Source organism: Chelonia mydas, chromosome 8 (genome assembly GCF_015237465.2).
Source record: "Chelonia mydas isolate rCheMyd1 chromosome 8, rCheMyd1.pri.v2, whole genome shotgun sequence".
Classification (NCBI taxonomy): Eukaryota; Metazoa; Chordata; order Testudines; family Cheloniidae; genus Chelonia; species Chelonia mydas.
This window is the reverse complement of record NC_057854.1, coordinates 81,109,211-81,181,299: the sequence shown is the minus strand read 5'-3', so window position 1 is coordinate 81,181,299 and position 72,089 is coordinate 81,109,211. Positions and strand designations below refer to the sequence as shown.

Genomic DNA, 72,089 nt, shown 5'->3' with positions numbered 1-72,089 from the left:
GTTCTACATTACAGTGTGATGACAGCCATGTTGGTTGTGATGAGGGACTTCCAATGCTAAAAGCATCAGCCTCTGTAGCATGAACTAAAGAATTAAATTTATATCTGGAAGCTGTAACAAACTCACATCCTTTGTAGCTCAGAGGGGGATGTGTAACACACACCAAACTGTGGGTTATATAATTGCTAATGTAGACAGTGCAATGAAGACTTCTGCTCAAGGTGCAGCTGCCGTCAAAAATCAAACACAATTTTAAGATTTGTAAGGAAGAGACAATGAATAATACGGGGAATATTATAATGCCATTATATGAAGCAGTGCTGTGGTCTCATCTGGAATCCTGTCACCTCATCTCAGAACAGACATTGCTGAATTAGAGAAGATTCAGACATGAGAAGAAATGATCCAGGCCCTAGAAAAACTGTCTTAGGAAGAGTGATTGAAAAGAATGGGATTGTTTACCTTCGAAGGGAGACAAATAAGAGGGTATATAAAATCAAATATAAAACCGATAAAAGGAGATACTTCTGCACACAACACATAACTGGATAGTGGAGCTCATTTGTCACAGGAAATTGTTGAGGCCAGGAGGACAAAGAAAACATGAAAACAATAGCAGCTACAATTGTAGAGTTAGTTCCTCACCATGAAAGGGAAGAGGGTGCAACCACAATGAAAAACTGCATATTATTATTTCATGTTATGGCCATAATAAAGAGTGAGGTGTACATATTTGCAAATATGAGGAGATGCATAGGGGAAAAAATACAAAAGTGGGGGAGAGGGACTGCTCAGTATCTCCAAGTATTTCCCATCAGCAATGTGTTTTGAAATATGTTTGATTCAGAAGAAGATTCCAAAGGTCATAAATGTGCCTTCTAAGTGGAAGAGATGGAGGCCCAGAAACTCAAAGGTATGTAGGGGTGGCTCCACTCAGTACTGCAATGCCTAACTCCTAGGTAGACTGCTGCCTAGTGGACTCCTCAACCTCCAGCTAGGCACACAGGGAGGGGCAGGTGCCCCAGAAATGCATTCTCAGAAACCAGCAAACTGACTGGGAAGCCACCTAAGTTAGCGAGGAGTGAAATGCCAAAGTAAGGGGTAGAAGGAGGAGGGCTTAGGCACCTAACATGGGCCGCCTGGCTGACAGGTCAGATACAGATCCTCCCTCCATTTGGGATCCTGAGTCGTGAACTCTCTTCTGTAGTTAAGCAGCTGACCTAGCTTAGTTCCTAGGTAGCCCATGCCCTAGCAGCTGAAACAGTCTCTCTCTTTCAGTGTCTCCTGCTAATGCTCGATACTGCTCTCATACTCACCCTACATTTCCCTGTGTCCCTGCTATCTTGTGTGGGTGCTGTGCTGCCCATCTGCCTGTTGGGGGCCTGCATCTGGCCCTTCTGCTGTGGGGGTCTCTCACGTATTGGGTCTTAGGCATGTCAAAGCACACCTAAAGGATTGTACCCTATTGACATGTCCTGCCTGGTTTCAGAATCCCACTTTGGGGCCTCCAAGGCTTTCAGCTTCAGCTAAGTCTCTGAGCAGCTTGTTAGCCATGGGGCAGTCAGGGCTATGGGAGGTTTGTGAATACCAACTGGTAGAAACTTAGGTGCCTAGGGGACTTAGGTACCTATGGGGTTAGGTGGAATGTGAGTGCTGGTTTAGAAAATAGCGGTGGAGCCTAAGGATGGGATTGACAAAGCTATGTAGGTTCCTAACTCTGGTAGGCACCTAAGCTCCTTTGTGACTCCCTCCTTAAATGGTGGACTTCGGAACCTAAAGGGGGCAGATAGGTGCCTAAATATCATTGAGGATGTGGGTCTGAGAAGCCTGTGATCCAATTCTTCGGTGTATGAGGAGTGGTGCAAATAAAGGAAGAAACTGGGGCAAGGATACTTAGTTTTTTTGTTTGTTTTGCTTTGGGGCCTCAGTGTGAAGACTTGCTGGAGCTGGGCAGAGTGACTCTGCTGGATGGCCAGCGTCATCCACAAATTGGGTGATGGGCACTAGGCTTGCTTATTAGCTATTTGAAGCTATTTAGATGATTTCTATTGTGGTTAAGCAGCCTGGCAGGGCATATCCGGAGTCCCTGAGAGAGTAAACAATGACAGCCCAATAGCAACTCATGGGGAGGAGTCGTAATTTATAAATAGGAGGAGTGGGAGGATGCAGTGCTGGAGCAGTGCAAGGACCAAAAAGTTCTGCTGTAAGGATTGTATTCCAGGGTCTTAGGCTGTCTGTTGGCTCCCTCACCCAACTGCACTGCTAGAAATGCTCCAGGCTGTGCAAATTGCACACTGTCATTGCAAATACCTGAGGGGAGTCTGAAGGAGACTGTGGGACTATCACTCTTTGAGGAGCTGATGTGACCTACAGCGGGTTTGGACACTATGCCACTGAGAAGGGTAAATCCTCTCAGAGGAAGAGTCCGAGGGGAGTGTATGCACATAACTATTTTACATTTTAAGTTGATAGCCACAAGTACTAAAACTTGGGGGAAACCCTACTGAAAGTGTTGTCTTTAAAAGATTTCTTGTTGCCAATATTCACACTTGTTTCAAGGACTGTAAGTAACTATGATGTAGTCATATATAGATTTATTTAGTAAATGTTTTCCTTCTGAGATTTTGTGTCACTGACCTTCTATCAGAGATTTAACTCTGTATGATATTTGTGGGAATACACATATATGAAAGTGCTGAAAAGACTACGCTCTGGTCTCTACTGCAGCAGAGAGAGAAGCTACAATACAGGCAGAGGGAAGAAATACTATATCTTATTTAGCATACTGCCTTCCCCAGACCTGTTACAGAAACACCCACAGGCTCCAATCAGGACCCCATTGTTCAAACACAGACTTGTTTTTGCCCCAAAGAGCTTACAATTTAATTAAAGGCAAGACACAACATGGAGGAAGAACAAGAAATAATAAAATCATAAGGCCAATTGGGGAAGGAGCTAGTTTCCCATTGCAACTGGCCTATAGACAGACTTTTTGTCTCTGGGTTGTTTTTCCTTGATTACATTAGAGAGAGTCAGTGTATCCCAGAACAGTCTGTAGAGGTCCTGTGCTGTCAGAGTGTCTCTGCGTGTCTTAACCCCAACTTGGCTCCATAACAACGCCGCCCCAGTGGAGCCATTCTGCCATGGACTTGAAGCAGCATAAGCTTTGGTGTGGAATCTCAGGGGAGACAATGCATGGAGATGGTATGCTCCCTCCTTCCGCCCACTCATCACCACGTGAGCATCCCTCCTCCAATCCACTCCATGCTTGGGCAAGGATCCAAGGAGTTTTGGCCCCATTGTGGCAGGGTGGACAATGAATTCTGCAAAAACAATGTGGACATTAAACCATAATGAAAACAATTTTAATATAATTCTAGGTAGAGAGGAAAGGGAAAGAGAAAGAGGGTGTGTATTTTTAAAAAATATGGGATCAGCTACTCAGCTGATGTGAATTGATGTAATTCCACTGCAGCAAAGGATCTGGTCCCCAGCGTAGGCAAGGAACTGTTTACAATCATAAACCAAAGGAAAAATGATTACAAGTGGATAGCACAGTCAGGAGAGACAGATAAGGCTATAAAATTCCAAAGGCTTTGCAGACAAACATTTTAACACGAGATCGAATTTAACTATTAAAGTTTAATGAATGGCTTCTATTAGGAACTGCTGTAAGGTCTGAATGGCTTTTTGCATACTCTGTATAGAAGGGGCCGTCAGTGCATAGTTGCTGTCTGGTTGAAACAGCATTAAAAATTGACATTCATTGTGTCTCGGTGAGTCAAGCAGGAGAATGCATTGGTAAACTAATGAAATTGAAATAGGTAAAAAATAGGTTTAAGGTAATAATGGTATCTGTTGTAATCCTGTCTATCTGTGAATACAATTTTTGCTTCTTACACTCCATCTAAAAGTAATGAAGGATACTGGGACAAATAAATATCCACTGTAAATTACAGTTAAGTAAACTGTTGGAAGAAGCAGACAAAAGTTATTTTCGGTGAATTCAGATGTTTGTAGGTACCCAAAAATAACTTTCCTATGTTGAGTCCAGGAAAGCCATATTTGCTGTTTTTGAACAGCTTTGGATTTTCTCAGTAAACTGTTCTCCCAGCCCTGCTAGTAATGAAATCAGCACTTATGCAGCAATAACAGGAGTGAGAGTGGCTTAGGCAATATCTTTAACCTCCAGAGACAATGGAAAATGGAGTTTACAAAGGCTCAGTACTATAATGCACTTATACAAAGAAAGAGTATTTTTGGGGTTGAAACAAAGAGGGCAGTAATTCACTTAAAACTTTCTGGAATGTTTACAAACGTATAAATAAACCAGGAGGAAGAGGCTTTAAACCATTGTTAATAATCAAAAGAGTCAGTAGATGGCATGAGAGACTTGAAAATTCAATGTGAAAAGGTGTTCCCTTCTTCAACATTGTGCCCTGTTTCCTGTTTTAGCACCAAGCCCTCCACTTTCTGGATTCCCCTGGTCTCTCATTCATCAGTTGTACTTTAGTTACACGAAGCACATTTGTTTTTCAGTTTACTCACTAACCACTTGTTCAAACATGGAGCGAAATCCTGGCCCCATTAAGATAAATGGGAGTTTTGTCATTGACTACAATGGGGTTGCGATTTCACTCATTATTTTTTGAAGTTCTTATAATGAAGTGTAGGCATTTAATTTCCAGCAGCAACCTGATCTTAACTTTTTCTTCCTCTCCTGCCATCCTGGATTCCTTGTCGCTGGCTGCAGTATAATATCATACTTTCCCCAAATGACACCTGGTGTCCTTTCAAACTAATGAATCAACAGGACCCTAATAGAAGCATCTGATTGGTCCAAACTGTTTATCACCTTTGTTCAGGAATGAAAAGAATCTGTTTAGATCAACCTTTTCTCTCTTTGACTTTATTTTAAGATGATCTAAATCATTTCGACTCATTACAAAGAGGTCAGTTTTAATCAAAACTCAACACAAGCAAATCAGACCTGCTGTTTTGATTTCTCCAAATGCCTCGTTTTAAAATGTGCTGAATCCTGAAACTACAAGCCCTTTTCTTATTACTAAAATATACCGCATTTGGTAATGAGACCTATTGGAAAAATACCTTAATTTCTATCATCATGGACTAAATTGTGTAACGTATACAAGAATAAATATTAATATCTATGTATTATTAACTCTGTGCAGTAGGTAGATATTGTTATCTGCAGCTGGAGAAAATGAGGCTGAAAGACCACTAGACTTGCCCAAGGACACATTGCAAGTCAGTGTTAGTGCCAGGATTAGATTTTAGGACTTCACAGACTCTCAGGCCTACGGCATTCTTCCAGCCCTCATTTCATTACACAAGTGCAAATGAAAATAAAGAATAGAGGGGTGAGAACCACTCAGTGGTCTGGCAGGGCCCCAAAATGTCAATGGTATACTCGTTACAGCTGCTGCACCCAAAAAAATCAGCAAACCGAGATTCAGGCTCCAAACACTTGCAAAACACACTATAACAGATTCAAAAGTGAGGGAGCAAAGTACAAGGTTACAGCTTTTATATTTTCTGTTTGTTTATTGTAGATAAAGGGAATAGAACAAAAGTCAGTATATGATGAATAAAGCAGCAGAAAAGTCAGATGAACAAAGAAACTCACCAAGAAACAGAAGAACTGTGTGAACAGCGAGGGCTGTCAGCCAATCAGAAGAAATCAGAGCTGGTGGCCTTGCTGCACTTACATGCCATGAAGAGCAATGGGGTTTCTGCCCCAAACTGGGGTCCAGAGAAGTCCCTTTTTCTCCTACAGGGCATAAAAGAGACCAAGCAGATGGTTCCCCAGATGATCCAGCAGAGGTAGCAGTGATGGTGAGAGGTCCAGACCTGTGGAGGCAGGAGTAGAAAGACTGCTTTTGAAGGAGAGGTGGACGACACTGGAGGCCAGGGATCAGGAAAGTGGAGCAGAGCTGGAGCAATAGAAGCTTGCTGCCCAGAACAAACAGGCAGCTCGAACAGTCAAGTAATGCCCCTGGGACCCAGGAGGAAGGACATAAGGGTGTGCCTGATCAGGGGCTAGCAAACAAGCAGTGGGGGTATGATGGATGCCATCACTCTTGCCTGCAGTCTTCAGCATTATGGCCACTAAAGGTTTTTCTGGGCATTGGCATGTGGGACCTTTTTTCTTGTCGTGTTATTTTCTGTAATGAAGTAACGGGGTTAAACTCTGAGGGCTCAGGTAGAAGCCTACGGGGCCAAGACTCAGTGGCTGAGGGGGCAAAATTGCTGTCTACCCTTGCCCGGGAAACTGAGTCAGGGGTGAGTGTGGCTGTAGCACAGCAAAAAGGTGCTGTGGCCCAGAATCTGCTAGGAGCAGCCTCTTCCTAGCATATGCACAACGGGCCGTAGGAACCATCACCTAATTTGATCCACTTGTTGGATCATTAGCTTCCTCGGCCCGGGCCGGATATTGTTGGGGAATGGGACATGAATGCTGAGCCATGGCCCCCTCTAGGAGCAGTGAGACACTGCTACAGCTGGGAAATGCTGTGGGACAGGATTCCGCTGGCAACCTGGAAACTTGGCACAGCAATAAAGCGATGTGGGTGATAAAAGCACTGAGAAATTCATGCTATCTCGTGTAACCTCCCCTTTCCTCCCTGGATTATTCAGCAGCAGGCAACACTCGCCTGGGTGTCTGATGTTGACAGTAAAAGAGATCCTGAGTATCCCAGTGGTGATGTTGGATAGGTGGGAATCCTCTATCCACCCCTCTGCTGCTGTCCCTTTACTGTACTAGTAAAGGAAATTAATCTTGGTGGTGCCTGCACGTGGTTGGACCCTGTACACATGCAATGGCATGCCTACAGGGCATATAAGAATAAACCTGAGCTAATCTATGCAATGCGTCTCAATTAAAAGTACCAATTATAAACAATATGCACCTAATATACACTTAGTTTACAGTTAACGCACCTTTACTTAACAATTTAAAAACCAAGCTATTACAGACTGAGGTGAATTAAAATGAGATTAATTAAAACCAATTTAAATCTGCAAGAGGCAATTCAATAAATCAGTTAATAAATGCAGTTTGCAGTAGTAAATGAAACTTATCTAACTTGCATTTACACTGGCACCATTTCCTCCACCTCGGTGTGTGAGCGTCTCTGAATTTCAGAGTTCTAAACACTTGTGTAGGTGCACTTGAAGACATGGGCATAGTCTGGGGAGGTGCAGGGAAGGCCTTGCCCCCCCCAAACAGAGGTGAGGCCTGAGGGAGGCATGTGAGGTCATGTGCCACACCCCTCCCCCAGCTTTCTGTGTGCGCTGAACTGCCCTGCAGGGCTTATTATGCTCAATCTGTTGGGGGCGGGCGGCAGACATGCCAAACCCGAGGGAAAAACACAGAAATTGGGCTTTTTGGCTAATTGGCTTGCGAGTTGCTTGTTGACTAGTTTTTGGCTTGTAGCCTGTTGCTTCTTTGGCTTGTACCTTGTTGATTGTTGTAGCTTGCTGCTTCTTTTTTTTGATTGACTCCTGGCAAGCAGGAGTAAGGGGGGGGGGTAAGCAGGGGCAAGGGGCAAGCATGGGCAAACGGGGGGGAGAGAGTCAGGGGTGCCCAGTGGGCCCACCACAGTCCCAGAGTGCACTCTGGGGGTGGGGGGAGGTTCACATAGAGTGTTGGAGTTCTTAGTGATTGGCTTGTTTTGGCCTTGTTTTGAAATGGAATTAGCTTGATTTTTGTCTTATTGCGAAAGTCAGGTGCTTATTTACCATAGGTCAAGCCCTGCAGCCAGGCAGCCCGGTGAGGCGGGGACCAGGATGGAGCAGCTGCTCCAGGTTGCTACCTCAGCAGTTGGACGCTACCTCCTGGGTCCTAGTTCCTACCTGTTTCCTCTACAACAGTGAGTTCCCACAGGGGACAGGGAAAGGGGTAGGAGGTTGGGGAAGAGACCGTGGAGAAGGGGGGATAGGATAGGGGAAAAGAAGGGGTTGGGAGAGTGGATTAAGTTGCCCCTCCCTACCTCTTCCACTTGCAGTACCCCCGTTCTGTCCCTAATGCTCTGTCCCTTCTGCCTGTTGCCCACCCATGGCACCACCCTTTCTGCCCCTTCCCCAGGCCTGCCCCTTTTCCATCTACGGCCCCCCCATTTCCCCCCCCACTGCGGCCCCCATCCCATTTTCACCTTTCTCCCCCTCCCACCACTGTGGCCCCCAGACTGGAGAAGCTCTGTTCCAGTTCCATGGCCCCATGGCTGCAGCAGGACATGAGACTCCTCCAGTCCCAGGACTGCAGCAGGGCATCCAGAGGCGACCCCTTGCGCTTCTGCGGGGAACCAGGGTTGGAGTGTCGGGGCTTCGCCTGCCCCACTCACCTGTCTGTCCCCGGCACTTCTGTGGGAGAGGGGGTCAGGCATGGGGTCTTCCCCTGCCACCCTACCGAGTTTTCTGGGGAGAGGGTCGGGGCTGGGGGCTGGGTTTTCCCCCATCCCGCAGCTTCTGCAGGGGAGGGGGTGGGGGTGCTGGCATTTCCCCTGCCGCCTGGGCTTCCCCTGCCGCCCCCGCACTGGGGTTTCCCCACCTGCCCGGCACTTCTGGTGACTGGGGGCAGGTGCTGCTGCAGGGGCTTCCCCTCCTGCCCTATGCTGAGGTCAGGCGGGAGGGGCCGGGGGCTGCCCTGGCAGCCTGGCACTTCTAGAGGCCAAGGGTGGGAGCTGCCAATGGGGATTCCCCTTCCACCCTGCGGTGGCTTTCTATGGGGGGATGTGCCCATTTTGCCAGATCCCACCAATTGTCCGGGGCCCCTGGACATGGACATTGTGGTCCCAGTGGATAATCCATCACTGGGGTTGGGCTTTGGGGGAAAGAGGCAGCAGGAGGGCAGGGCCTCGAGGAGAGGTAGAATGGGGGCAGAGCATTGGGAGTAGTGGTGGGGCAAGGCCTCAGGGAGGGGAGGTGCAGTGGAGGCGGGGATTCAATGGAAGCGACAGAGTTGTGGGGCCGGGCCATAGTTTTGGGTGTTGGTGGACCACCACTTCTAGAGAGCTGCTGGAGCTCCTGGGCAGAAGTGACTCTCATGTCATGGCCAATGGCCAAAACACCAGTATCAAACTCATGGGGGAGATTGTGATAATCAGGGTGCAGATGTAATGCTGACAGGCCCCGGTCATCGGTGGGCGGGATTGAACCTGGGACCTCAGTGTATGAGCCTCTCATAAATATAAAGGGAAGGGTAAACACCTTTAAATCTCTCCTGGCCAGAGGAAAAACCCGGCAGTCCTGTAAAGGGTTAAGAAGCTAAGATAACCTCGCTGGCACCTGACCAAAATGACCCATGAGGAGACAAGATACTTTCAAAGCTGGGGTGTGTGGGGGAACAAAGGGTTCTCTCAGTCTGTGTGTTGCTTTCGCCGGGACCAGAGCAGGAATGCAGGTCAGAACTCCTGTAAAAAGTCAGTAAGCAATCTAGTTAGATATGCGTTAGATTCTGTTTTGTTTAAATGACTGATAAAATAAGCTGTGCTGGATGGAATGTATATTCCTGTTTTTGTGTCTTTTTGTAACTTAAGGTTTTGCCTAGAGGGATTCTCTATGTTTTGAATCTGATTATCCTGTAAGGTATTTGCCATCCTGATTTTACAGAGATGATTCTTTTACTTTTTCTTTAATTAAAATTCTTCTTTTAAGAACCTGGTTGCTTTTTCATTGTTCTTAAGATCCAAGGGTTTGGGTCTGTGTTCACCTATGCAAATTGGTAAGGATTTTTATCAAGCCTTCCCCAGGAAAGGGGGTGCAGGGCTTGGGGGGATTTTGGGGGGAAAGACTTTTCCAAGTGGGCTCTTTCCCTGTTATTTTTGTTAGACGCTTGGTGGTGGCAGCAATAAGGTCCAGGGAAAACAGGTAAAATAGTTTGTACCTTGGGAAAGTTTTAACTTAAGCTGGTAAAAATAAGCTTAGGGGTCTTTTTCATGCAGGTCCCCACATCTGTACCCTAGAGTTCAGAGTGAGGAAGGCACCTTGGCAGAGCCTCTACTGCCTGAGTTAAAAACCATATGGCTGTTAGCTAAGGCTGTAGAGCAGACTCATTAATCTCTCTCTCTAAGTGGTCTAGGTGCCACTACATGGGACAGAACACCACACCCAGTAGGTGTGTGGGTTACACAGACACCCCAAGGAGAGAAGATAAGGGTTAACTCCTGCCACAATAAGAAGTTCAACCAATTGATTGCATATACTGTTATTTTACTGTAAGAGAATACCAAGTAAGATCTTTTATGAAAGCTTGTAATGCACTGAACTAAACAGTCATTTTGAGATATGTTTATGGCTTAAGGTTATGACTGTATGTGTGTATGGCAAATTGCAACTGACCTCAGCAGCACCTCACAACAGCATGGTGACACAATCAGGTGGGGGTGGGGGCTACCTCTGAACCAGACAAGACAGCCTTCAAGCACCAAGCCATTTTCCAGCCCGGGAAAAAACAATGAGGAATCACCGAAGCTATGGGACCTGCTTGAAACTGAAATGTCTTCAAAAACGAAGCCAGGCGAGCGCTTTCTCCTCTTTGAATACCTATAGTGACTGAAGAACATCTCCTGCCCCGACCGCAAACCTTTTTAAAATGGAAGGGGTTTACGTGAAACTGAGGGACAGGCTGTATGTAGGCCAGAAGCTGTCCATGAAACACTGACACACAGGTGGTATGCTGGGAAACAGTTCAAAGGCAACTTGTATTAGAAAAGGGATTTTATTTAATGTGGAAGTTAAAGCCTGAGGTTATGTCTGTGTTTATTTACTGGATAACTCATATATGTTTGCTCTTTCTTACCATTTCATCTTTGAATCTGTGGTTTTGTTATTAAATAAACCTTTTGTTTATTTTTACCCTAAGCATGTCGCTGTGGTGCAAACCGTGTGGCATGTGTGCACCAAAGAGAACTGATAACGTAGGGGAAGGGGAGCTGGATTCACACCTTTGGGAGTGCTGAATCAGAGGGGAAAAGTTAGAGTTTCTGGTACTTAGGAACTCAAGAAAGATGGATTTGGGGAGACTTTGAGGCTGTTGAGTCACCCTGCAAGGAGTAACTAGGCTGCTGGATGCCAGAGTGACTTTGCACTTGTGAACAGGTTATTGGTCTTAGGGATCTGAGCCACAGTTGCACAGGCACCCCCAGGCTGCAAAGCAAGTAGTGACGGACCCCCTTTAGTAGGGTTGCCAATTTTGGTTGGACATATTCCTGGAGGATTCCCCACATGACATTATCTTTAATTAAAGATTAATCCTTAATTCCTGGAGACTGCAGGACAATCCTGGAGCATTGGCAACCTTATCCCTTACTGGTCTGGGTGCGCTCCAAAACATCCTAAGGGGCTTAACTGAAAGGCCATTTGCCTAGCTTGCTACAATACAGAACTAAACTTAAGCAATTCATAGCAGTTGAGATGCAACAGTGAAGAAAGATACAGTACATAAAAGCCTTGACTGTTAAATATACATTTTAATACTCAGTAGATAATTGCAATGTGAGAGTTGCTTTATAGCATAGGGCAGTACTGAATTCCAAATGAGCTTTAAATCCAAACTTCAGCCAGCCTCTGAAATAGGTCTGAAATATCACTGCGGTATATTAGGGCTTGGTGCATTGGCCTTTTGACACTTACCAATCTAACATTGCTCTTAATTCCTTTGGTAAAATGAGTTTGTTCTACAAGATTCCACCCTCTCCGGCCCCACCCCAATTCCAACCTGTGGCTTTACGAGCTTTCATTGTATTTGGATTTCACAGCTGCAGCATCAGTGGCTTCTTTCTGTCTTCTAAAGATATTCAGCTGCCTCAGTGTGGGGGCAGTAATGAACGAGCACCAACACCTCCAGAACAACAGACAAAAATAAAAGCTGTGCCTTAAAAATGGAAATAATGTGAGCTGTGGCTAACCTCTGTCCTGAATGGAACAGAGAGAAGCAGGCATGCGCTCGTTTCACTAGCTATGGCTAGCATCTGGTCGAAGCTGCAGTCTGAGCAAAGCCTTACTGGAGAAAGTGCGAATGGCTGTCACTCTGTGCACTTCCGTAGCAGAAATGAACATCTGCTCCATCATCATCTTGTGCTCCCAGCACATACACCTCCCGGATGTCACCTTTCCTTTCGTCAGCGCTTGAGTGCTGCGGAGCGTTCTAGCTTACAGCCGTTTAGACTGCGCCAGTACTGCTTCCGAGTGGACCTACACGTATAATACTGTCTGCTGATTTCAGTGGCCTGGACATAAAACAGCTACCGCATGGCAGCTGCAGCAGTGAGCCACAAGAACGTGAAACAATTATACATGTTGCCTGTAGGGTTTCAAAAGCCTGTCACAAGTTGCTGAGCTAACTTCTGCCTTCTGATGCTTAGGGCCAACTCCCACTGAAGGTGGTAGGACTCATTTTAGCACACCTGAGTGCTGAAGAAGGTTAAAAAAAAGTTTAAATTAGCAGCATGGTCTTCCTCCCTGTTTCTGCGCTTCAAGCTCCCTGCTACTCATCACTAGCAGCCTGACCTTAAGTCAGGTGACTGGCCTGCAGTTGTTACTAGGGATGAGCATTGAATACCCAAGGCTCCGCCCTTCCCAGTTTTCTGTATGAGGCTATCACTGGGGATGAGCATTTATCGTTTCAGGCAGTACAGCGTAGTGTGCCTAATTTGGTTAATTTTATTTAAGAGGGTGCTATACACAGGGAAATGCATTTTTACTGTCTTTTCCTTGTTGCTCTTGTAGATCTGAGGCTGCCACCCCTGAGACAGGAACATAACACTCTCTGCATTTGCCGTAATTTATGGCATTACTGTGTTCCCATTATATAATACACTGGCTTGTATAGGTGATTGTGTTTCCGCTCTTGAGGTTGATTCCACTGACTATAAACAGCCTGTGTCTTACTTCCAAGGGAAGGAATTCTCTTTTAGCTGACATAACAGGGGCTTATATTTTTGGATACTGCAGGTACCAGCTTGATCAGTGCTGATTACTGAGGTATCTATAGGTAGAGGGCATGGTCTATTAAAAATAGAATTAATTCATAGTGGTAAAGAGTATTTGGCTTGATCAATTTTCCATAGTAGTACCTTTTGAGCAGTAAAGCTCCTGTTAACATTTCTCTTCAATATTGTTGTTTTACTTGAATTGGTTTACTGGAGGAAGATTTCCCTTTCATAAACAGGTGGCTTAAGAGGCAAGAAGATTTGTCAGGGCAAAGCTGCCACAAATGGCAGTGGGAAGTGGCCCAGGCTCAGTGGTGAGCTGGAGCCAGTTCACACAGGTTCGCGCGAACCGGTTGTTAAATTTTGAAGTAGTTTTAGAACCAGTTGTTAACTCGCTTCCCTGCAGGGGGCGATGAGGCTTTGATGGGCTCCAGCTGGGAAGTGATGTAATTCCTCCTCTGGCCACTGGGGGCGCTGCGCTGCGGGAGCCATGTGGGCTGCTGCCTGGCCCTGGGCACGAGCCCTGGTGCTGCTGCTGCTCCCCCCCGACCCCTGGCCTTGGGGCTCCCAATGCTGCCTGGTGGGTCCCCGGCTGCTCTGCTGGGCCTGGGCTGCGTCCTGCTGCTCTCCCCATGAGTACCCACACCCTGCCCGCAGCCAGCCCCCGTCTCCAGCCACCCCCGCACCCCCTGCCCGCAGCCAGCCCCCGTCTCCAGCCACCCCCTGCCCTGCCTCCAGCCACCCCCGCACCCCCTGCCCTGCCTCCAGCCACCCCTGCACCCTCTGCCTGCAGCCAGCCCCTGCCTCCAGCCACCCCTGCCCTGCCTCCAGCCACCACCTCCCCTCCTGCCTGCAGCCAGCCCCCATCTCCAGCCACCCCCTGCCCTGCCTCCAGCCACCCCTGCACCCTCTGCCTGCAGCCAGCCCCGCCGCACCCCCTTACCCCCCTCCAGCCACCCCCGCACCCCCTGCCCGCAGCCAGCCCCCAACTCCAGCCACCCCTTGCCCTGCCTCCAGCCACCCCCGCACCCCCTGCCCTGCCTCCAGCCACCCCCGCACCCTCTGCCCGCAGCCAGCCCCTGCCTCACCCCCTGCCCTGCCTGCAGCCAGCCCGTCTCCAGCCATCCCCATACCCCCTGCCTGCAGCCAGCCCCTGCCGCATCCCCTGCCCTGCCTCAGACACCCCTGCACCCACTGCCTGCAGCCAGCCCCTGCCCTGCCTCAGCCACCCCTGTACCCCCTGCCTGCAGCCAGCCCCTGTCACCAGTCAACCCCTGCCCTGCCCGCAGCCAGCCCCTGCCTCCAGCCACCCCCTGCCCTGCCTCCAGCCACCCCCTCACCTCCTGCCTGCAGCCAGCCCCCATCTCCAGCCACCCCGCACCCTCTGCCCGCAGCCAGCCCCTGCCACATCCCCTGCCCTGCCCGCAGCCAGCCCTGCACCCCCTGCCTCCAGCTAGCCCTGCCTCATGCCCCTGTTTGCAGCTGGTCCCACGTCCACTGGTGCCCTGCAGTTCCCAGGGCAGTAACCCTGCACACCTGCTTCAATGAGGGGGGCAGGGAGCAGCTGGGAACCACACATGTGCACACCCTAGGGTGACCAGACAGCAAGTGTGAAAATCAGGACAGGTAATAGGAACCTATATAAGAAAAAGACCCCAAAATCTGGACTGTCCCTATAAAATCGGGACATCTGGCCACCCTAGCTCACCCCCAGGGGGTGGCAGGGACCCACACATGTGAAATGGAGCTCATTTCTATTTCAGGCCCATCTTTTTAAAAAAGAACTTTAGGCAGGATTAACATACACCTGTATTTTCCTGGACAGGTCAGGCTTTTTGGTTCTTAAATTGCCATCCGGGAGAAATTTTTAAATTTTAAAAATTCCTTCCAGGAAAATATGGACATATGGTAACCCCGTTGGTACAAAAAATACATACTGGGGCACATCCCTTAAATCAGAACTTTTTATAGGGAACCAGTTGTAAAGATTTTGGCAGCTCATCACTGCCCAGGCCCAATAGAGGAGCTGACAGTAGCTCAGCTTGCACTTTGTCATTTTAATGGGAGGAGGCGTGTAAGATGCTTCATCTACCCTTTTGCAGTGCAACTCTACTGAGGAACTAGCAAATAACATGGATTTGGCCTGAAGAAGAGGTTCTTCAAGGAAGAATAAGGAGCATCTTGTGAACACTGTATTACAAATAAAAATGTAGCAGGAGAACTGATGTTATTGTTCCTAGACTCAATGGAGTTGATGGGAAAACTGAGGATCAATATTAAATAGTTGTCTGAACAAATTTTTTGATTACTACTACCACACACCAGACAGAATCTGGCCCTTACTGTTGGACTTTATTTTAGATATGTAATGTATGGGTATTGTTGTTATTTGTATCATATTTTTCTGTCATTCTTTTGGTAATTTTACTCAGTGTTTTACTAATTGTTTTCTAAAGTTTTTCTAGGCATGAATTTCATGGATGGACAATAGAAAACGATCAACCAAAAAAGTTCCTTTTTATTCTGGTAGCCTATGAACTAACATCACATCCTTTTAAATTCAAATCAAAATGGGGACTGTGTCACACACACTGGCTCTCTGGAAAGCTACTGTGGGAGCCTAGCAGTTCAAATCATTCTTTTGTACTGTATACTAAGGCTAATGCTTTTGTTGGGAGTGAAATTTTTTTTTCCAGAACAGTTCCGAAGCACTGGATTTTCCTTTATACTAGAAAACATAAATGAAAACAATTGTGTACTGTATCTTTAGTATGCTAAATTATGAAATCCTTTATACAATAGAATGTTAGAGATAGCCATAATCATGTTTGCCTCTCATCACCCAGTGAAAATACTTTTAAGAGAGGACCAGTGTAATTACATTCCAGATAAAAGGAACCAAAATATTATACTTGGCTTGATTGCTTTGTTGATAAGAAGCAGGGTGGGGGGGGAAGAGATCTGGATACTTATTTAATGAGCAACATATTTATTAAGCAGCATGTATTGTACATAATGCATTTGACTTTGTACGTAATGCATTAAGCTTACCTATTTTTAAAGCATATTTTTTTTAATATTTTACTGCAGCTATTGCATTCCCTTTGCAGCTGTCCAACTATTCAATCATTTGGGAGAGTACATCTATAGCATATTGCTAAAGCATTAAGATGAACTACAATCGTCAGTGCAGGAACAGTCAGTGTCAGCATCCACAGACGCCACAATGTCCTCGGCTGCATATTTCCTGTCACTGCTCCTATGCCAGTCAGACAGGCTCACAGCAGAATCTGTCAGAAGAGCAAAGCCACATTAACTAACATCAAGTAAATTAACACTTGAAAACATTTCAAGGCAATATTATTTTGATGGCTGCCAACTCTTTCACCAGACAAAGGGTCCAATCCTGCCTTCACCATTAACATCTGACTGACCTATTGACTCGGAGCAGGATTTTCATCCATGGTGTAATTACTATAATACTTCCCTAAAACAAAATGAATTGCATTTCATGATGCACAAATATAGAAAGCAGGAGCTTGTAAAAGTGCTGGATGTGACCACCCTTTAAATAAGAGCACTCTGTAGAAAAGCACATTAGCCATCTCTTTTCATATTATCACTGCCTGTGAGGCTGGAGTGGGTGGGTGGATATTTCATCTCTCTGTTTAAGTTCATTCTGAAAGATAAGCCCTTTGGAGAATTTTCAGAGGTTCATAAACTTCTAATTAAAGTTTTCCATATATTCTCAAAACTGGCAGAGCAATGTCAGTTTCAGTATTAACCTTACCAGGTTGCTTTATCAACAGCAGCTTTAATATATCATAAACCCCTACTGCTGAAATAATCGAAATGGAATAATATTCATCCTCCCAATAAATATTCTGAGCTGGTTGGAGGTTTAACATTGCATATGGAAGAATATTAGAACCCACATTTAGATTGTTTGCCTAAGTAGAATGTGCCAACCTTTCATAATTTTATCTCTAGTTGTTTTGTCAGACATATGGGCAATATATTTACAACATGCTATATTATACCAAGAGAAAACCCAGAACTGTTTGTATGGGTTTTGGCTGTATCAGTCATTCATACTCAATGAATGAAATGTTAATGCACTATTTGGTGGAATTACACTTCTCTGACCAACTTGACACACAGGTTTTGTATAATAAACTATAAAACATATTATCCCAGCATGATGCTTGAGCTGTTTGTTATTAAAGATTTAATATTTTAAAGCTAGAAAATGAGAAACCCTAAAGCGTCTGGTTTTGATTTGCTTTTGCTTAGCTTTTTCTCATGCCTTGGTCTTCTAAATTTTTGCATACTAAGGGCCCAATCGTGCGTCCCTTAGCCCCATAAGTAGTCCTTACTTCTGCAAACAGTCTCAGTGGCATCAATGGAACTGCGTACCTGAGTAACTACGATGCAAGTGAGTCAGAGGTTGTAGGATCTGGCCCATCAGGCAAACTTGCCTGAAGTATAAACTGCAGTATTTGGCCATAGATATCTAGGGCAATAGGGGGAAATTTTCCCCTCAGTTCTGCACAACAGTAACTTCCCTGATATTATGCTCACCCTACATGTGTGGGCCTCCCATTGCTGTCAGTGATGTGGGCTCCCACTTCGTGAGGAGCATAATATCAGGGCTGAGTTCTCCCTGTGTGGATCTGAGAGAAGAATTTTGCCCTCATATGTAGGAGTTCATTTTATGAACCTGCTTCTCCTGCTACTCATCTGGTTCATCAAACAAAAACAACAAGAAAAGGACATCTCTTAAAGAGTTCCACTGTAATGCTGTTGATTCCCAGCCTGAGGAAAAGCAATCATGTTACTGAAGAACACCAATGGCATCCTCTACCTTCTTCCTCCTCCTCAGGAAAATAATAATAATTAATAATATTAAAAAAACCCTTGATAAAAGAGCAAGAAGCAGAGGTGGTAGTGGGCTCTTTTGTCTGAGGTTCAATAAATGAACCAGAGAAACCTGCAGCTGCTGTGCAAGCATCAGTGACTACGATGACTGATTTGGCTGATTTTCTTCTTTTCATTTTGTGTGAGAATGAGACAAGTTTATTACAGTCTAGTATTCGGAAGCAGTGAGTGGCCTAGGGTGATGACACTTCACAGATATGGAACATGGACACAAAAGAAAATCTGTGAAACACGGATATGACAAGATTTTAGAGATAGCTTGGCACTGAGGGAGTCTTTTCTTTTCTTAAAAGGATTCATCTAGTCACATCATATGGTGCTGTCTGTATGCTATTAGCTCACTGTGTTACTTTTCTTATTGGTTGTGTGAGCTGGGATGCCGACTGAAGAGATATACGCAATGTTTTCGTGAACTGCTTTGGCACATTGGGTATTCTAATAATATGAGCAAAGCATGATGATCTTCAGGAACATTGTTTAAAATCAGTCAGAGAACACTAGGTTCTTCTTCTGCTGTAAACTGAGCTCTATGTAGCTATGTCAGTTTACACCAGCTGAGGGGCTGGCCCCGAAGTTTATCATGCGGAACAGAGCTGTACTGTTGTAAATTGTGTTTACTTCTATGGTACATGTGAGTTGTGTGATCAATTCCTGTATATTTAAGGATTTGGAAGTAATGCACCAGAATAGAAGAAACTCTGTAGACATGAGGCCTGATTCTCCTCTCAAACTTGTGTGAATGCAGAGTATCTACTTTGTAGACAACGGAGTTGCGTTAGTGTCAAGTTGATATAAGTGAAACAGAATCAGGTCCATACTTTTTAAAAATTTGATGTGTCTGAGAGTTAAATACCTTCAAAAACAAGCTGTTTTCTGAAATAATCTGGAGAACACTTTAGCAATATGTTTTTTGCTGATGCATTGCACATGGGCAGAGCATGTCAGCCTAATCACACTGTAGTCATGTCACATTACGTGACTGACTTTCAGTTTTTCACTCATCTTGGTCTACATGAAATAGCAGATTGCAATGTGACTAAAAGGACTTTTTGTTGCTTATCACAACTCAGTGAAACATCTGGGAGGCATGACACATTTTTATTGGTCACTGCTGACCCTTTTACCATGGCTAAGATTTTTTTCAGACAATACCATCCGCCAAATAATCCACATTGGCTTCTAGCTACCCATGATTGTAATTGCTTATGTAAAATATTAATGGGGTTAGGAAATAACAGCTCTGAAAGCCAGGTGGGCTAGTTGGGGGTCTGCGTGATGCTGTGCTATATCTTGACTAACTGATCTGACAGAGCTCCTCTGGAATGTGACAAAGAAAGTAAAACAAAACAAAACAAAACAAAACAAAAATCCTACCTTTTGGGAAACAGGAGAAGCCAACTTTAACTGAGGTTTTCTCAGTTGGAGTACAGCCTCTCATACACTGCAGTATCCTGTCAACAGAGTAACATGTAGATTCCTTTCCATCAATAACAGGATGTCCCTTCAGTTTCACATAGCGGCGTTGCAGTTTACACCCTAAGAGGAAAAAGAAAAAGTAGTTAAACCCTAAGGAATACAGAGGCTCTAATCTTTCCTTACAATAAGAAAAGTCCATATTTTCTCCTCAGGTTTTAAATACAACTCCCCAGTGGCCCATTTTCACAGCAGTAAAGGTGGCAAGAGCAGGACCATAGTTAGTGGGGAAAACTGATTTTTGAAAAGGGAGTTGTGTTTAAAAACTGATGGCACAGTATGGCCCAAATGAAATCCTGTAGTCCACTCTTTTAGAATAGCACCTCTTGAGCCTGAAAGCTATTAAGAATAGGTACAGTGTAAGAATAGGGACTGCTGAATTGCATTAGGAAAAATGGCCGTTGTTTGTGAGTAGATATGTTATGGCAGCGTTTAATGATGTCAAGACCAATTGTTGTATTGGATGATTTTTATAATGCTGCAATTATCAGCACTAAAAGGATAATTAACATTCACAGGATGCCATCTTGTTTCCTGACATGCTTATGGGTATGATCCAGCTGCCACTGAAATAAATGGAAAAAGCCCATTTGACTCTATTGAGACTCTTTACAGGACCAAAGTAAATGAAAAATACTGCACTGTTGGAGGGAGAGTAGTATTATTATAAATACATGCAAGGAGACACACTTATACAGAAAGAGTATTTCCCATTGTGCATCCCCCCTCACCCACCCTTTCTATCAAGATCCTCCGATGGGGTAAAATGGAATTGAAGTCAATGGTGCTATGACAGTTTACCCAGCTGAAGATCTGGCCCAATGTGCTAAAATTCTCTGTGTGCTGTTTATAACATATGTAGTTTGTTTGATTAAATTAAGTTTACAGAGAGCAAGCTGATTTAGTGCACACTCCTGCTCTGAAGCAAATCAGTGGTGAAACTTCCACTGACTTCAGTGGGAGCAAGACAGGGTTTGATTTTGCCAGTCATAGAGTAAGGAACTACTTAATATGAGTAAATGTGGCAGAATCAAGCCTCTAATAGTAAACTGAATGTGAGAAACAGATGTCTTTCTCTTGAATACAAAGTATTCAACGCTTCAGATTCATTGGGAGAGTTCTAAATAACGATTAGTTATATAAACAGAAAAAGAATGATAATAATGGTTCTTTTTATTAACAGGTAAATGTTTCTTTTTTATTTTTTGCATTTTTAGGGGGAAAATAAAATAAAAATGACATTTTCTCTAAGTAGAAATTGTGTTCAAATCTACTGACCTTCGGCGCAGGTTTCTTCTACCAATACCCATGAATGGACAAAAGCTGAGCAGCTGTGTGCCAGCCTATGATTGGGCATGAGTAGTTCATTTTGCTTTTGTCCATCATTATTTCCACAAATACCACAGGTCCTTCCTCTCATCCATGAAACGACAGTAACCTATAAACATAACACATTTTTGCTGTCGATGCCAATGTGTTGGCCCATTACAGTGCCAAGGTGTAAAAGAGAAGAAAGCTAGTAATATAACAGATTCAAAAGTACCTTAAGTGTCGAGCCATCAAAAGTCACATTCGCCAGCCCTTGGTCTGGAGCTTCTACTACAACTGTTGTTTCATTTCTATAAATTTTAATGTTTTCTGTAAAAAGATACAACCGTTTATGACATTCCTCTAATTTTGAAATGAAATGATCTAATCTCAGGGATAATGTAAATAATTATTAATTTACTATTTCCATCTGAATACATTTTTTGTGGAGAAGTAAGGTCAGAAATCAGAGTTTTTTGTTTTTATTTGCAAAATGCTTCTTCTCTAAATCTATATAGCTACCATTGACTTTTCTGTCTAGTCAACAGAGCTAGCCTGATTTACACCAGCTGAAGATCTGGTCCTAAATATCTAGCTTCCTCTATGATGTTCATCATCATGGCATTGCACCTACATATAAACAAGTACCAACATATTCAAGCAGCTTTGAATGCAAAATGCTTCACATTTCAGTGAGAAGATTAATCCTTATGCTTTACGGTGGCAAGCACACAATACAAATCAATATAATAATGGGCCGGATTCACTTATTAGTAAAATTAACGGTATGTCAGTTGAAGTCATGTATGTAAAACCAAAATAAGTCACAGGAGTATCAGGCCCACAGCTTTTCTTAGTATTGAATTATTTTTTACATCTAGAAGTCCTCAGTAAGCTTGTAAAATATTTTGGTCTAGATAATACTTAGTCCTGCCATGAGTGCAGGGGGCTAGACTAGATGACCTCTCGAGGACCCTTCCAATCCTACAATTCTATGATTCTATGTTCCTGTAAATATGTAATTTCTAAATAATTCCTGGAAAGGTGGGTAACACACTGTACCTCTTTTATTTTGATACACCTTGCTGCGTGTTAACACTGGTCCATCATTGTATGACACGAGGATAGAGGAAGACGCAGAAGGATAGAGTCTGACGCGTCTTGAAAGAAGAAAACAAACATGTTTAACTGTGGGAACATTGATGTAAATGACCAACACAGACACAGCCCCAACTTCAGCATCCAGATTTTGAATATGCCCCCAAAGTTCAACATCGGTTGGGCTTAGGGCTCTGGTTCAACACTTTCCTCGAAATGAGAAGCGCAAGGAGGTAGCTGTGTGGGGGCTGTTGATAAGCATTACCTGAGAAATTGAAGAGAGAGGCTGGAAGGCAGAAGAGGATTGCTGGTATTATGATTTAAAAAGTACCCAGCATTTTCCCCAATGCAATAAAATTTAAATGAACTGCCTAAAATTCTATACAGCGACTCAAGAATTATTACACTTACGATGAACTAATATTGATGTACACCTCCCTGGAGGAAGAGCGGGGATCGACTTTTCTCGTCACGATGATGAATTTGGGGTGAGCAGTGCAGTCTTGAGCTATCACAAGGTTGCAGTCTTTACTGAATGAACATCTGTACTTCACTTTGTCAAATGTTTTGAAGTTTTCTTCCTTCACTTCACATGTGGCTGAAAAATAACAATAAAAATAAATGGCAGATGCAACTGTGCTGTGGAGATTGTCAGGGAGATTTTGAAAGCTGCCCAAGAGGTCTGAATGGCCAGTTCCCATTAAAATCAATGGGAATTGGACAGCCAAAACTCCTTGGCAGCGTTCAAAATCTCAGCCTAAGTATACATACTTAAGAAAGGCATGGCAGCAACATAAAATAGTCAATCTATGTGGAATTATACTACTGTGTATCCATCACTTATTTTGATAAGCAGCTGAAAACAAACCATCTAGTGATAGTCTAATTTTAAAGACACTGTTACTATCACATTCCCGAGAAGCTAAAAGCTGAATCCATGACAAAAACTAGTAGCATCTCTCCAAATTTTGCCACGGTTTGTAATAAGTATCATTAGAATTAGACAGACCCAGTCCTACTAAAAATCATGAAATCCCCCTTCTAAGGAAAATAAATAGGATTGGAAAACTCATGTCCCTGCCCTATATCCACCATGTCATCCCTCTTGTGGTGGGTATGAAAGACTCTTGGAAGGGACAAAGAACAGGGCTTACAGTGCTTGTAGCCACTCGGGATCTCTGTGTGAAACCCATGCATTCCTAAGCATGTATACAGACCTGAACTCCCTACGTCCCTCTTCCAACAACTGCTGAGAAGGCATTGCCTATGGTTGGGGTAAGGTAAAGGTAAGGGTTGCCAAGTTTCCCCAGAAGAACATTGCTGGGAAAGACAAAGCCCAAAGCTGACGGGAGACAGAGTCACTGGAGGGGCCAAGTGTTAACTACTACAAATAATCATTGCTCATTTATCAGACACTAGACCAGAACTGAAGTAACATTTACATTGATCTTCTTTAGCTATCAGTGAAGATATTTCTGGAAGGAAATTCCAAGCAGTCACTTCTTGAGCCTGAGAAGCTGGAGCTGGGCTCACAGGCAAAGCAAATGGAAGTGGGAAAGCCTCATAGTAAAGGGTTAGCTGAAAAACAAGTAATGAAAATGCTTTAGGATATGTTTAGTCATACAATTTGGTCAATCATACAGAAAAAAGACCCCCCCCTTGTTAAAAATTCCCTAAATATGTATTTGTATAACTGGAGTTATTACAGTCTTCCCAGGACACTGTAGGCACCCAAACCTAACATATACATTTTTATAAGCTCATTATCTATTATTTTATTATCATTTGTACATTTTCTTGAGAGATTATCTTTGAACGATCGTTTAAAGACATAGGGAATTAAGATGCACAGGTGATGTTTATGGTATTGTTAAGTGTCTTCCTTAAAACGAAAAACCAAACCAAAGAAACCATGACACCACAGGGTGACTGAGTAATAAGTTCCCTGTGCCTTATGCTGTCCCACTGCAACTGGGTACAGCGGACTAAAGAGCATGCGCTAGCTGCCAGTCTTAGAGAATGAAAGCTGGTTTGATGTGATTTTGGTTGAGCTCACATACCGTAGTGAAAGACACATTAAATATACATAGATAAACAGGTTATACACCACTCCCTCCTTATCACATATGAAAAACCCCTGGAAAATTGAAGTACAAGGGTAGGTTAAGGACACACTTACTTCCTTTATGGAAAGCCAAGCTGTTATTAATTTAAGCCAGACTCACTAGGGGACATTTTTCATAAAGATGCACAGGGATTTAGTGGACAAAGACCAATTAATCAGTTGGAGTCTGCAGACTACATCTGTGCAGGCTGCTGTGAAAACATAGCCCTTCTTGTTTGTTCAGAGGAGTGCTTCATTTGGGAATTCCAAGGTTTGATCCTGCAAATCCGTGAGTAATGGACTGCAAGAAGCCCTGGGCTGTGGGACTCCAGCACCAGGCAGCATATAGGTGCAAGTAAGGTTAAGCATTAGCCATAGTCTTCCTCAATGTATCCTTTGTAAGTCACATACCCCATACTCCTGAGAGCCCAGGATAAAAACAAGCAAAGTGTGTGGGCAGGATGGGCATATCTGAGGAGATATCAACTTAAGTGCCACCCTCTGCATAGAAATGAAGGATTTGGCTAAAGTCTTCCCCTTTGGGCATTACTCTGCAGGCCGGAGTGAGTTGGTTCTGTGCAGTTGGTGTCTCTTTCATTATGAAAGCATCAGGTTCCCAAGGACTTCCGATCATGCTGATCACGTTTTTTATCTTGTGCTTTATGGCACACTACAGGATCAAGCCCTGTGTAATCAGGATCTACGGTAGCTTGTGTAGGAGGGAAGGGTCTGCATTTTTCCTTTCTCAGAATTAGCTTAGATGTATTACAAGTAGAAAGTATATTTGGAAAAACGAACAAACAAACAAAAGTCCCACATACCCCAGGAGCCTTTATGACTGTATTAATTGTCCGTGGTGAAGTTGCAACTGCTCTTAATACAACCTCCCGAGAAGGATTTTTCTGATACACTTCTGAGAAGCCCATCACAAGTGCTATTCCAGGAATAAATTCCATAGCTCTAGAGATAAACAAGATGTGACATACTCAGAACCTTCATAACACCAACCAACGTAACAAGAACAACACAACAAATAACTGCATACGTTATAGTTGTCCTCCTTATCCAGGATGGAAGTTTTGTCCAAGCCATCTTCACCTGTATGGCTGGATTCCTTGAAATTTGGCCTGTGGAAGCTCTTGCTTCAATTTTGTAGTCCCGGCATTCCTTGCCCCACCTGAACCTGGCCTTTATGAGGAACAGAAAAAGTCATTAGAATTTTGGAAATGAAATCATATCACAAAAAAATCTGTCATCATATCAAAATACATGATCTTTTTATGCAACTTCAGTGAAGTCTTCAATGCTCCTAACTCATTCACTAAAATATACTTGTGGAGGAGTTTTGGCTACATCTGGAGGAATATGGGGGTGAATGGTAAGTGTGGTAGGCAAGGCTGAATGTTCCCATTTTGAACGTTCGGAATCTTGCACTGAAACATGACCTAGAATTCTGCAGTGTGACATTTTGCTGAGATTCATTACATTTTGCAAATTCATAATCAATCTGTATATTTAAAAAAGACATGGTGTACTCTTCTAGAAATTTCACTTTTACAAAAAAGTCTGGTTCTGCAAAGATAAACAATTTTCACTACTGACAATTCTGATGAAACTTTGAAACTGCAGCCACAAAATGCAGAAGTCTGGAGATCACTATACATGTACATAGCTCTGCAAATGAAGGCTTCCATGACTGGGGCATGTGGGCATTGCTGTACAGAGAGGCTTGAAAATAGAAACTGCAAACACAGTGCCCTAATTCCAATGCTTTCAGGCATCAACTCACCACCCAACATCACTTCAGCACCTATCTTATATGGAAAGAAGGAAACAAAATGTCCTTGAAGTGGCAAGGTGGCTGAGGTAAAATTTTGTATTGGACCAATTTCTGGTGTAAAAGACAAGCTTCTGAGCCACACAGAGCTTTTCTTCAACTCTGAGAAAGGTACTCTGAGCAGCATAGCCAAAGGCAAGATGGAACACCTTGTCTCTCTAATATCCTTGGACCAACATGACAGCTATGCATCATACAATACTTGAAGTGGCAGTCATCTGAAATGCACGTATAAAGAAAGGAATGAGCCAGATCCTCAGTTGGTGTAAATTGGTACTTGAGCTGGTCAAACATTTTCAGATTTTCAAAATTTAGCTACAAATATTTTGCAAACAAATTTTGAAAATTTTCACAAATTTATTTTCCTGTTTTTCAGAAGGCTTATAAAAAGAGGTTGACTTTTTTTCAAAAATTCAAAATTTTAATGAAAAATATTTGTGAAAAATGCCAGGAAAATTTGTTTTCCTTGTTTGACCATCTCTAATCAGCATACCCATCTGGTTATTTGATACCCTCAGGCCTTTTAAAGCTCTAACTTGGTTGAGCCCGTTCTATCTTTACCTGTGCTTTGAGAGGCAATACTACAGAATCAGCACATGCTTTCCAGTTAGTTTCAGCAAGCTGAACCACAACCAGTTGCATATCGACTTTGGCAGCAGCAGAGTTAATATATGCTGTGGCTTGGTAACCTTGATTTTTGTTGTCACTCCTAACTGCCCGAGCCACAATGGTGAGTCCAGGTGGAAGTACGTCTCCCAGGAAATTGGGCTGAAAAACAAAACAAAAGTGGCAATGCTTAACTGCACATGTATAGTCAATGGTGAACATTGGATTCATTTTGTACTGCTCCGATAGCAGTACAGCAGTACAGAGCCTGGGCTGGTTGAGAATGAACATAGTACCCGATTCCTATTGTTAATTCAGTGTAATTTTGGTGAGTTATTCTCCTTTTTTATCTCAGTAGAATAAAGAATTTTAAAAGATGCAGTTGTCTTGACACAAGATCCATGGCTCACTTAAGACATATCAATGGACTTATTAAGATTTTGTGTCTTATTTTTAATATTTAATAGATTTCTAGAACACTTATTGGATATTATTACCACAGCAATATATTCATTCAGAAGCAACTCCTCTGAGACATAATGAGAGTTGTGAGTTCCTTATTAATTGCAGTATTCACACAATATTATGAATCCTTTGGATATTTCACTATGTAGTTGGGCCAGGCTGGTATGCTATTATTAAGATACATTTACTTGGAATAGATTCAGAATACCACACTACGGATAGTGAACGTTAGTGAGCTAACCAGTGCTTAAGGAAATATTTGTATCTCCCTAAAAGTAATGGATCCGTTTTACGAGCACATGGCCAGATTTTGTCTCTGTTACACTGGACGTACACTGATGACTTCCGTGGCTCTACTCCAGACAGCAAGCATTGCAAGACTAGGATTTAACATTTAAATGTACAGGTGGGTTTTTTCATAGTTCTCACTGAATATATAAATTATATAGGACACATGCCAAAGTTGTGTTTTTCAGTAGAGCTGGTTGAAAATTTTCTGTCAAAACACTTTTTGACGGAAAATACCCTATCAATGACATGGCAATTTTCCCCACAAATTTCAATTTTGGAGTTTCCATTAAAAAATTGAAAATCTTTCCATTTCTAGCCACCCAAAAATGAAACTTTTCTTTGAACGTTTTTGACTCCTGAAGACTCCAAAAAAAAAAATATTGAAACATTTAATCAAGAAAGGAACTTTTAACATCGTTGGTCACAATTTTTCATAGGAAAGAAATCATTTCTGGTTTCAAAAAAGATCTCCCTGTCGGGCATTTTCTGGGGAGTTAATGACTCATTGGGGTTAATGGCTGGAGGCAGAGGCAAGGTCAACAACTCCTCTTACGCGGTCTAGATCTTAGGCAAAGAGAAAATTTCACCTCGTGTGCAAAGCTATAATCGCTGCTGCTGCTGCTGCTGCTGCTGCTGCTGCTGTTTCTGCTGCTGCTGTCTCTGGAGCTGCTGCTGCTGCTGCTGCCTGACGGAGGGGAAGATGAAGATGATGATGATGATGATGATGATGATGATGATGAGCTGCTTGACGACACCTGACCTGGAGTCTGGAAAAGAGAAATAGGTAAAAGACGGTGGCACAGGTATCTGGTCAAATCCAGCTCTTATCCTGAAAACTCCATCTCCTAACTGGAAGCTCTTGCGGCAGTAATCAGCTACTACGTCACACGGAGGCACCGAAGCCGTGTAATGGATCATTATAAAACTAGAGCCGGTTAAAACCATTTTATTTGTACAAATAAGAGCAGGATTTTTTCATTACAAATTTCACAGAACAATTTTCCTATTTTGTGACTAACCCTAATAACAAGAAGTTTACAGAAAGAGTCCATAAAGCCGTCACATTATCCTCCTCATTTCAGGGCCTCCTTAGAACTCACCTCGGCTGTGATGCACACAGAATCTGCCTTCTGGTAACGTCTAGGCAGGTGGCAAGCTCTTATTACGGCTGCTGATTGTCTAAGAATTCTGCACATAGCTAGTCCGTGCTAAAATATCGTATTATTTTGTTATCCCTAGTTGTAGGGATAATTCTTCAGTGGTCACATTAGTAAAATGACATACCATATATTGTTTTTCCTTTGCTTATTTTGAGTGCATGTCTCTCCTACACATCTCTCTATTTATAAAGATCCTCTTCTAGACTATCTTTCTCCTCACTGTGTAGAAACAACATGCACCAAAGTGCCTCCTTCTTTTGTATGTTCCTTGTAAGGGTATCCAGGATGAGGATAAATAAGAAAGGGCTCAATGCTGATTCCTGATGCACTCCCACCTTTACCGATAGTTCTTCTCTTTCACCACTATGAAGTTCTGGCTGTTGACATTGCACCTACATATATGGCTTGAACAAGCTGCTCACAAAGTTCTGCATCATTTTCTCCCTCATACACCTCCAGGTGACTTTCCTGGGAACTTGGGCAAAGATCAATGAACACTATGTGAATATTTTCCCTCTTCTCTCTGAATTTTTCTCACTCGCTGCCTCAGTGCAAAATCAGCATCTATTGTCAATCTTCCTCTCAAGACAATAGTATTCAACAAAAATGATTAGGGGGCTGGAGCACATGACTTATGAGGAGAGGCTGAGGGAACTGGGATTGTTTAGTCTGCGGAAGAGAAGAATGAGGGGGGATTTGATAGCTGCTTTCAACTACCTGAGAGGGGGTTCCAAAGAGGATGGATCTGGACTATTCTCAGTGGTAGCAGATGACAGAACGAGGAGTGATGGTCTCAAGTTGCAGTGGGGGAGGTTTAGGTTGGATATTAGGAAAAACTTTTTCACTAGGAGGGTGGTGAAGCACCGGAATGCGTTACCTAGAGAGGCGGTGGCATCTTCTTCTTTAGAGGTTTTCAAGGTCAGGCTTGACAAAGCCCTGGCTGGGATGATTTAGTTGGGGATCGGTCCTGCTTTGAGCAGGAGGTTGCACTAGATGACCTCCTGAGGTCCCTTCCAACCCTGATATTCTATGATTCTATGATTCCTGGCACGGAGCCATATGGGTTTGCTCTAATATCTGCTTCACTTCTCAGTGTAATGATCATTAAAGAGAACCCTTAAATATTGGACCTACCGAATGGGACTTGAAGACGAGTCGGTACATTTCTGGAACGTGCTTTTCCTGCAAAATTCCAAAACAAATTATTGCCGGCAATGATACAACAACCGCCACGCCACAGTCACCTGTGATACATTAAAAATGGTTACCCAGTCTGCAGATGAGTCATAGCTGCTGCGACTGGCGTATTTAGACTTCGCATGTTTCTTCTCCTCTTTTGGATACGACTCCTTGGAACGCTTCTTGGCATCATAGCGAGTTTTATCAGCACTTTCGCTGCTGCTGCTGCTGCTGCTGCTGCTGCTGCTGGGTCTGCCGGAGGTGGCTTCGCTGCTGCTGCTGCTGCTGCTGCTAGGGCTGCTCTGCTGTGTGCGTGCAGCCTTGGAATGTTTCTTCTCAGGAAAGCCTCTCTCTTTGTCAGCCCTGGTAGCGCCTTCAGTGGGTGGTTTCTTAGCGTGTGTCTTCGCTGTGTGTCTTCCTTCAACAGCTTTGCTGCTGCTGCTGCTGCTGCTGCTGCTGCTGCTGCTGCTGCTGCTTTTCCCAAATGGAGATAACTTCTTCCCTTTGGTTTTAGAACGCCCTTTGCTGCGGGGCCCTTCCTGCTCATATCCTTGATGCCACTTCTGCTGTTTCTTGCTTGATGGGCCCAGTGAAGAGTCAAAGGAAGCTGCATCCTTCTTCTTCAGATTTATCTTTGTGGCCTTAGGCTGAGCATCACTGCTGGACTGGCTGCTGGATGAGCTGGAGCTACTGTTGCTGCTGGAGCTGCTGGAGCTGGAGCTGGAGCTGCTGGAGCTGGAGCTGCTGGAGCTGCTAGAGCTGGATGACGATTTTCTGTCTTTTCGGATTCGGAGTGATTTTCCCTAGTCGAAGGCATGAGCAGAGAAAGACAATTATTATTCTGTTGGCTGGAGGAAGTTTTTAAGTAAAATGCTCTGCTGAGAGAAAGAAGTCTTTCTGCTGTCCTCCACAAAGCAAGGTCGAGTCCCCAGATAGAGACTTCATCTCTGTTTATAATATATTTTAGTGATGTCCACACAGGATGGTGCTCTAAACCAAGACATTTAGATGAGAATGTGTAGAAGGTATGGTGGATAGAATTACGCATGACTGAAGTTAATACGGTATGATGTTATTTCCTACACTATCTAAAGTACTAAGTTTGCCTTGCTATTGTCACTTTATTTGCTATTAAGAGTTTACCAAGTATGTGTATATTGTCCCCTGCAAGTCTAGAAGTGTATGTATTATATAAGTACCTGGGTCTGGACTGTGGGATCGTCAAGGATTTTCTTCATTTTTTGAATTGCCTCTTTGCCGGAAGCTAGTTCAGTTTCTGGGTCTTCAAATGTTACCAAACGCACCATTTTTGCAGCAGCCTGAGCACCTGCTTGAATTGTTACTTGTATTTTCTCAATTGATGACTCTGTATGGACTGACATGACATGGCAATTATTATCACTGTTACTGGTTATTGTTATTAATAGAAGGAGAGGATTACAATAGCCCAGAATGTGCCAATTTCGGCTTTTATATTGTATGTGGGAGATAAAGCAACATTTTTTTGCAGTTATATTTGCATTTGGTGAAAATGGCTATTTTTGGTATTTAGTGACTTTGATAGTGTGTCATGCAAATTGAACTTACATACATTTTTCAGTGTTGAGCATGACACTAGATTCATTTCAAGTAAATAAAAAATTGCAGATAATCCAGTCAGCACATCCAGATCACTGGAATAAATTGCTTTTTTGACCAGAGTTTATTGGCGGTGCCTTACTTGGCAACAGCTGTGATAAGAGAATTACACATTTGTTGCCATATGGGTCTTGACAAATTAACATGAATTTCTGTGTTTATATATTAATTAATTAGATATTGAGCTTGCCGCTGGACATTTAAAGGATTGTCCAGAGTTCATGCCACTAGCCTGGGACTTGGGAAATCTTTGTTCAATATCTTCCTCTGCTTCAGATTTCATGTATGACCATGGGCTAGTCATTTAGTCTCTCTGGGGTGTTGTGATGATAAATATATTAAATATTGTAAGGTGCTGAGATACTAAGGTAATAGGGGTCACGAAAGTGCCTCAGATAGAAAGACAAATATTTATTAGTTTCTCTCAAGACAATAGTATTTACCTGGTTTGCAGGTAAGTTTAAAAGCATTCTCCCCAACCAGATAATAGAGAGGAGCCTTTCTGATAAATGCAGCATTCACACTTTTTATTTCTGCACAAAATTCAACTCCAAATGTACTTGCATTGAAGCACATGGAACGAACAGATGATGCTTTCTTTTGGGATGATTGTCCAGCTGAATAGATGCTTCCTGTTGAAATGATTTCTGAAGACAGTCTACCCTATTGTGTAATAAACACATGTCAATGTTAGATTCTCTGATGCTGATAATAAAAAATATAATGAAATTGTTAAATCTCCTGTTTTAAGAATAGATTCCTGTATGTTTTATAAGGTGATTAATTGATTTGCTTGAGATTCTGGTGGTCTCATATGGAATGACCCTGTTGTCAGGTGGTCAAATTGGCCATGTCATATCATGGTCAAGTAGGCCATGTCATCTCATGTTTAGGGTATCTAGTTAGAATAGAAGGGTTTAAGACTGGAAAATGGAGTTCCACCTAATTGTGCTAATTATTTTATTTTGCTTTGTTTGCTCAGTGAGTCAAGCTGTGTTCACTGAATCCCAGTATCTCGGTAACCCTATAATGACTGTAGAAATGCTAGACAAAAAGAAATGTATAGTATGGAATTCTGTCCCACCATAAACATTGAGCCAAATTGTGGAGCCCTTACTCAAGTCAATGGGGCTTTTGCCTTCATAAGGGCCTAGTAAGGACTACAAGTTTCATCAGCTAAGAAAGCCACAAAGATCTCCTAAATGGCCAAAGTGGATGCTTCCCCTAAGCATTCCATACATGGCAATCAATGGTTCCAAAGGACCCACTGAATTACAGATAAGAGGTTGCAACTAAATCTGTGCAATGAGATTTATGGTTTCCCTGAGCAATGAAACTAACACCTAAAGAGAGAGAACCATGAGTTTCCACCAGCCAGGTACATAGTGCCTCTTTAAATGTAGTAAAAGAGTTACAACCAATTTTACTTTTTCAGAAATGAGTAAATACTTCACATTTTTGTGGACTGCCTGACAAGATTTCTCAGTTGTCAGAGGCATACTCTAAAAATAGAGCTTTTAATGGTAACTCTTTCTTTTGTAGGTAAATTCCGACTATGCTGCAAATTGTTCAAGTTAGGGTCATCATTTAGTTACTGTTCATTTAGCGGCAGTTCAACAGTCAGGGCCAGATTCTGTGCTGCAGCTCTCCACAGACTCAGCAGAGAGGCACAGACTAGGAGGATTCAACTTGTTTTAGTGCCACAGGGGCTGCTCTATCTTATATACTCCTGGAGGAATTCTGCGCCACTGCGTGCATGCATAACTAAGAGTCATGCATATTTTTAATTTTTTTGCGCATAAAAAAGCTTCTGCAGTTCTGCCGTTTGTCCACCAGAGAGCGCTGTGGCGATAGAACACAACAGTAACTCCCAGAAGAAAATAACTTCTGCAGTTCTGCCTTTTTCCCACCAGAGTGCGCTGTGGCGATAGAACACAGCAGCAGCTCCCAGCCAGCTAGGGAAGAGAAAGAGCCTGCAGAGCCTTCTTCACAGAGGGCCAAGTCAGGAGACAGGGGCTATGAGGAGACAGACAGCGTGGGCACTGGTGGGGTTAGACAGGGGATCATAAGGGCTAGTGGGGAAGGATAGACTGGAGCGGGGGCTGAATGGGAATGGAGGCACATGGCCACAGAGGAAAGGGAGGTGCAGAGCCACATGGTGATGGGGGAGGGGGTGCAGAGCTACATAGGGACATAGGGTGTCTGAGTGGGGGCACAGAGACACATGGGGACGGGATGGGGGTGAAGAGCCACGTGGAGATGGGGAGAGTGGGTGTCTGAGCGGAGGTGGGGGGACACATGTGCCTGAATGAATGGGAGAGGTTAGAGGTCAACCAGGATGTGTATGGGGGAAGATCCCTAACAGTCCCTCTCCCCTCCCCCCCCAAAAAACCCCTGTTCCATACGTTTCCCACCCATACCCAACAACCCTCTAAGTTCACACCCAGGCTCCTTCTCAGCAATTATTTCCCTCTCACTCAGATCCTCCGTTACCCCTGACTCCTTCCAGCCTTTGCACTGCTTCTGAGGGGTGCAGGAAATATGGTTCTGTATTGTAGTTTAAATGAATTAATACTCAGAGTAATAATACAGACGCTCCCCAGGTTATGAAAGAGCCGACTTACGCAAATTTGCACTTACAGAAAAAGCTCCATAAGCCAGAAATAGGATTTTCGAGTCGCGGAAATTTTTGCGTAAATTACGGGTGTACGTTTCTGACTTATGCAAAATTCGAGTTACACAAGGCTTTCCAGAACGAAATGATTGCGTAAGCTGGGGAGTGTCTGTATGTGTAGTAAGTAATCTCTTTGTCAAAAAACATTTTCTGAATCTTTTTTTGTTGTCTGTTATAGACATACTTGCTAAAGGTATTTTGACATAAATGACCAAAAATAATTGAAACTGGTGTGATTATATTGTGTTATTTTGACAAATAAAATATGCAGAATTTTAAAATATCCGGTGCAGAATTTTTTATTTTTTGGTGCAGAATCCCCCCCGAAGTACTTATAGCAGCCTCCCTATGATTGCCTATAGGCTTTTTCACAGCAAAGCACTATGGCCACTCTCCTTTGGAACCCCATCCCACCCAGGAACCAATTGCCAACATACCCCTCTGGCAGAGGCTGTGAGGGGTTCAGTACAGTGCTGTGTACACCATCCCGTGTTGCTCTTACACTGGAGAAATTCTCCATAGGGCCATTGTGTCTCCTATACGTTACTAGAGCATCATGAAGACGCTGGAATAGGAAGCTCTTACTGAAAACTGTGTCCCCAAAATGGAATTATATTCAGTCATTTGACTTGTCACAAAAACAGACATTCATCCTGAATCAGAAATGCCCCATTCCTCAACATCATATTTCATTTCTACCTGTTGAATAATCCAGCCATCGCCTCGTGGAACATTTTGTAACCCCCCTGTTAATTTACAGGAAGGCTACATGAGAGTTATAATGCATTTAAAGGGTTGTGGGCCTTTCCCATAGGAAATGCTAAAATTAATTATTCAACACAATGTTATAGTTTCTAAAAACAATTATTTTAGCCTGACACTGTGATTAAATTCCAGATTTCTTTACTACTGGGTTATTTTTGCCTCAAGGTTGTACTTGACTCATTTTGAAAAAAATAACACCAGTCAGAAACCATTAATACAAAATTCACTTCTGGATAAAGGAGATAATCTTACACTGATCAAAAAAACAAAAGGAGTGTTCAAAATCCAATATGTGTTACCCTTATTTTATCACTCTCGCCTGATGTGGAACCTGAATCGAAGGACAGCTTCATTATGTCAGGCACTGCCTCAGGTAGAAGAACCGGCGTCATCTTAGTGGCAGCTAAGTCTTCAAGATTTCGTGTAACAGCATATGTCTTAGACCTGAAGAATAAACATGAAGGGGAATGTTGTATCAATAAGCACTTCTGAGGAAAAAATCTGAATTATATCTTGTGGCATGTACTTAGCAACAAACATCCTACCTTGCAAATTACTTCACAGATATTTACAGCAGTCATCCTGCTAGTGAGATTGTCAAGCTCTATAAAGGCTGCAGAGAAATGTAGACCAACATTTTCAAAGTTGGGTGCAAAAGTTTAGGCCCCTCTGTTCATACTTAGGCTCTTAAATATGTGGCTTGATTTTCAGAGGTGCTGCACACCTGCCTGCACCAATCATTGAAAGCAGTGGGATCTGTGCATGTAAGCACATTGGAAAATGGGGCCACTTAGTCTGGTGCCTAGCTATGGATTTAATTGCTTAGCTTTTGGCTCCCATGTTTGGAAATTATGGTCTTCTTTTTAATTTTCAAAATTTTACATAGCCTAGAAAAGACACACTTGGGATGCTTGTTTCTAAATGGTTACTTCATTCTCTCTTTTTTATCATTAAAAATAATAAACACCAGGGAAAGTATGCCATGAAATGTAAATTCTTGTGTGACATATATTAAAAATGCCGTTGAAGAGAGGCGCCGAGAGTCACCTGAATAAGACATCCGCAACTTGCTGCAACTGCATTATTGCTAGAATCACTGCTTTCCCCAGATCATCAGAACTTTATTTACATAGTAATATTCGGTACAGAGGTTCCTAAGATGTGGTCTATGGAATGCTGGTGGTCCACGGGCACTTGGATCTAGTACTAGTAACGTGGGATAAGATTCTGTATTGCACCTTTCAGAGGCTCAGAATGAGAGGGGGGCTGAGGTGGCTTTAAGCCACCTTTGTGCCTTCCCAATCCTGGGCTGCTCCATGACCGGGAGAATCCTCCCCCACCCAGATGTGGGGCTTTTAAAGTCTCTTTACACCTCTCCAGCCCTTTTACTTGGTGTAAGGGGGCTCACACAGAGATGAGGATCTTACTTCTGGTGCTTGGTCTTTATTTCTAGCTGTTTAATAGCATTAAAATACAACTAAAAATACCTTATGTATGCTCCTAACGTTTCTTTTTCATGTCAGCAATAGCTGTAGCTACCGCAGGGTTGTTATGGGATTGTGAATGAGAGGAGGTGGCCTGCCTGACTGCGAATGGAGAGATGGCCTATGAGATGATCTCTATTATAATGAGGTCCACACTGTGTGAAAGTCTGAGAGCTCTCAATCTCCCCTATTTGAAAGGTGAATTTGTATTCATTTGATGGTGCTCTCTTCCTCTTGAAGACTTTTGCCATGCTGCGTGCACTGTAAAGCACACAATTGCACTTCATGTGGAACACCTCAATAAAACATGTGTCACCCAGGGGGGCTTTGTTTGCTTTTCCTGCTCTTCAGTTTTAGATAAGGACATGACAGCAATGCTCCATGCCGAGAGTAAGTAGAACCTTGAAGAGTGGAATCTGAAGTGAAATATTCTTCCTAACAAGCGGAGTGGATAAAAGAAAATACAAATCAACATGCAATTCAGATGGCTCATCTGGATAAGGGGGACAAAAGAAAAAGCAAGTGGCTTTTATTTCAGTCCCATTCAATAATTTAAATGACCACTGAACAGCAGGCTGGGTCTCCAGGCACAAAGCTCTCCTGTTCCTTTTTTTTTTTTTTTAAGTATTATTTTTTTATGCCAATAGTCTACTCCTGCCACCTAATGAAAGCGGCGGATCAATTCCTCCCTGTTGTGCTCAGAGAGCTGACAATGCAGCTGCATCAGAGGTGACACGTGTCAATGTCTGCAGAATCACACGGCACAGTAAAAACAGGCTGCAAGAGCCAGCTCTGGCTCTTTAACAAGAAAAAAACCAGTTACAAAGAGGGCCTACAGCTAGGGTATGAAAGAATCTGTTCTCTGTGATCCCCACACAACGGAGAACATAAAAGGGAGATTTTCCAATATATGTATTAGTGTATTCTTGGATAAAAGAAGAAGCTGTTCATTTATCTGTGATATAATAGCAGCCAAATTCAATGTGTGTGTGTGGGGGGGCGGGGGGGGGGGGCGGGGGCGCAATTCTGTTGAAGTGGGCCCGTTTATGTCAGCAGCGAGTGTTATCCTAAGTACTTAGCATAGGGGGAAAAAAAGAGCTATATATGAATACGTTTCATTATTAAAAAAATTCTTTATTAATTTTAAAACAAGGTTATGACACTACCTATAAGAACTACATAAACGATACGCAAGTAACAAACCTATGGCCAAATTCTGATCTCATATGCACCAGTGAAAAGCCGAAGTACCTCAGTTGAAATCCACAGAATTACTCCTCATTAATACCAGGAAAAATTAATTCAGAATCTGGCACAAGAATGTTACAAAAATAAAGTCTTGAACAGGTATGGCACTTCCCTCCCACACGCGCACACCACATCTCCCGAGCAATGTCCTGCACCACACATTGGCATACTTGTGTGCTCCTTTCTAGGAGAGTGAAATTATCCCATGTCACATAAAATTCTGCAATTCTGTCATTAATCTTATTTATAAGAGGCTCCTGTGAAGCAATGTCTGCCAGGCCAACATACAATTTTTTAAAAACTGGGACACAGCATTATTCAAGTGAATGTATATATTTCAATAGCTTGTCATTATGAATATGAGATACATTTTCAAAGTGTGTAGTGCATTCTCTGGCATCTCTCCATATATATACTTTAAGCACAAGGCTCTGATTTCCCCCAAAGCTTATTTACATTTCTTCCTGTAAATGTTACAGGAAAAAATATGTTTTTAAGTGGCCATCTGCTGGCAAGCTGAATATAATACCAATAAATATGCAAAGCCCAATAAGTGTGTGAAAAAGGTTTTAAAAATACCTAGGATTTGTATTATTTCTCAAATTCAGTTTAATTTTGATTGGATTGGATTGAAGCAATGCTTTGTATTTTTCATGTAGTATTATTAATGGGTAGTTGTGATATGTGTTGAAAAGGGAGTCTGAGTCCTAAATTTACCATCTTGTCTTGGAGCTTCAGTGTCTTTATCATCAACACTTTAAACCAATTCTTCAGAAGTCAGTGATTTCTCATCTGGGTTTTTATTTGCTGCTGGAGTCTCCTGCATCTCACAATTCTCACAGATATAATGTACCAGCCTTGATAATATTGAACCAGATTTTCCTCACAGTTACATCCGCACGGAAGTCTGGTTGCTCTCAAAGCATGGGTGCCCGGAGATAGTAATGCTAGCTTCCCCATGCAGCCAATTATTTTGTCACTATCTGTAATGTCACAGTAAGGTCTCAGTGCAGGTTGGTTGGACTAAGTGACCTTTTAAGGTCTCTTTCAGCCCTGTCTTTCTATGATTCCTAGTTAGCTCACTACTGTGAAGTCCATAAAGGCTGAGTCAAAGTGCCATATTGTAAAATATAGTTTAATTATGAAGGCCGCTCAAAAATGGCTCTAAAGAGCAAACGCTTCCAACTTCTCAGCTTCTCCTTTAGAACCATTCCCAGTGGTTTCTTTAACAGAGGCTACAAAGCTAACTAGGTAAACAGTGTCAGAACATTTCCAAAATATTGAATCCAATAGATTTCTTATAACTTGACAGGAAGCATTGAATTATTCAAAATATCGTGCAAAACAAATACATATTAAATTAAGATTTCCTGCTAATTCTCCATATATTGGCTTAATATTTATCCTCTTACCTTTAAGATTTTACTTGTTTCAGAAGTACCTTGGTGACATGGTTCAATGTTCTGTTCTCTAATCATTCCCCTTATGAGCACATTGTTTCATTCTGAGTGCATATGCCATTACTCACTTGTTTTGTAGCATAGTTTTGAAATGCTTTTATAAGCATAAGAAAAACTGATGGTGGTAAAACTTTGCTAGAGTCTATACCATTAATTTAAATGTTTGATTAGGCATTATCTAATTATTTCTATCTAAGATTATTTCAGGTGACATATAAATTACTGTGCTGTGGTACTTAGAGGTGAGCAAGGGGAAGTGGTTTGAATAGGAATTCTAATCCCACAGTCCTAATGCTGGCTCACTTTCTGACCTGGCTCACATTTCTGTGTCTCAGTTTCCTTTTCTGACATACAGGGAAAATAACTTTTACTTGTTTTGCAGGAGTGTTGTATGTTAGTTAAAGTTTGTATAACAATTTGAAGCTCCAGGTAAATGCTCAGCATTATTATTAATATTCATTATTATTATTAATTTCCTTAATATTCCCTTTAACCTGTCCCACACTGGGACCTACTGAGCGTGTTTGGCATAAATATCCCTTTCTAGCTGATCTCAGGAATGCACATGTGGTCCATGCAAGAGACTGAACAAATAACTTTGAGCCATGGCTCCTTTGAAGCTCTTGCACAGATAACTGATGATCTGTCAACTGTGGAAGAACTCACCCCTTTGTTTAGGCATCTGGAGTGCTTCCTGAGCATGTTCACTGGAACCCCCAAAGTCATTGTGGGGAACCTGGTTATGATCACTCTTGATGGAGTGAAAGATTCATGCTTGGAGGAGGGTGTAATACAGAATGCCTAAGAAGACAGTTTGTGATCATAACAGGGAGAGGGGACTTTTAAGGGCGAATAATGATCAGCCTCCATGGCTGCTAAACTGAAGAGGCCTGCAGAGCTTCCAGGAGCCAGCAGCCATGAATGCTAACTTCAGGGGGGTCAAACACTGAATTCTTTTGTTGCTGCCATATTCCTAGAACAGAAACTTGTTAACATTTCTGGGCATTGTAGATTTCTGTTGGTGGTGGCACTTTTTCCTTTGTGATGAATTTTCAGCCTGGCTTTCTGTGTTTTTTGAATGTGAACATTTTCCTAAGCTTTGGTCTGCTGCTTTGATTCCTTGGACACACTCTTTTTTTATTCCCTGCCTCTCTTTGTATTTCTATCTGTTTTTGCTTCTTTGGCATCGGGCTACAATAGTTTTCCAGAGTGTTTTGCAGTTGCATGCAATGGTAGTAAATCAAGTAGACCTATGAGGCAAGAAGATCAAATGCCCACCACAGGAAAACCAGATTAAAACACAAGAAATGACAAATGCTGGACAATTTTAAAACACTGAATGTGTGTGTGTGTGTATGTGTGATTAGCAATGTGTTCCAATTATAATCAATGGGATTTATTCTGCTTAAACCTAACCTTATATTGTGTAGTTATTTGAGAGAAAAATGATGAAATGAATGTTATAAACAGCTTGGGCCTAAAGGTGGTTTAAAAGAGAAAAGCAAGTGAAGACCACTGGAGAGAAGTGGCATTTATTTAAGCATAATTTTTGATTCAAGGCATTTATTCTATAACAAGTAAGTAATGCCAGACAGTGCCAGTCAGCCAAATTATTTGCGTGGGGTGATTCCTAAAAAGGAAATGCATTTTATTTTCAAAAGATTCCTTTCTGCATTACTACATAGGAAGATAATATAATATCACCAAAAGCATCATAATATGACTGATATAACCTGATATGAGAAAGTTCAGAAATCCCAATCGTAAAACAGATGCAGCTTACCTTAGAGTAATGACATCAGTTTCCTGGCTGCATGGTGGGATTTCCACTTTGAAAGTCTTATCCTTAATATTCACAGTAGCTGCAATGTTCATAGGGAGATTTACATTCACTTTAGCATGTGCCTCCAATCCAGCTTGGAACAGGTGCGTATTAGTTCCCATTACAAAGATCATGTCCTTGACCATGCTGAAAAATTAGAACAACATGGTGAAGTTGCATGCATACAGTAAAGAGCTGACAGATACTTACAACTGCCCTGTGCATTTGGAAATATGATCATTTTATTTTCTACTAAATTTTTACCTTAGGGTCAGCTTGGATCGCACTTTAATATTGGCATTAAGTAAGTCAGCCAGTTTGAAATCGGAACTTGGAGTTGGTGAAATCTGTGCTTGAACTATTGTAAAGAAAGAAAAGAACATGAATCCATGTAAAAAATACCTAGAAGTCCTGCATACCACTTGCTTTTCAATTTGCCTTACCACTTCCTGCAACATTTGTGAAAGAAGCATGATACAAGCTTGTCTCCATTGGGAATCCAATACACGTAGGCACAATGCGACGGACTTCTGCAGACAACAAAGCTTTCGACCACTGGATCCCTACACCACTTTGAAGATGATTTATGAATTTTTTTATTGAGGGAATTTTTTCTTCTGGTCCATACAATGCCTGCAATTATAGATTTGCCCTGTTTAAATAAGTAGAACTTGAATAACATAGTACATGTCACAAATTATGCTCCAGGAGAAAATCTGCCAGCAGTGATAATAATTACTGTTGATCAAAGTTTGAACTTATTGTACATGATCAAATCCTTACAGCAAAACATCTCATGAGTGTAAAGTTAAAAAAAAAAAAGGAAAGAGAAAAAAAAAGAAACAGTATTTTAAGCCGTTTGATCATGGGTCTGATGGTACTATCAAAGAGCTACCTGCAATAGAGTTTGCATGGAATCTTTATCAAGTGCACCAAAGAAGATTTCTTGTCCAAACATCTTCATGTAGCCTGCCGCAAGAGGTTTATCAGTGGTCTGTGCCTTCCAGTCAGAGAGCTGCGTGACAAGAAGTTTGTTAGAATGTTCCTGGCATTGGTAGGATTAACCCCTTACTACATTTTTTCCCTGAGAACGCACCGTTTTCAGAACTTCCCTCACATCAAATGCACTGTCAGAATCACTGTCAGGTAAGTGTCTTTTCGCTAACATCTCCTGCAGTCTTTCAGCTCTCAGTCCCACCTGTGTAAAGAAGTAAATCATAAATGAAAAAAGAAGTGTGGGAGGGATAACAAAACAGTGATATTAATCAGAGAAAAATTGTGGGAACGCCCATTTACCTCCAAAGGTTCAGCAATGTGTCCAACGAAATGGGCCCTGAATTTGGACAATGCTATTGATGGGAATATGCTGCCTACATTATTCAGTGTCAAAAATTGGGCTGCCATTCCAATCATAAGAGACTCTAAAGAGAAAGGAAAATATACAGTAAAACACAAGCTCAGTTAGTTTTTAAAACCACAGAGTGCAGACTGTATCAATTTACTAATTGCATAATATGAGCAATACAGCATGACATGAGAGAGGCCAGAAATCCCAGTAATAAAACTGATGGCATAAAACTGTCATAAACAGAATATTCTGCATATTTGAACTATTAATGGACAAAATTACAACTCCCCTGCTCCTTGCATAGCAATTATTCTATTTTTTCAATTGCTTCTGCTATATCGTTTACATCCGGTCAGATTCTGTAATATCAGCTTATGAGGTGCATTTACTAGACATCATTCAATGTAACTTGACAACGGGGATCAGGAATTGAAACAGATTTGCCATCCTTTGCTAACAGTTCAGGGAAAGTGATATAGATGTCCTATCAGGACAGATGGTGAGGTGTAGATGTGTCTCCCAAATTACTCTAAGGCAGTTAAATACATCTAGTAATAAATGTTGTAACTCCTTACATGAAGTGGCAGTAATTGTTAACTGTCTAGTGAATACAGAGCAATGTAATTTATACGTATTTCCTGTTCTTTAGGTTTATCATGCACAATGGGGCAGATCCTAGGGCATGGTTCATCTGTACAGAACATGTCGGATGGTTCTGTGCTAAGGTGGTTTAAAGCTCATCTTTGCACTCCCTTGATCTTGGTGCAGCTCTGTCCAGTTTAGTCCCTGTGCTGTGTGGAAGCGGCCTCAAGGCTCTTCAACCACTTCAACCACAAGACCAAAACCATATGTGAGAACCAGGATATCACAGCAGCATCCCTACTACACCTCCGTTCCTCCAGCTATGTCCACTCTTCCCTTGTTACACCAGCAGCGGCTAGTATGAGTGGCTGAAGAACTCCTATGTTAGATCTCTGCCTCTGAAGGATCACCCTTACTTTGGAATTATACTCGACATGCTGGTTAAACTGGCTTTAGGACCAGACAACACCAACAATGTAGCACAAAGTTGAATAAACTTTACTGAGACCCTATATTGCTGCAATCCCACTACATAACACAGGAATCTAATGGAGAAAGGACTGGAGGCAACAAACTAAGCCATCAGGAGCTATAATTTTCATACTGTTCTCAATACAGCCAAGAGATGTCATTTTAGTGTGTAATGATCCCACATTGGATCACCCACTAAGGAGTAAATCTGGGGCTTTCAATGCCAGAAACACAGGTCTCTACCAATTGAGATAGGTCCATTAGCTAGTAGCATTAGTACTCTATTATCCTTTATATGAACCAGCCACTGATGTAGGACATGACACTTAGCCAGTGTGTTACAGGTGCATATTGTCTACATTCTAGGCCATGAAATCTTGTTGTTAATCCAAACATTGCACCTACTAACGCTTAATAAGAATTGCTGCTTGTAAGTGATTAGATGATTACACAAAATGTATTAACTTGAAGAGAGCATGGACATTTTCCATCAGTGTGTGTCAGTAACTCATACAGCTTGAGTATCAAATATTTTTAGTTTTCTGAGAAAATATTTACCAATATTTACCAATGGAAAATCGTGTCGGCACAGTCATACGATGCACTGTAGCCATTATAGCTAGAGAGATGTGGATACATTTAAATGCATCTGACTAGATGACATATTTCGAGGAAGACTGAGAGACTGATAGAAAAAAACAGTGCTGACAAAAAGCAATGCTCAAAAAAATGAAACCCTAAAATATTAATAAATGTGTTTTATTTAATTCTGTAATAATTTTTAGAGTATCTCCCTGAATGCATTTTAAAAAGTACAAAAGTTCACATAGCACGTATTAGTGATGGTATTTCTTCAGGCACTCTGGCTGCATCTCCAAGGTAGCAAACATGTGTATCATATATTACTGTGGTCGCTGTGGTATGTACTATACTTATTTTCATTGTAGAGCAGATTAAATGGTCATGTAAAATACATGAAATAAAGGCAGAGCAATAACAAACACTACCAAGGCTTTGCAATAAAATAATAACATAATAATAATAATAATAATAATAAATTAATAATACTCAATAACAACAAAATACATCTACAGTTATCACTCTAGGTTTAGAAAGTTTCAAGGACTTGTTTTTCATTGATTTTTTACAAAAGTAGCTTTAAATATCCTGATGAGTTACAAAAGTGACAAAAACATCCAAATACAGAGGGACTGTGTTTATAGATATAAGCCCCCTAGTCTGCCAGCTACATATGCCAAATTGTTGGGGCTGTCATGGTCATTTGTACGGGGGCACCACTTAAATAATCACCATTATAAAATATAACTTGCATGAAAATAGCTAGAATTTGGTTGAGCAAGCATGTGTCTTCTTATCATGCTCTCTCTCTTCATACAGCTAACGGCCATACATTGCCTATGACCTGTGCATGAAACTCCCATGGACAGGAGTGGCATATCAATAGGATTCCATGCATGGATCTACTGTATTGTACAGGGGAATTAAGGGTATGATGGTGCAAGCAAAAGCTGTGGACGTAAATCTTAGCTGTTCATGGGAAAAAGAAATGTTTGTGTCTGAATATTTTCAAACTTGAATGCTTAAATATGGGCACCTATTTTCAGAAGTGTTGAACAATCACAGCTGCATTTGAATTCAGGGGGAGTTGTGGAGGGTCAGCACTTTTAGAAATCAGACCACTTATATTCAGTTTTGGTGCCCAACCATGGTTTGAAAACTTGGCCTATGTCTGCATTGTTCCTAGCCCATCATGGAAGCTATATTGGGCTGGCTGTGTACAACGTAAAATGCACATGTATATAAATTTCTTTAAAAGGAAGATCCTTAGCTATGGCATCATATTCCTGATGATGGAAGAATTTGCAGGTACAATGTGCAACTGACAAACAGTTCAGGAATCTATAGAACTGGGCCCATGGCTTGTATGCTTCCCCCGACCCTTAACTTATGTGTATTTTATTTCAAAGCCTACAGGTGATTAATATAGTTGGAGAAATCTGAGCCTTACCTCTAAACATACTAAAGCGGAAAACTTTGCTGAATCGATAGCCAGGTCTGTCAAGTTTGGGGCTGAGTATTCTGATAGCCATTCTGCAGGCAGAAGCCCTGAAAGATTCAGTGAATTGTACCATATTAACGTCTCTGTTGCAGTTAGCAGGAAAGCAAGTTTGTTTTTTAGAGAAATAATGTGTAGTGCCCTTACACGACTTGGAGATCCGGAGCTGTACTTGTGCCCAGAGCCCTCAGGGAAGTAAAGATGAAACTTGCCACTTGCATGCTAGGTTCTTTTAGCATAGCATTAGCTAAAGTCACCAAGACAGGAAGACCTGGTTTGGTTTGAAGCAGAACAAATGCAGCAATCATTCGGACTTGAGGATTAATTTTGTGGTTTAGGAACAACTCCAGGGTAATATCTTGTACCTGAAAATAGGAAATAGAACTTTAAGTTTCTGTATGTTTGAATATTTGCAATTAACTATTCATCTTTTCACATCCTTTACCATAATTGCAGTACAAGTCTTGTGTTAGAAATAAAATCCATGCTTTATTTTTTCCATTTAATTCTTGCAAGTAATGTGGCAACAAAGTTAATAATTTTAAGTTCAGAAGGGACCATTATGACCATCTAGTTTGACCTTATCGGGCCAAAGGACCTCATCCAATGCATTTTGCATGAAACCAGAACTTCTGTTTGAGCTATAGCAATTCCTTTAAAAAGCTAGTCAATCTTGGCTTAAAGACTTCAAGTGATGAAGAACCCACCACCTACCTTGTAAGTTGTTCCAATGGTTAGTTACCCTGAATGTGCCTTTATTTTTAGTTTGAATTTGTCTAGCTTCAACTTCCAGCCATTGGATCGCATTATAGTTTTGTCTGCTAGACTGAGCAGCCCTCTACTATCAGAAATCTCTTCCCCACATAGATACTTGTAGATTCTCAGCTTGATCCAAAGTAATTTAATGCTCAAGCTCTAACTGACCTGATGTTAACTCAATGATGTGGATTAGCAAATGTTAAAATAAAGGTGACTACAAGGATGCAAATATTTCCAAAATGTACACAACTATTTCAAATTAAGCAATGAAATGAAAGGGCACTTGGTAGGAATGATTAGTGCAAATTTGTGTGTGTAGTAAACCACAAACCTGGGATCACATTGTTTCTTATACAGTGGAACACCCAGTCATGGGCATTAAAATAGAGAGATTAGGGTTTTTCCAGAAAGTGCATAATAAATGTAATGAAATAACTGCCTCGGCCACATGAGGAGTGCTGGGTTCAGGGGGAATCACAGCCACAGTACCGCTTTGAAACACCAAAGCAGCTTTTTCTTTTCCGCTGAAGAAGAAACCATGGCTCAACCCCCATCTCCCTGCTTATATATCTCATGCAACCTAGCAGCTGTTTCCTTATTTTTTCTGCTAAAAACACACTCTGGAGTGGCTTACCCTGGAGCCAATATATGGGATCAAGACAACATATACAAAAATTGGGTATAACAGAAACCCTGATAAAGCCTCAGTGGGATGTTGTGAAGCTGACGTAAAGATTAATTAAAACCATATAATTTTTTTTTTGTTTTGAAAAGAAAAGAAAACAACAATATTCCATCCTGAGTGATTAAAAAGGAATCTTGAAAGTAAGTAAAACTTGAAAACATAAGGTTTCTGGTTTAGAATAAGACTGTTTTCAGGTGAGAGGAGCCGTAAAGCCAGATCTGTAGAGTAAGAGACTATTTTGTGCTGTCTGATCAGAATGTAATTCAAAGACAAAAGTCACATTTAATAAATGTTCTGTTTATGGCTTAAACACACACAATGTCTATACATTAATAATTAGGATTCAAATCTGCAATATCTATGAGATATCAATATCTATCTAAGATATGGCCCTGATTAATGATTAGATGTGACACTTAATCTATAAAAAGAAAAGGAGTACTTGTGGCACCTTAGAGACTAACAAATTTATTTGAGCATAAGCTTTCGTGAGCTACAGTTCACTTCATCCGATGCAGTGAGCTGTAGCTCATGAAAGCTTATGCTCAAATAAACTTGTTAGTCTCTAAGGTGCCACAAGTACTCCTTTTCTTTTTGTGGATACAGACTAACATGGCTGCTACTCTGAAACCTGACTTAATCTATAGTTAATATAAATCTTTGGAAAACCTTGCTTTGTGGGTTCTCTCTGACACCAGTGTTGAAATAACACTAAATACATTTTGATCTGTAACTTATCTCTCATGTATCTTTGGAAAATAAGATTTTAAAATGCAAATGCTGACAACAACCCAACAACAGAATAATGAAGGTATCCTTATACTAAGCTATTTTGTGGATTCTGAAATACTGAAGATGAATGTGTCATATGGAATTGGAGTTTCCCACTCATGAATAATGGAACTAATGTAAAGAAGACCACCAGATGTATGTATGAAATGCCACCCCTGTCTTGCAACAAATAGAAACAACACGTTGAGCTTATAGCACATGCTAAAGAGCGACTCTTTGTTTCCTTACCTTTCGTGGGTCTCTCTTGGCCAGGTTTGTCAGGGCCATCACTGCACTAACTTGAACCCTGACTGGGAGATCAGAAGCACCAGGTGCATATCCTGGCATAAACTTCATGATGCGCTTTAGAATGGCTGGATGTCCTACATTCCCAAAGGCCTTCAGAGCCAGGACCATTTCTTCCTCTTTGGCCCTGCCAGATGCTTCAGCTGCAAAATCATATAGTGGCTGAAAAACAAAAAGAGGGTTTAAGTTCCAGTTCGGTTCTGTAGACATACCCTGAGGGAGTGGCTGAGAAGTTTTAGTGCGTTCAGATAATTTAATGAAAGTATTTTAAGTTGCATTTAGTGCTCATAGAAATTGCTGGAAGTTTATCCCTGAAAACTGAAGTTGTGAATTTGTTCTTGGAACAAGTACAGCATAGATAGCAACAATGCACAGTTCCTCACCAATATACCTTAAACATGATGGGTTAGATGTATAAAGGCAAAAATGGCAGTTAGGACCCAATTCCATTGACTTTCAATGGGAGTTAGGAACCTGGCATTGGTGCATTTGAAAATCTTTCCTTACCTGGTTAAGAACCCCCCTAGATGCAAGAAGACAGGCTAGTCTTTGGGCCCATTCTGTCATTAGGCTCTTTTATGAGATGGTTAATAAATGTTCCAATATCTGCCAACTGGAGAGGCAGTTTTTGTAACATGGACTTATAGGGAGACCACCAGGCCATTTCATTCTGCTGCTTGTAAAGCAAGACAACCCTAACATTTTTTAGGGCACTGGGCAGGATTTGTACTTGTGGTCTAAACAGCTGTCATTTCTGAGTGTGTGGCTAGGACTAACTCTTGCATGGTAGATAACTCTTCTGACTGTACAAACAAGGGCTGAATGAAAAGAGCCAAAGTATCATAGAATATTTTCAATACATCAGATAGGCCTAAAGAGCAACTTTTGTTTTTTAAGACATCATATTTTTAATCTATTAATCTAGCTCAAAACTTGCACAGGATAATACTAATAGGCAAATCCAAATTTAAAACATTTCCTGTCTGACCCCTTGCTTTGCTTTAAACACTTCCCATTTCCCAGTAACATTTGTCTTAATTAGCTGGGAGGCAGTGTAGCCTAGTGGAGAAAGAGTGCTACACTGCAGTGCAGGACACCTGGGTTCTATTCCTGGCTCTGCCCTTGGCCTGCTGGGTGACCTTGTGCAAGTCAGTTTAGCCCTCTATGCTTCTGTTTGCCCATCTGCAAAATGGGGAAAATGGTACTTAACACCTTTGCAAAGCACTTTAAGATATACTGAGGGAAAACACTGCATAAGAGCTAGATATTATTATTGCCAGTGGGCAGTGTAGTCTATTGGTTTAAGTAGATGACTGGGTGCCAAGATTTCTGGGTTCTGTTCCTAGCTCTACAACTGACTCACTGCATGACTTTAGGCAACGAATTAACCTTTGTGTTCCTTAATTTGCACATCTCTTACATGGTTATATTTATCAGTACCATGGAAGTGTGTCATGAGACTTCACTATAAAGCATTTTGAGAGCCTCAGATAAAAGGTGCCATGAAAGCGTCCAGAATGATATGCTTTGTCCTTCCAACCTTAATTGTCTCATTTACAATTTTTCCTTTAAAAAATAAATAAAAGAAATTCAGGCTGTGTACCTGGAGAGCTGACTCAGGGCAGGAGTCTGAAACGGAGCAGTACTTGTGAACCAATGAGCCATAGGCTAGATAGGCAATTCTGTGAAGGAAAGTATCTGAGCGTGGATGTGTCTTTTTCAGGATGAGCTAGAGAGAAAATATTTGGACACTACCATCACTAGCAAGAAATAATTTAATTTTTATTTTGCATTTATGTATATTTTATATAAGTCCGCATGCAGGAAAAGGCAATGCATAGCAATTGACATTCCCTGAAAGGCTGGCTTCTTAGCTGATCAGTGGCTGTTACTGTATTTCCCATAGTGACCATGCGGTATCTCTGAGAAATTCCAGATTTTGATCTGGGTATTAAGTTCTTGTTGTAATCCAATGGGTGAAAAATCACCCTAGTAGGGAATTTTACTGAGAACTGAGGAGCACATAGTATTCATACAACTATGAGTGTTCTTTGTGGTTTTATAGTTGCCTGAACTGTAGGGACAAAAAGCTAAGATGGATACTAAATATATCCCAATAATTCAGACTGATGGGTATATTTACCATGAAACCATATGCTAACATCAGACTTGAATCCATCACTTTCTGCCCCATAGGTGAACATGCTAATAACTGGTCTGTGCTGACATTCATAGAGGGCCAAGTTTTGCTCTTAGAGGCATGGCTCTCATTGAAATTTAGAGGAAATGACTATATGCTTCTAAGGGCAGAATATGTACAAAATTTTATAACGAGCCTGATTCTACTCTCTCTTACACAAGTTCGTTCCAGACTGGCATAATTCCCTTGACTTCAGCAGAATTACTCTGATTTATACCAGTCTTGATAGGACAATCAGACCCAATATATTCTGATAAAGCAAAACATGTATTTCTTACTGTCTAGCTGGTTGTGAGGCCCCTGAGTTACCAATCTTGATCTAACTATAAAGTTAATTTGGACAAAAGAATTCCAGAAATCAGTTTGCAACATTAAAACGACATCACTTAAGAATATTCAACTGTTTCATTCTGGCTTCATCTATGTCCCTTTGATTGCTTCCGCCCTGCCAACACAGTCAGGAAATAAACTCTTTTCAACCTCACTAGGGGATATAAAAGCTTTGTATTTTCACAGCCTTTGCCAAAAGAGTAAATACAGTGGATGCTAGAATTGATGAAGAAAGAATAGAGAGTGTAAAAACATCCTACCACAGCTTCCTCTATCACATCACGGGTTGGTGTACTTAAATGGAAGCCCACAAGCACTGCCTGAGCTCCTTCCAAGTCACTGAGTTCTTTCCTTTCAATTTTATGCCTTAAGAATCTGATTGCACTCTGAGTGGAAATGGCAGGAATTATATCCAAAATCAAGCGCCTGCAATAGGAAAGACAATGATCATTTTCCAGATCTGCATCCGAACACATTAATTTCAGATCTTCAATCATAGTTTTAAGAATTAAAGTTACTATTACCTATATACAGGCCGGCTAGAAAACTGTTTCCAAACTGACTCGTAGATATCATCATTTGCTGTCCGGAAAAGCTGTACCAGCTGCAGGAATTTTCGTGGAGCATCACTAGAAACCCGCTCATGTGTGTGCTCTACCAGATACCGCAGGTTTTCCACTATCTGCAAGAAAATTAAAATATACAGTAAGATCAAATATGTTCCCTTTCCCACATGCATCAGCACCAATTTACAGCAAAATATTTACTTCCAGCAGTTAATTTTACCTGACTTTCCAAGTTTTTGATTTTGAATAACTGGAAGGGAAGCTGAAGCAATTCACTACCAAAATGGTACCGAAGTGATCCACGTTTCTGAAATTCTGTTGATGGGACTTCTGGGGAGTGTTTTTCCACATCACTCAGTACCAGCTTCTGCCTGCAAAGGAGAAACCCAGTGAAATAACATCATGAGACCCAGCGTGCAAAATGAAGATTTTGCTCTTAATATTATTATGTATTTTTACAAAAGTGTTTTGTTATCAAGATGCAAAGTTATTCACAAACATATGCACTGAAATCCAGAGAGAGAGCCTTATCCTGAGAGAACCTGCAACTCCCAATACTCAGAACCTCTCAGGGTAAGATCACAGGACATGTGTGTGTTATATGTACATTTGCGTACTGAAGTTCAGACAAAAATAACTGACTAGATCCTTCATCAGAAATCATCACTGAATTTTAAGCCTGTCTAGAGGTTTCCTGAGAGTTCTTACACACCTCTGCACTTTCTAGTTTCAAATGGAAGTGAAAAAAGTGAAATACGGCAAGAAATATTACAGTCTCTTCTTAAATTATTACTGACCCAACTGTAAGCAGAATGTCCTGGGGTTTTCATAAGATGAAATGTTCTCATGAGATTTCCAACCTGATTTCTCAAGCAAAGAGATTCAGATACTATGGAAAAACATCCAAACGTCTGGTAGCTTTTCAAACTGAGCCGAACCATCTCCCTTCATCATCAAGCAGTTTTAACGAAAGGCTGTGTTTGTAAACATTTCTTATCCTTGCCATATTTGTGGCTAAAGGGATGTGTCCTATCCTGCCAATTACATTTAAATAGTCCATTTAGGACAATATAATACTTTTAGGTATTTGTAGTGAACATCTGAGAACATTCCAGTAGATATATGATTTTACTGAATAGTCTCTAAAACCTCCATAGAAAATTGGCATGTTCACTTTGGAATCTCTACAGAGATCCTTGGAAACATTCCACACACTGTTTCTATCGGACTTTCATAAGATCTTTGCAAAATTATTATAAAAATACTCTATAGACAATCCAGTAGGGAGCTCAATACAAGGCTATACAATTAATAGAGATTTTTCCTCTCCAGAAAAGTTATACAATATTACTGGAAGGGCATTGGGGTCAGGAAGTATAATGCCAGGTACACTCAGACAGGTTTCTCTCCCACTTCCAGGACATGCCAAATCTGTAATATACCTTCAGTTCTGAAGTATTGGGAAGAAGCATATGTGCATATATGGGAAAATGAATATCAAGGCTTGGTCTACACTTAAAACTTATATCAGCATAACTATGTCAGCTGGGAGTGTGAAGGGGGAAAATAAATCTAGTGACACAGCAATGCCAAATCCCCCAATGTAGATGCATCTTGCCAGCAGACACACTGCTCATTGGCATTAGCTAATGCTGTTCAGGGAGATGGTATTAGTATACTGGGAGAACCCCTCAACATACGCTGAATCTACATTGGAGACTGGCATTGGCTGGCATACACTTTGTAATGTAGCCATGGCCTAAGAGTGGGGTTAAAAGGTAAAATAATAGTAAAACTCCCCCGACTTCAATGGTTGCAGTGTTAGGCCAGCGGTGAACAGTTTTGAAAATCTGACCCCAAATGTATTACATTTTACTTCTGACTTATATGAAAAATGTATTTAAATAGCTTTAGTTATCTGACAAATGCTTTCTAGAGACCCAGACTGCAGGCCCTCCTCTTACTACCCCTTATGTGGTTGGCCAATTCTGCTGGACAGTTCATGGAGAATAGGAGCAGGGAGCAGAGCAAACCCACTGCTGAGTCTCTTTTCCACTCTCTGGGGGCATCAAGCAGCCCTTGAGGAACAGGAAGGAAGCAGTCTTTGCTCTCCTGAAGACAGAGGGCCAGGTCCTAAGTGGGTGGAAATCAGAACAGGTCCATTGGCTCCAAGAGAGCTCTGCTAATTTACAACAGCTTAGGATCTGGCACCTGGTCTGCAATTATGCCTGACCCTTTCCTGGGTTGCATCAAACACCTTCCATCATCACCACCCAAATGTGTATCCACATCTGATCCTTAGAGTATAAAAGTTCTTTAAAATACCTTATCCTACCCCCCGCTTGTTCACTGTTTAACCAAGTTATCATGCCCACTTACACTCCTCTTTGCTAATTAATTGGTCTCCAGCCCTTTATTCATTTTTGTTGCAGTTCTCTGAATTCCTAATTTGTCCTTATCTTTCTGGTATTGCAGTGCCTAGACCCATAGGCTATAGTGGAGGAGCCCGTTCCCCACAGAATTTTATGGAGCAATGCCAGTTGACATAAGCTAGGATCTGGCTTGAGGTGAAATATATCTAAGTGATAAAAAGAACTCTCTCTCTTCCCTACTTTGTGACATGATGCCTCTGTACAAAAAGCCCATAACTAGAGCTGGTCATAAAATAATTTGTTTCTGTGGAAAATTTTATAGAAAATGAAAAAAAAATTCATAAAGAAAACATGAATCTTTTTGGATTTCAGCTGAAAACTGGAAGGTTTAAATTTTCAGCCAAATATTTTCAGGTTTTGGCCACAAAGGTTTTTGACATAAATTCAAAATTTTCCACAGACAGCAAACATTTTTAGTGTAACATTTCTTTGGTTAAAACCCCAGTTACCCATCAAAAGCAGTTGTGATGGAAAATTATCAACCAGCCATACCCATAACTGCATTGGCAACATGGCAAATTTCAAACTGCTGTGAATATCCACATGGGTCTCTTTCAGTGACGTGGTTTTCTAGGGATCTTCCTTTTAGTGAGTAACTGTGTGTCAGAGTATTTTACTACAAATACATTAGTTTGCATTTTTCAGATCAAATTGCATTTATCTTGGTTTTTAAGGCATAAATCAAATATCCCAGAGAAATAAACTCATCAAATATTGCCAACTTAGCTAGCAAAATTTGGATAGTGATGCACATGTTTCAGATTTATGACCAACAGTGAATGTTGTTTTTTTTTATTATCTGGTTGAGGCTTTATACAATGTAATATTGCCAGTCAACATGTAGTAGGTGCAGAGGTCTCATTTCAGTTAGGGAATTTGACTAGATGCTGAATTAGTGAATTAAAGGGATATGTAATTTTGGATCAGCTATGCAGATGCACAGTACCATGCTTCTACGACAGCATCCCCTCCAGTGACCTCATTGAATGGTGTGAACTGATGGACTTCTTGGACATCAGCTTGTACAATTAAAGCCTCCTCATGGGAAGATTTGATTTTGTAATTGTAAGTGGTGGTTGCCCGGGAATACTTGTTTTTCTACAGAATGAAAAAGTGACAAATAGAAAGTTATTTAACTGTGAATAGAATTCATAGATAGTAGGCTCAGAAAATATCACTTATACCATCCAGTGTGACCCATTTGTTTGCAGGGCTACTCTCTATACCAGGGGTGACCAATATATTCATTGTATGCACTTCTCTTCAGAAGTTAATATGTAGCTCCTTGTAGAGGCACTGACTCTGGGGCTGGAGCTACCGGCGCCAACTTTCCAATGTGCTGGGGGGTGCTCACTACTCAACCCCGGCTCTGCCACAGGCCCTGCCCACCTCCATCCCTTCTCATCCCATCCCCTGAGCCTGCCGTGCCCTCACTCCTCCCCTCCTCCCCCCCCCCCCCCGAGCCTCCTGCACGCCACGAAACAGCTGATCGGGAGGTGCTGATCGGCGGGGCTGACGGTGGGTGGGAGGCTCTGGGAGTGGGGTCGGGGAGCTGCTGGGGGGCTGCTGATTTATTACTGTGGCTCTTTGGCGATGTACATTGGTAAATTCTGGCTCCTTCTCAGGCTCAGGTTGGCCACCCTGCTCTATACTATTCCCATTAATGTCCTATGTGAACTCTGCTAGCATATTTACATAATGGAGTTCAATCCCATTGCTCATGCTGCTAAGAATTTTAAGCATAAACTTTTCTTTCCTTAAATTTAAGCAACTGATCATTCTTTTGAGAGGGCAGAATTTTGTTCTGAACAGAGACAGCACGAGAGATATGTACCCCTATTCTGACGGCATAATGTGATACAGAGGCTTTGCATTGGCCAATACACATGAATTCTATGCAGAAAGCAAATATAGATAATTAGATATAACAAGCCTGATTTGCCTTCTGCTTAAAGTGGTCTAAATCAGGAGCCAATGTAGTTAAATGGGTGCAAAATGAATGCATGTGAGAGAAGAATCAGAATGTGTTTAAATATAAATCCATCTTACTTACTTCTCTGCAGGCTGGGCATTGGCAAGTGTATGCAGCACCAGTGAACATCTGAGCTCTCTCATCACAGCTGTTTAGGTCCTTGGATTTTGTCACGTAGATTTGACTTGCTCGCCTGTTTTCTTGAATCACATAGGTTGTATTGCAAACACCATCGATCCCAGCCTGCCAAAAATTAGAACCAATCAGCTCTCAGAGAATGCTGCTCTTGATGCAGAATTGCTGGATGCCTAATATGGAGATCTACTATGCTCTGACCATATTTAAAAACCATGCATCTACTGTCAAAGGGCCAAAGCAGGGGTCCCATTGAAAGCACGGACAAAATTCCCACTGACTTCAGTGGGACAAAATTTCGGCTCAGTGGGAGGTTTGTATCAATTGCCAATTAGGGACTATGGAATAGGAGATATAATTTGGAAAAATTAATAAATATGTGTTGAAATAATGTGATCAGTCAGAATTAAACTTCAAAAGCAAGAGATTTTTGAGTTGCGGCCGATACTTTGCCCTTAAAAATCCCATTATACCTAATCTCCAGCTCATACAGTCCTCTATTAGAGGCTTCAGAATAGCAGATAGTCTGACACACAATGTGAGCAGCAATAATTACACATTAGTTAAGAACAGTGGAGCTTTAACTGTGGATTTTCTTGCATTTGAAGGTTTAACTCAGATGTTTAATACTACTTTAAGATTTTATATGTATAAGGTGTATTGGTTCTCTTCAGTCAGTGAACAGGACTTCTACTAATGTTAAAGGGAGATAAGTGAATGTATTTTGGGGAGGAATGGTTCATTTCCTAACTTTTCATTGTTAATGGTAGTGTACAATTGCTCCAGGGACTTAGAGGTACGGGACCTGATCTTGTAGACCTCAGTTAAAACTCCCATTAATTAAGTGATCTCCTGTAAGCCATTTATCACCTGATTCTGCATTCCTTAAATACCCCAAACTCTTATTGACCTCACAGGAGTTTAGGAGGCACAGGAAATACAGAGTAACGCTCTGCAGCTCAGGTTTACCTTCTGTGTTTTGGGATCTATCGTGATGACTATCTTCCTTTGTAAAGTGCTTTGAGATCCTCAGGGAAAGATCCCAAGGTTTATTAATCAGTAAATGACTGAGTAAAATAACGAAAACTCAGAGAAGATTTCAGTAGCTAACCCCATATGCGCAGGTTGGCAACGGACTACCATATGTAACGAATTCATTTAGAAATAATGAAGATGCGCAACTAGGCATTGCAAAATACGGCATATACTACAGCTGCAAGGTCTCAATATGGTGCTGCGGGTGGAACAAATATTGTGAAAAATATGAGATCCTGAAGCTCATTTCCAAACCTTTTTCTGATCATATCAAGTAAACAAAAGTGGTTTTGATCTACATTTGCAATACAAATATTTTGAAAGCACAATAATATCAATGAAATGAAACCCAACCTCATCAATGTAAATATATCTATGCAAAACTAAATAAATTTCAATCTGTGTGGTGAATTTCAATGTGGGGAGACTTAAAAAGGTATTAAAACCCATAAAACAGTGGAAATTCCAACAGAACATTAAGTACAGCTGTAAATGCTATTATAATAACACAACAGCATATGTACTATATTCCTTCTCAAATAGGACCTAAAGGAGATTAAAGTATACATGATTTCTTACAGACATCAAATTGCTATTATTTCTAGATGAAATGTTAATGATATGCTGAGGGTTTAAGCTTATTTTAATGCATTATTAACATTTTTTAAGCTAACATTATAGCTTTCAGAGTGGTTTCCTTTTTCCTTTTACCACCCAACAAGCCATGTTTTCTTAGTTTCTAATGTTGTTAATGCACTCCTGAAATCATTTAATCAATTAGATTAAAAATCTATACATTTCTCTGGACCATTAAGGTACAGATCTACCAGTGGTGGTACAGAATAAATGAACAACTTTCCTCTAAGTCAAGATGTTGCTTACTAGTAAATATACACTTAACACTGAATTCAGATAAATGTGTTAGAAGAACCAGAAGTGTATGCTTATTCAAATTACACCCAAACATAATTACCAAAGCAAAGTGCTCACCTCCTGCAAGTTATATGTATTCTGTGACTTCTTCAGGGTGAATTCTAGCACATTCAGAAGTCCTCGATAGAAATTAAGCCCATCATCTGAGAGAGAATCTGGAGCCATAAGATTTCCAACACGGCCATTACTGTATTCAAATTTGACGGGGTTTCTGAGTTGTGCTGAAAAAGCCTGGGTCAGTTTAGATGACCGTGCGAACGAATCTCGAGGCCAGATACCATTGTATTCTGCTGCTTCGAGTGAATAAACCTGGGAGAGAAGGGGAAATAGATTTCCTATTAACGTTTTTCCATTAACTTTTCTTCTTAGGATTTTAGGAAGCAATACCTCAAGATAAAGCCATGACAGGGACTTGCGGATGTGAAAAGTGGCTGAGTGGGATGTTTCCGCACATACCCATTCTTTGTCTCAATTCACAGATCATCTGTCTGGCCCAAAGGTTGGCCTGTGTACAGAACTGAGCCAGAGAAGAGCCACGCTAAGCTGAACTCGACCATCAGAACTGCGGAAGACCTGCAGTAAATTGTGGGGAAAGTCAACGCTGTATGAAGGAGCATTAACTTTGGTGGCACTTGCTATGATCCCCCTAACTGAAGTCACAAAGCACAGCCAAGGGTAGAGCTAATAGTGACGTGGCTGCTAAGCTATTCTTAGAGTCACAATTAGTGTGGGGGTTAGAAAGCAGAGTGGAGGAATTGTCCCTCCCTGTACATTTTACTGGAGAACCTTGGGGTTGGAAGCTCAGAGAGCTGTAGATCTCTCTTCTCCACTTCATATTGTAGCCCTGCTGCAATGCAAAACTCTCCCCCTCCCCTGCCTCCCGCGCATCACACTACCCCATCAGTGTGCTTCTGCCATATAAGTTCAGTCTCCAGGGCCCATTCAGTACTTGGGCTCTCAGTGGAGACTGCCAACATGGGTGAGAGTTATGCTGGTGGTTTTATGACGAAGATACTTGTCTACTGGGAAGGGGTCTGACACCATTAATTTTGACTTGAGGTGGATATGAACCAGTGGCCTACAAGTGAAAGGTTAATCTTCTGCACCGTTCACTTCTCCAAAACCACATGCTTTAAATTTAACAGCATAAAAATAAACTTCCCCTATAGCTGAAAGGGCATACCAGGTTACATAACCAAAGAGAGAAATTTCCTGTTGTCTTTCATTATATCCTATAAGAATACACAACAGCAGGCAGCTACTTCAGTTAGAAAGTTCCTGCACTTTTCAGGCACTTATTAGGACACGGCCACTAGTCTTTCCTATCTAGAATTTAAATTTGCCAAGTGAAATCTGTTACAAAGATGATTTTTCTTCCACACACATACAAGACTAAATGGAACCAGTCCAGAGCAAGGGGTATGTTTCAATACGTTCATTGGAAGCACACATAGGCTTACATTAAAGATCAAAATCATTTTCATATAATCAGAAATCTTTAGTAATTACTCAAAAATGTTAATGTCAGCATACAATAAAGGAATACAATCTCAGTGTAGCACAACATGGCACTTCCCCACTGAAGCTAAAGAAACAGCCAGAAAAAAATACTTATGCCAGATATCCAATGACATCCAGCTGCTATAATATGTTTATTTCTGTTTGTTTGCTAGTTGCAAAATCAGTTGATTAAATAATCGTAGGTTGTAGAGTTTGGGAACAATTGAATTGATCCAGTAATAAATTATTATGCATTTGAAATTACATTCTGTTGTCTCCCTGACCACAAAGCAGAAGAAATCCTTCAAGCCCAAGGTTGGCTTGAGCTGAGAATTACCTGGCAAAGTGCAAATAGAATATAGGGAACTGCATAAAAAAATAACAGTGTCGGTTACATTCTGCCTGAGTAAGCAAAACATATGATGAAACTTAATTATTTCCCCAAAGCTTGGGAAAAAAAGTCATGTAGGAAGATAATTTCAGCTTTCACATTGGATACATTTTCTTACCCTAATAAGACAAAGTTTTGGCCCAATACCACTGATTTCCACTTTACATTTTACTTTTATTCCAGCTCTTGCAAGTCCTCTGTCTGGAAGTCCACTGAGAAATACACTTTCATAATCATATGTGTAAGCCTTGTTTTCTTTGAAGCCAGGTTCTGTAAAGAAACAATGCTCAGTAAACATTATAGAGAACCTATAGGATATATTTTATTATACTAAGCTCCAAATAGGAAAGATCAATTTGTTCATTTTAATATTATTTCTGAAGCACATTAGCAGTTGTAAAACTAAATTAAATATTCATACACCTTTCAGATTATATTTCAATTGCACTCATTAGAATGATATAATCTGATAGGAAAAATACTTACCATAATTAAGATGCTGACTCCCTGAAAGAGAAAAAAATATAGAAATTACGACAAAGAGTCATTTTACAATTTTTTTTAAAAAAATTACTGGCCAAATTTTTATCTCAACCTGTGAAGTACATACTGCATAATACTTTCTAGTTAATTATGTTAATTTTTCAATACAGATTTTTATTCTAAGGTCAGAATATATCCAAATTTTTCTCCCCTAGACAATGGAGAATTTGCAATCGGGTTTTCTTTTCCATTTATGCAACTTTGAAGTTTATATTTATAAATGAACACAATTAGTCTCTTAAGCCTTATTCAAAAAAGTCTCTGCTAGAAACCTATCCAGATAGATAAGGCGCTTACTTACCCACAAGGGTTAAAGTCAGAGCTAGAATTAAGTCCCTCATTATGAAGGATAAGCTAAAGGTGAATGTGCCGGGTTCTCTTTTATAAAGGCATAGTGTATCACGTGTTCATCGAAGTGAGGTTCCAAAATAAATAAGCATATTTCAGAATCAGTATTGATCAATCAAAAACCAAACATTTCTTGGGGTAGGAATGTTGTTAATGCAAATCTATTGGATAATTTAGACCAAGTGTATCTTTTCTATGAAATATGGAATCTATTTCTGATATTTCTTGTTTTCACCCTTTTTCCCATTTCCACACACACATTTCTACAATAATTCAACAACTGGCAATAAATATTCGGGCTTACTTTAAGAACAGTGGAGCCAGATTCACAGCTGATGTAACTCAGCCTAGCTCCATTGAATTCAGTGAAGTCTTGATGATTTACACCTCCTGCGTATCTAGACCACAAGCTCTTTGAGACATGCATCAGTTCTTCAAAGTGACATAGTCTTAAAGGAGGATTAGTGCATGATTTAATCTTCTAGTGACTTAGATTTGTGCATGCTGCTTTCGGTCACAATCCTGCAGAGAAAACCATGCAAATGCAGAGCCCCACTGAAGTCAGTGAGGCTCAGTGACTGCGCATGGCTCCCCCTGCAGTTCTCTTTGCAGGAGTGGGGTCTTATTACAGACTTGTGTGAAGCTATCTGGGGAGAGCAATCCCCTCAGTACTCCCTCAGATTCTGTTGCTGGTGACGTGCGTATCAATCTCGAATAAATGGGCTGGCCATTTAGGTCAATGGCATTACTCTAGATTTACACCATAAAAATGAGAGGAAAATTCACCATTTTAATGGGAGCACAGAATCACAGGGCTTGGAGAAACCTCGAGAGGTCGTCAAGTCCATACCCCTCTGTTGAGGCAGGACTGTGTATACCTAGACAAGTGAACCTATTTTGCTGTGTGATATCTTAAGAGGAGACTGTAAGAAAAGGCAGTGGGTAAAATTTTCAAAAACATCTGTGTGTGTTAGGTGCGTTACAGCCCATTGACTTTGAAAGGAATGGCCACTAAATCACTTAGGTGATTTTGAAAATGTTACCCACTACCTTCCACTTGTCTTATATAACTTTTTGATGCCCAACTTGTTGTAATAATGGCAATTATTTTAATCTTCCTTTGGAAAAAGTTCACAATGTGTTGCAAATCCTATTTCTCCCAAAACTAAGAGAACCTCATTTATGCACATTTTGAATGAGCTTATGTCCATTTTGAATGTAACCTTGCCTTAAGGGCAAATGTTTTATGTAAATTACATATCAAGTAAAAGACATAATTTTCAAGTGGCTGGGTGCTAAGGTTGTTCTGTGCAGAGGGGAGGAGAACTCAAATGTACATCTAATATTTTTCTTTGAGGCTGTGAAAGTTTAAAAAGTGCTTGCAAGCTAGGTGCACATGCAGGCAGCTAAAATACATCCTTAAAAGAAGAAAAAGATTTCCTTACGATGCTACTTCATTAAGAAGAAGAAGAAGTAGGAAAAATGGTGCTGGATTTTTAAGACTGATTCTGGGCCTAAAAATCTATTCTGTGGAGGCCCCATTGACTAGTTCCCTCTTGACCATAATAATACTGTAAATTTACTTGAGTACTGCTACCCGAATGAGGGAGTAACACAGTAGAGCTGTGCCAGTTCATCTGAGGAGAAGTCTTTCAGTGGAGTGCATGGAGCAGTCAACTATGTAGAATAACTTGATGCAAATGTGCAATGCACGATCATCAGTGGACAATCATTGTGCTTAGCAGTGGCAACACCAGTTACTCTGTAGATGGCACCAAGGTGCACAGATGGAGCAGCTATTGCACATCACTTTCGGAGTTGAACAGATAATCAATGCGGGAAACCAGTGGCGGAAAAAATAAGTAGGATGAGGGCAAACTCATCTGGGGACCCTTATTATTGATGCTGCTAGAAGTCCTGGAAATCCTTAGTTCACACCTGTCTTCTATAAAACAAAATATATACACCTAAATATCTCCATTCCTGGAAATCATGCTGTTCTCTAGTAAAAAACCAATGAAAATATCTCCTTTTATTGAAACATGCTAAAATTTGCAAGATATATGCATGAGTTGTTATCCAGATCCATATTTAGGTCGTTGGTTCGGTGCCAGTTCAGATGGTAGAATACCACCTTATAGAATAATCAAGAGTAAATGGGTTTTCCTTAACATTTTCTCTTCAGATTGTTAACTAGACCCTCATGTTTCCCATCTTGTGGCTATCTGATGAGATCACAGTGTGTTTGCAGGCAATAGGGGTTCAGTGGCATCCATTTGCAGGTAGCATGTATATTGCCATAAGTGGCTTTATTAAGAGATGGATTTCAATGGAGTTACACCACCATAAAACTGGAAGGACACAGTGGCGAATCAGGCCCATAGCGTGCATCAGTAGCTTCCAACTTTGAAATTGGAACTGTCATTTGGTCTTATTAACTGCTATCAACTCAGCCTGCAATTTTCAGTAGGGCCTAAAGGAGTTTGATGCCCAACTTTCATTGACTTTCAATGGGAGATGGGACACCTACCTCTATTGAAAATGTCAGCCTAAAAGAATGTCCCATTCTGCCTTTCCAAGTATCACCATCTTTCCCAACTCACATGTTCCGTCCGCTTGCTGTTTCCCCATCAAAGATGTAATCTGCATAATGTGGAGAAAGAAACAGAAAGTTTGCACGTCTCTAAATAAAATGCTACAAAAATATATTAAAAGGTGGCAGTGAATAGCCCAAGAAGATCTTTGAGACCTGGAGTTTGAATATTAAATGTGTAAGTGCGTACTCTCTCATTAACTTTCTTTTAAGAAACTCTAACTTAATTTCAATCCGATTTAGTTACTGTTAATGAGAAAAGTGTGAGAGACATGAAACATTCACTGACTGTATAGTTTTCTTACCCCTTTGCCTTTGTTGATTAGGGCATTAAGTATACAATGGTGACTGTTGGAAGTATTTGATAAAATGCAAGTCTATTACTAATGAAGGAAATACTTATTTTTTCTGCAACCACATTATTTGCAGACTATAAAAGTGGCTGTATGTATAATATTTTCTGAGTGGTAACATTCAGAATTCTGCTGCTTCTGTTACTGTTCTTTAATTCTACTGTAATCAATGATATAACTCAATGATATAGCCTGACCGCTGCAGTAATATTGTGCCATCATGATGAACTGGCCAGGCTTGCATAGTACAAAATGTTGAAACACTGTAAGTAAGGCTATTCATGTGAGACTATTAACACAGTATTGGAACAACGTGTAAGAGGCAATCATACATTTTAATATGGTGCTATAAGATGTTTCTATTTTAACAGTAGGTTTTATAGTTCAGTTAGCCTTGTTCTAGCATTACTTTAGTGATGGGTGATCCTTAAAAGGATTAAAGTTTGTGATCAGCGTGTATAAGCACCCAAATATTGGATGCTTAAAGGTATGTCTACACTGCAATCAGAAGATATGATTGCAGCACATGTAGTCCTGCCCTCCTAGGGCCCTGGGTACTTCCTCAAATGGCCGCCACCCATGCTCCTGCAGTTTCACTGCTATTATTATTCAAGCTAGCTTTGCTATCTCAAGTATGTCTCATGTGCTGAAATCACATCTCCTGACTGCAGAAGAGAGACATCCTGAGATAACTGAATCTACATAGTATCCCTATGTTCCATTCATCAACAGTTCCTGCAAAATTTTGTCCCTACCTCACCATAGCTCCTGAATCCCCACTACCTGAGTTTGTTTTCCTGGATGTCGTGAAGAAAAAGCTACAGGAATTTGTTACACCTTTCGTTATTTTCAAGGGGGAGCCTGGTGGACCATTCCCCACCCCTCACAAATTCACTGGGTACCTGAAAGACAGCCCTAAAGTTTTGCCACTGACTTTGAGGGGAGTAGCACTGGGCCCTAATCTAGCTTTTCTGCAAAACATCCAGGTCAGAAGGAATAAACAACCTACCACTTTAAGAAATCAGATTAAAAGCAATGAACACCTCTGAAATATACCTGAAATATACCCAGACTTCATTTGCAAAGTACAAAGGTATTGCTAAAATACAAACAATAAGCAAAGCATGATTTTTAAAATGATGGGAGCATCTTAAAAAAAGGCAAGTGAAAGAAGTTCACAATGCTACAGTTCTATGCCATTTCCACAGCAACACATGTAATAAGGACTGTGATGTGCACTATTTCAATATGTGGGGGTGGGGAGAGTTCCAGAGAGCACTATGGCACCATATACTTACAAGGGCTGCAGCATGATAAGGTAGGATGCTTTGAATTTACAAGTACGTGTACCAAAAATGAAATATGAATACAGGCTAATTAACCCAATTAGAACTATTGCTTCCACGCTGCCATTGTCTTTCATAACAGATTCCACTCAGGTAACAGTCTCTTATTATCTGCTGTTGGACTGCTGCTGATAGCCCCACATTTTCCTTGCTCTGTATTTATGTTGCTGAATTACGGTGCAGTGATGCCACTTTCATCCTGCTAATATATTGCCTAACAACAAAGAAGGGATTAGCAAAACAGCTCCCAAGCAACCACTGTAGGTTAAAATGGATGCAATCGCGTGGCTAAGATTTTTGCCTTCGAATTGTACACAGCTTCTATAGCTAGAGAAAGGTTAAAATGACCAAACAAATCATATCTAACACTCAGTCACTGAGAAATTTTAAAAAATTTTCAATAGCCACTGTTTCAGTGTGGCTTACAAGACAATGTTTTGTACTCCCTCTGCTGGCTCTGGGGCAGTGGATAACTAACAAGGAATGTTCTCTAGTTTGGGCCAGGCTGCCAGATGCTGATTGTCTGGCATTCGTCTAGAGACTTTGCTACATCGGTTTGCTTTAAAAGTTTCTTTTGTTGTTCTAAAACAACAAAAGCCCCGACAATTCAGTCCAATGTACTAGAGATAAAGCTGCAGGCCCAATTTTCTATCGTGTTACCCCAGTTTAATACTGGTTAGCACCACTGATTTCAGTGGAGTCATACCGGTGAGACCAGACACAGTGCCTTCACAATTATATTGATGGCAAAATTATTTATTATTTCTGTCTTTCTTTTGGAATATGCAAAAACTAAAAGGGGGCATCAATCCAAAGCCCGCAGAAGAGCTGGTTGGAACATTTTCAATGAAATGGTTTTTCATTGAACTGTGTTGTTTCGTTGCAGCTGAAATCTTTCGTGGAGATGTACCAGTTTCAATGATCTTTTCAACAGGAAAGCTTCTGAGGTCCAGGGCGGACTCTTCAGCCATTTCCACAGAGAGAGAGAGAGAGAGAGAGAGAGATTGAGGGAGGGAGAGCGAGAGATAGATAGATAGATAGATAGAGAGGGAGAGAGAGAGCCCTGAATTGAACCCCAGCCTTTTCGAAAATGGATGCTTGAACACAATTCTTTGTCACAAGATTGTTTGAAAGGTTTTGTTTTCAAAAATAACTTTCAAAATCTCAGATGTTGTCAATAAATGGAATTTTCCTCCCGACAGCTCTAGTCCTCAGCTCCCCTGACAAAAGCCATAAGAACAAATGATATTAATTATCAGCTAACCCCACAACAGCCAACAAAACTCCACCCCTCATAGAATGCCCACCTCAGAACAAAATTATATTTCATTTTATTTTTGAGCTTCTACAATGGGATTAAAGATAAAAAAGAGGAAAATAATTTTTGAAAAAAGGCAAATTATTAAATTAGCTGGAAATTATATATCTACAGAAACGGCAGGCACTGATTCATCATCATCATCATCATCATCCCCATCATCAGCTGTCAGGCTAATTACTTGGCTTCAGCTTTTTTTTTTTTTTTTTTTACTTGAGACAGTCTTTGGATAGGGAAAATGTCAGTCAACTTGATGTAAGAGTGAGGTCATATCTGAGTGCTAGCAGATATCTGCTATAAATTCATCTTGCCCTAATTCAGATTTCATGGTCAGGCAGCTCTTAATTTATGTGGCATTGGTATCCAGACACAGCATTAAGTCGTACTGAAATTTAGCCTTTGCATAAAAATGTGTCTTCACTTAACTCACCTCAGTGAGGAAACAGTGTCTGTACAAACAGGATGCTCGAGAGATACAAACAGTTAGTGTACCTAGCTTTCAAACACAGTTCTTGTATAAGGGGCACTGCATGTGGTTGTATTCCTGGTTATAGTAACAGTGGACAATAAGGAGAGAAACACCAGTATAATGTTTTATTCTGATACACTTTGACTGGCTGCCAGCACCATCACCCCCAGTAGGTATGTATGTATAGGATTGTGGATGTATTCTGTCTACCTTAACAATAAGGCACACAGAATGGGATCATCAGAAGAGTACATGCCAGAATGGCCATTTTTATAACCTTTCATGAGAAGTGCTCTGGGCCCCCCACATTTACTATAATCTAAGAGCCATTGTAGAAGGGAGCCCACGTTTCTCCATAATCTACCACCTTCATGAAGTTGTCGAATGTGATTCTCTCGTGCTCTGGGAGCACAAGGACTGAGACCTTTGCAGAAGTGCTTAAGGAAGAGGGGAATTCTCCATACACCCTCTTTCTCCTCCATTATATCCCATCCCAGGCCACCCATAATCTGGCTCTAGCCTTTAAACTCTCCTGGGCAAAGATTTGATTTTATGTGTTTTTTAAAAAAGCATTGTGTATATTTATGGTACTATCCAGATAAATACTCATTAATAATTACATTTATGTTATGGTTCCACCCAAAATGTGCTAAGAGCTTTCCAAATGCAGAGGAAGCCATTGCCACTGCTCCAAAGAGCCTACAAAAACAATAGTATTTCTCAGGCGAGGAGTTTACAGACTTCTTTGTTTTATAGACCCAGGGTTTGATTCTCCATTCAGTTATGCTATAAAACCAGTGTAACAGAATGGTCAATCAGGCTCATCCTGTTGCCATATAATTTTAAGAACATTCCTGTATTATTGACAGCTAAAGAAGTTAATGATAACAGGTTATAAATTCAATATAAACTCTCTTAGGGGCAGAACATATGTGGAGCATGATGCCTTACCACTAGGTCACTGTGACATCAGGTCATACGCCAGATAAGATAAGCGGTTTATAACTCCCAAGGAAAAAAACACTTTTCAGCCAATACAAATAACAGACATTGACTTTACCCTCAAAAAATGCAAAATCAGCTATCAGTATTTGATCAACGACTTTGACGTTGAAAGACTCAGGGATCTAATCACATGAAAACATGAAAACGATGCAGACTAACACAGTTTAGTTTTAAAATTAATCTAATGGCTAATTCAGTAATGAATTAAATGCCGTATATTTCAACAATTTGGAAGAACTTTGTTACACTTTATAAAATAGATATTTCTGCTATATTTTAAATGGATCATTATTCCTTTTTCTGTTTTACATAATTTCACATTAGAATATTAAATGGAGAAGTGACATTCATATCTATTAACCAAGCGACTTAAACCCACCTGGACATGGGGTATAGCCCTAAAGCCTTGAATTTTAATTGACCGTGGATGTACTGAATGCACAGGGCTAGTTCTGGGTTCTGAGTTTCTCAGCAACATTCAGTGATATCACAAAGAATACTACTTATAAACCGTTTGGGAAAAATATACTTTTGGTTCTAATTCATAGACTCACTGGGGCTGAGATCATCAAGGATGAATTTGATTCTGTGTTTGTGAGAGAAGGGCCTAAATAACTTTCCCAGATCCATGTGTTTTGGAATCAGGACTGAAATCCACATCTGTATTTCACAGTTGCCTCCAGCTAAAATTTTTCATAACTTGTGTCCTGGCCCTTTTACATTCCTCTTATACTGCAGGGCATTTCTTGTTCATTAGAGTGAATATCACAAAACAATGCTGCATATTTGTAGAAAAGATCTTCCTTTCCTACAGGACAGGAGGACTTTTACGTAGCCAGCACCGTACATTTTCCCCCATGCAGTATGTTGCACGCAGAATGTATTTTTGCATGCAAATTGAGTGGTCTAGCCACTTGAATTGTATTTGCACGTTCACATCCTAGTTTATGCATATGTAAAAGATAAGGGCCAGATTCTGGCAGCCCTGTCCACAAAGCAAAATCCAACTCCTACTGAAGTGAATGGAGTTATTTCATTCACTTTAATGGGAGTGGATCAAGCACATACTGAGCAGTACTTTACTCCTTGAGTAGTTATTTTAACTTTAATAGGAGTGCTCTAGGAATAAAATACTCCTCAATCTGAGCAGGGCTGGCAATATCTGGCCCTAACTCACAAACACATTTCAACACATTTTTACAGGCCCCTTAATGCTGACCCTTTTTTCAACAACCATCCAGTTTCTTAGTTTTTGGTACACAGTTGCTGTGCTGTGTAAATTCATTTCCTTTTTCTCATCTCTGGGGAAAGCAGTAGCAGGATTACTCTTTTCATGGCCTTTTTAGAAAAATTACTGGGAAAGCAACTTCTGAATTGTTCTATAGCAGTTCCTGCACTGATCAATAAATAACAATATTCATTCTCAAAATCAAAATGTGACATAATGACCAAACTGAACAATTCTATATGGCCTGTAGTAGAATAAAAGAAACACAGGGAGATGCCCTGCTATATAAGGTTTAGACACTTTATGCACTTCGCATTTTCCTTCACCTTTGACAATAGGTATCTACTGTTTATTGTATGAATCAGTAAATGAGCTAGAGTTTTGGCTGGGGTAACTTGGCAGAGCTCATCAAAGTCTATGGACTTATGCAGATTTACTGCAGTTGACTATCTAGCCCAGTATTTCTAATCTCCCACTCAGGATGATCTTGGCTAATGTAATTTATTTTAATTACTTTTTTCTGGTAGGGTCTATACCAATCAGCTGAGATCCCAGTGAGTGGGAAATTAGAAATACTGCATGAATCCATGCATATCCCCTAAATACCAAGTTACAAAAGACAAAGATGGAAAATACAAAAAGCCTAAATATCTTCCATTACATTCTTGTTGGATTAATAATTTCTTTCCCAGAATCTTTGGATATTGTGACATTAAAAACTAGGAATGCAAGAACCAAAGGAAATCAGAAATTTGACAACTCACTCATTTTAAGCTAGATCCTGAATTCTTCATGTTTTAGAATAAATCTGATCTAAGGACTTCCAGATTTTTCGGTGGTTGATTTTCATCTGTTATGAATGATGACTCAGCATGCATGAAAAAACAAAGTCCTCATACCCAATAAAACCACTCACATTTATGCTTTCCTTTGTGAAAAGGTAAAATATTGAATTTTCCATCTCCATCTACTCACAAAATATGCAGTATATCAAAAGTACCCTTTGACATCTAGTAAGCACTGTTTCAATAAAATTTTAAAGACATCTTGATATGGATTCTGTTGACCCTCTGAGCTCTCTCATTACCTGATTGTCTAGTGGAAATGCTATTGCACCATGGACTATTGGCCACTGTCTCACAAGACTCTTGTTGGAGTAGAATTGGCGATACTATTAATAAGATCAGCAAGAGTCTTACTAAAATTTGACTTTCATGTGAAGAAAGATGCATTTTATCAATGGGGCTGTGAGTAACTCCAGAGACCTGAACAGGCTGCTGGAAATCCATCAACATGTGGGATTGGAACGGGCATCTTGCTAGATTTCCACTACCAGTGCCTAACTTGTTGTTCTGGTAGCTTTACATACTATTTTGGCGGTGCTCATTACTAAACCTGGAATCAGGAGAAGTTCAGATTTCAGGTAGAAGCCTGGAGTTGATACGATATAATTCAGTAATTTACTGGAAGTGAAAAGAAAAGGAGTACTTGTGGCACCTTAGAGACTAACCAATTTATTTGAGCATAAGCTTTCGTGAGCTACAGCTCACTTCATCGGATGAGTGAGCTGTAGCTCATGAAAGCTTATGCTCAAATAAATCGGTTAGTCTCTAAGGTGCCACAAGTACTCCTTTTCTTTTTGCGAATACAGACTAACACCGCTGCTACTCTGAAACCTGTCATTACTGGAAGTGCTGACTCTATAATCTTTCAACGTCTTCCTTCCAGTCAACCCACAAAGAAATGTAAGAAGCATTGGAGGAGTCTGATAAATCTCATCTCCAGGCATAAAAGTATCTGCTGGAAGAACAAAGTGAAATTCAAATATGGGACATGCCTCTCAAAAAAACAACAACAACGCTTCATGTAAAAGCACATCAACAACTCCACCTATAAATTCTCACTTACCCAGTGCATTGGGAAATGTATAGAAAGAGATGAAAGGGAGTTGTGATAGTGCACGCACCAATACTTAGTCAATGTCTGAAGAAAGGGTAACAAACGCACTATGGTAATGAAGCATGGTAAAGATACTTATCTGAGACTACTGCTGGAAAAGCCAGCCCAGTCACCTGGGAAACAAGAAAATAGGAAAGACAAGCAAATAGGCTTCCAAGGGAAGCACCAAAAGAAAATGCCCCAAAAATGTTTCCCTTGTCTCTTAAACATGCTGTTCCATGATCTTCCAGACCCTTCCAGTAGCTTCCATTATTGCATGAATGACTAGATTGTGCCAGATAAGCACTTGCGTAAGGAATGGGGTGGATCTACTCTGCACAGATAAAGATGGGGAGAGATTAATCCATCCCTGAGCTCTGTTCCTGGGGTACTCAGACCATTCCACTGACCAGGGCAAATGGGGTTTTACTCTTTCCCCATTTCCTTTGGGCTGATGTGCCCTCCTTGACCTGCCCACATGCCTTGTCAAAGGCTGGGGAAACGCTGCTCCAAACTTCAGTGTGAATTTGTTTACATTTCCGGTTTTGGCATTTTAGTTTAACAAATTAAAGTTATTTGAATACAAGAATTTCTGACTATATTTCGCTTATCTTCACTTATTTTATTGGCATCTGAATAAAAATATATGCGCAGGTCACTGGAAACTTGCTACACTGTTCACCTCCTTAACTCTCAGGTCCAAAATAAATTCTAAAAACCAGAAAGCAGCTACAGTTCAGCACTACACAGCGAGAGACTGAGTACATGAGACAGTGTGAGAGAACAGCACGGGTACATTAGAAAATAGTCCAAGGACCTGATTCACTTGCTGCAGGATACAAGTAACTTCACTGGGAATAATTTTTATCCTGTGGTGGGAAGATAGGTTCTCCAAAGAGCCTATACAGGAAAAAAAAGCCAGAGTGCTCTCTATATACAGCAAGTGGCTCACTTCTTACAAATTAAAATTGCTATGTGCTTTCGAAGTACAAGAGCAACAGCGCTTAAAGCATATATGTGTAGGCCAGGTTAAAAGGGGAGCCATTTAATCCCACGTTTCTTTAGCTTTCTTGTGTCATTAGGCAAGAAGTCTTCAGCAACAGTTTATACTAACCTCATTACAGACCATGCAATCTTGGGGACGGCTTTCTATACAGTCTCTTCCCCCAACTGTTCATGATCAAGAGGGACACAGATCACAGCTTCCTCTTTCCCCAATTTTATTCAGTTTTTATAAAAGCTTGTGGAAAGTAATGAACATTCATTTCTATGAGCACATTGAAAAGAATCTATGTGATGGTTACGGGAGAGCTTCATAGCCCTTTACAGTCTGTAGCACGGAAGCGAGCCTTTGGGGCGCCTCAAAAAGTTTTGAAACACTTGATTTCATTCAGAGAAGAATCAAAAAGTTTCAGGAGGGGAAATTGTCTTTACACACATAAAAATGAAGGGATCTTTTAGCTAGATGACAGCAAACCTGCGTTCTGTAATCCTGCAGGGGTTCTTTTAATAAGTCACTGAAAAGTTCCATTTGATGAGTTAAACCTTCAATTTTTTTCATACTTATTATAGCCAAGGAGGTGCTAACCTAGTACAATGGGCAAGGGGGTGTTAACACATTACAATAGACCAGACAGCGTGAGTACAATACTGGGCAATAAGGGACCTCAGTAAAACGAGTGAAAGAGGCAGTGTCTGCAACACAAAAATGTGTTTTAGAAGAGAATGCTTTAGGCTGTTACTAGTCATTTTACAGCTGCCACTACAACCAAATTAAATTAATTCAAGATATTTAAATATTTCCCTACTATTTTTTTAAACAGAGTGCCTAAAGAATCATAGGTCAGAAGGGACTCACCATCCAGTCGGCCCTCCAGAATAACACAGACCAGAGATTTTTACCCATTGATTTCTGCACCTAACTAGAGTTGGGCAAAAATTTTTGGACGAAAGGT

General features: G+C 41.0%; 1 protein-coding gene across 1 annotated transcript; it reads right to left on the bottom strand.

The window, feature by feature from the left end:
• Positions 1 to 16,008: 16,008 nt before the first annotated feature.
• LOC102943141 (vitellogenin-1-like) lies at positions 16,009 to 59,877 on the bottom strand. The gene is made up of 35 exons (XM_043521410.1): positions 59,838 to 59,877; positions 59,480 to 59,500; positions 59,112 to 59,263; positions 57,160 to 57,411; positions 55,081 to 55,242; positions 53,974 to 54,125; positions 50,816 to 50,966; positions 50,554 to 50,711; positions 50,290 to 50,455; positions 49,103 to 49,228; positions 47,443 to 47,661; positions 45,126 to 45,343; positions 44,931 to 45,028; positions 41,797 to 41,921; positions 41,597 to 41,698; positions 41,396 to 41,515; positions 40,944 to 41,133; positions 40,765 to 40,858; positions 40,462 to 40,647; positions 34,786 to 34,930; positions 31,491 to 31,710; positions 30,609 to 30,784; positions 29,499 to 30,212; positions 29,365 to 29,412; positions 27,658 to 27,837; positions 26,270 to 26,476; positions 24,917 to 25,059; positions 24,693 to 24,831; positions 23,210 to 23,345; positions 22,179 to 22,365; positions 21,732 to 21,829; positions 20,905 to 20,999; positions 20,640 to 20,799; positions 19,263 to 19,424; positions 16,009 to 16,240 (listed from the first exon to the last, which is right to left on the bottom strand). Exons 1-35 carry the CDS (start codon positions 59,875 to 59,877, stop codon positions 16,116 to 16,118), a joined length of 5,667 nt encoding a protein of 1,888 aa, XP_043377345.1. The 3' UTR covers positions 16,009 to 16,115.
• Between the last annotated feature and the right edge of the window lie 12,212 nt (positions 59,878 to 72,089).

Excerpts from the sequence above, each read along its gene's own strand:
- LOC102943141 (XM_043521410.1), bottom strand. The coding sequence starts at position 59,877 with ATGAGGGACTTAATTCTAGCTCTGACTTTAACCCTTGTGG. Across the intron at positions 47,662-49,102 it reads GCCCTGAGTCAGCTCTCCAG|CCACTATATGATTTTGCAGC; the intron begins GTACACAGCCTG and ends TTTGTTTTTCAG. Across the intron at positions 41,516-41,596 it reads TGAGGGAAGTTCTGAAAACG|CTCTCTGACTGGAAGGCACA; the intron begins GTGCGTTCTCAG and ends CTTGTCACGCAG.